This window comes from Musca domestica, unplaced genomic scaffold (assembly GCF_030504385.1).
Source record: "Musca domestica strain aabys unplaced genomic scaffold, Musca_domestica.polishedcontigs.V.1.1 24, whole genome shotgun sequence".
Classification (NCBI taxonomy): Eukaryota; Metazoa; Arthropoda; class Insecta; order Diptera; family Muscidae; genus Musca; species Musca domestica.
The window spans coordinates 7899424-7971512 of NW_026712272.1; the positions used below are offsets into that span (position 1 = coordinate 7899424).

Below are 72089 nucleotides of genomic sequence, written 5' to 3' on the forward strand. Positions count from 1 at the left end.
AGGACCTTAAGACGAATAAATGTAGATTTTTTAAAGAATTTACTTCAAGGGACAATCAAACAATAAACGTGGATTTTTTAAAGAATTTATTTCAAGGACCTTAAGAATAATAAATGTGGATTTTTTAAAGAATTTATTTCAAGGACCTTAGGAACAATTAACGAGGATTTTTTAAATAATTTATTTCAAGGACCAACTGAACAATAAACGCGGAATTTTTAAAGAATTTATTTCAAGGACCAACTGAACATTAAACGTGGAATTTTTAAAGAATTTATTTCAAGGACCAACTGAACAATAAACGTGGAATTTTTAAAGAATTTATTTCGAGGACCAACTGAACAATAAACGTGGAATTTTTAAAGAATTTATTTCAAGGACCAACTGAACAATAAACGTGGATTTTTAAAATAATTTATGTCAAGGAACTTAAGACGAATAAATGTGGATTTTTTAAAGAATTTTTTTCGAGGACCACGATTATGGCTCTTTAAAATATTTTTATAAAAATCCACGATAATGGCTCTTTAAAATATTTTTATAAAAATCCACGCTTATGACTCTTTAAAATATTTTTATAAAAATCCACGATTATGGCTCTTTAAAATATTTTAATAAATAATTCCTCGATTATGGCTCTGTAAAATATTTTTATAAAAATCCAAGATTATGGCTCTTTAAAATATTTTTATAATTATAAAAGTCCACGGTTATTGCTCTTTAAAATATTTTTTTATAAAAATCCACGCTTATGACTCTTTAAAATATTTTTATAAAAATCCACGATTATGGCTCTTTAAAATATTTTAATAAATAATTCCTCGATTATGGTTCTTTAAAATATTTTTATAAAAATCCCCGATTATGGCTCTTTAAAATATTTTTATAATTATAAAAGTCCACGGTTATTGCTCTTTAAAATATTTTTTTATAAAAATCCACAGTTATGGCTCTTTAAAATATTTTTATAAAAATTCACGATTTTGGCTCTTTAAAATATTTTTATAAAAATCCACGCTTATGACTCTTTAAAATATTTTTATAAAAATCCACGCTTATGACTCTTTAAAATATTTTTATAAAAATCCACGCTTATGACTCTTTAAAATATTTTTATAAAAATCCACGCTTATGGCTCTTTAAAATATTTTAATAAATAATTCCTCGATTATGACTCTTTAAAATATTTTTATAAAAATCCACGATTATGGCTCTTTAAAAGATTTTAATAAATAATTCCTTGTTTATCCAGCCCCCGAAAATCCTTGTTTATCCAGCCCTCGTTCCAAACCTCCCTTCCCAAAAATTGAAACGCCACTGAAATACTTAAATGTAAATCGTTTATTTTTTTACAATAGGCTTTCTTTTTGTTGTTGTTTTTTGTTTTTAATAAAATTTGATTTAGATTTAAACAAAAATTATACATAGAATTTACACAGAATTTAACAGAAAAAAATTAATAAAATCATATAAAAATTAATAATAAATTTTAATAAACTTAGTAGCAAAAAGAGAACGGCTTTATTTGATTTTTTTTTTGTGAGAGCATATCCAGTTTTTTTATTTTTTTGTTAATGTAACGCACACACACACACTCAAGTTATGAACTCGTCTTAAGCTATGACCGGCCAAAATACTCTGCAAAGGATTTGTTTCCCAAAATGGATGGAGCTGGGTGTGTGTTTTTGTGTTTAGAGTGAGAGAGCAGCTGATCCTACGCCATTGATTTACTGGGAGGATGGTAATGGTGATGTTGTTGTTTTTACATTTTTTTGTTAAAATGTTGTTGGGTTTTGAAAAAATCTTCTTCGTTTCGATATCGCCATATGAATAAGAAGTCCGAGAATTGCTCATTAGAAGCTAAAGAAGAAAAAGAGTAGAAAATCGTCATCGCTTTGAAGAGCCCCACGGACTGGCAGCAGATACATATATATTTGTTTGCGCTTAATTACTTTTGTTCGTTTTTTATGGTATCGTTATTATTGTTGTTGTTTCGTCGATGTTTATTTTTTTTTTGGTTTTTCTTTTTTAGTTGTTGTTGTTGTTCTTAATACATATCATTTTACATGCGGCGAGCTGTAACAGCAAGAGCAGCAGTGAGAGTAAAAAAATGGGAGGGAGAGAAAGAGAAAAAAACACACAATTAATTGAAAATCAATAATAAATGAATCGACATAAATAAGTGCAAAAAAGAAAGAAAGAAAAAAAAAAATAAATAAAAAAAACAAAAATAAAAAGAAACAAAATGAAACTAATTATTTTGGACCATTGACGCAAAAGAAACCAAGAGAGAGAGAGAGAGAAAGGAGGAGAGAGAGAAAGAAAATGACTTTGCAAAAAAGAGAAACAGATTAATTAGGGCTATTAAGGTCAATTCAAATGAACACAGACACAGAATTGAATTTCGTGGAAACCTTCAAAAATTTGGAAATGATTACAAAATGAGATTCGTCGCTTTATTTCCAGCGCACAATGGCCACCAAAATCTCTGGATACCAATCCGTTGGACTATTGTGTCTGGAGTATTTTTTGGAAAGCAAGGTTGGCACTAAAAAATACCAAAGTGTCGATCACCTCAAGCAAGTGCTTCGCCGGGAATGGGCCAAAATACCGCAGAGCAATATTCAGGCAGCGTGTGACGGTTTCATTAGCCGTTTGAAGGCCATAATTCGTGCCAAAGTTGACCAATTGAACAAATCTAAACTTATACTAAAATTTGATGCTATTTTCGACTTTTTTTGATTTCATTCAATAAAATTTAAAAAGGAAAAATGTAAAAATTATGGCGTTTAATTTTGTCGCATTTTTTATCTCACCCTATAGCCCTTTTAAAAATAAAAAAACCAAAATATTAAAACCCATCATTGTGGCTCTTTGAAAAATGGCGAAGAGAGGGCGAGGGAAAATTGATCGAAAAATTGGGAAATATTTTCGGTATTTTTTGGCACACAATTGTTGCTATGTTTTCATGGCACATATTGAATATGCAAATTTCTTTTGTTCAGAGACTCACAATGAAATTTGCTCTAGAATAATTCTTCCTTCGATACTTTTTCCAAAAAATCAAGGATTGTGGGAGATTTTGGCACAGATTGGAAACGTGTTTAATTAACAGTGTAAAAAGCAAACACATAATTTTCCCTGTAAGTACTTAAAATCCAAATGTAATTTTCTTAAAAATTATACAAACTAGAGATATGGTTTATTCTGAGATTTATAGTGAAATTTTGTGTAGAATATTCCCTCTTTTAACACTTTTCTTCTAAAGCCAAATTTTATGTTACTTTGGATCGTCAACTCGAAAATAGAGAAACGAAAAGTTCACCAAATTTTTTTCGGTTTTTTCCTGATACATATTGAATATACAAATTTCTTTTGTTCAGAGACTCCCATTAAAATTTGATCTAGATTAAGTCTTCCTTTGATACTTTTCCAAAAAAAATTAAGTTTAAGGGGAGATTTTGACTTGGGGTGGAAACATGTTAAATAAACACTGAAAAAAAGCAAACACATAATTTACCCTTGTAGTGCATAAACTTCGAATATAATTTTCTTAAAAACCATTGTAGCTAGACATATGGTTTATTCTGAGATTTATAGTTGAATTTTATAAAGAATATTTTTTCTCTTAGCACTTTTCATCTAAAATGAAATTTTATGCTACTTTGAGGCATAAATTCAAAAAAAGGTCAAAGGAAAGAAAAATTTATAAAAAAAATGAGATATATTTTCGTTTTTATCCTCGCAATTAGTGATGATTTTTCATCGTATATATTGAATATACAAATTTCTTCTGTTTAGAGAGTCACAATGAAATTTGATCTAGAATAATTCTTCCTTTGATACTTTTCCCAAAAAATCAAGCATTAATGGAGATTTTGACTTGGAGTGGAAACGTGTTAAACTAACAGTGAAAAAGAGCAAATACACAATTTTCAGCTGTAGTACGTAAATTTCAAAGGTAATTTTCTTAAAAACTATAGAACCTAGATGTATGGTTTATTCTGAGATTTATAGTTAAATTTTATAAAGAATATTTCTTCTCTTAACACTTTCCGGCTAAAACTAAATTTTATGTTACTTTGAGGCGTCAACTCGAAAAAAGGTCAAGGGAAAATTTTACAAAAAATTAAGAAATATTTTCATTTTTTAGCACCCAATCAGTGAAGTTTTTTCATGGTATATATTGAATATACGAATTTCCTTTATTCAGAGACTTATAATAAAATTCGGTCTAGATTAAGTCTTCCTTTGATACTATTCCCAAAAAATCAAGTATTAAGGGAGATTTTGGCTTGGAGTGGAAACGTGTTAAACTAACAGTGAAAAAGAGCAAATACACAATTTTAAGCTGTAGTACATACATTTCGAATGTAATTTTCTTAAAAACTATAGAACCTAGATGTATGATTTATTCTGAGATTTATAGTTAAATTTTATAAAGAATATTTTTTCTCTTAACACTTTCCATGTAAAATGAAATTTTATGCTACTTTGAGGCGTCAAGTCGAAAAAAGGCCGAGGAAAATTTTACCAAAAAATTAAGAAATATTTTCGTTTTTTATCACGCAATTAGTGATGTTTTTTCATGGCATACATTCAATATACAAATTTCTTTTGTTCAGAGACTCACAATGAAATTTGATCTAGAATAATTCTTCCTTTGTTACTTTTCCCAAAAAATAAAGTTTTAAGGGTGATTTTGACTTGGAGTGGAAACGTGTTAAACTAACAGTGAAAAAAAGCAAATACATAACTTTCATCTGTAGTACATAAAGTTCGAATGTAATTTTCTTAAAAACTATAAAATCTCGATGTATGGTTTATTCTGTGATTTATAAGGAAATGTTGTACAGAATTTTTCTTCCTTTAACACTTTTCGCCTAGAGTAAAATTTTATGTGACTTCCATTCATGAAATCGAAAAAAGTCCGAAAAAAAATTTATCAACAAAATGAGGAATTATTTTTGATATTTGGCAACATTGATACGGATGTTTTTTGTTATACACAATGAAAATAACGACTTTTTTCCTCTGCAACTTATAGTGAAATTTGATAAGGAATATTTTTGCCTTTGACATGATTCCAATAAAACGATGTTTTATAGGAGAATTTTGCATAAACTAATATAAAGTATGTCCTTAACCTAAAAAGGCCTTTTTTAATATTTGTAATTTCCTGGCATTTGGGTTGGATTTATACTTTTAATGTCTTCTAGGACCTATAGTAGAATTTTATGGCAAATATTTTTGTAGAATATTTTGACCGGCTAGGATCTCTTTTTAAGGGATACTTTAAACCTTTTTTAAAAAAAGGACCAAAAAGACCCATTTTGAGACTCGCTTCAGGGTTAATATGTTCCACCAAAGTAATCCTAGTATTGCTATCTGCAATATTGCTGAAGGCACCATATACCTAAAATGTATGGATTCCAAGGAATCTTAATCTGAATATTTCCCTAAATTGTGGAAGAGGGGGAACCGTTCCCCTCTTTTTATATCACTTTGCAATGTAAAGTGTCAAAACGCCGGTATACATGACATGTCTTATATTTTTAGGCCTACTTTCAAAATCCGCTGGATTTTTACTGGAATTATTTTTGTGTTGTACAGTGTAATTAAAAAATATAGATATATAAAAGTCCTCTCTCTAAAAAATTAAAAAAAAATCTCCTAAAAAACAAGAGATATGGCTTCTTAAAAATCGACCTTCTGTAACATCAATTTTCTTAAATAAACAAACATTAAAGGCTATTCATTCATCATCTTTAATATCCTTTCGAAAATTAATTTCGAATATTTTCTCTCTTTGCAAAATTAACATTTTCTCTCTCTCTCTCTCTCTCTCTCTTTCACGCGGCAATGGTCCTGAAATCGATGTTAATTATTAAAATATAGATTATGGTTAGATTACATTTTCTAATAACTAAGTATATATAGATTAGTTCGGATGTAGGTTGAGGGTGGGAATCCATCCCCCACTCGGGCATGACGTCCTTTGTCACAGCCCAAAGTACCAAAAAGGATAACTAAACTACGGCACTACTTTTGGGTAGGTTTCAATGGTCTTGGATGTGAGGTGTGCTAAGGGAATTAACTACAAATTTTTATTAGCTATGGGGTTGTGTGCGGTTGTGGTAGGGTATACATGTGTGTGTGTGTGTAATTGAAAGGATTAACACAAGGATATGATTTTGTCAAACCAATTTCTAATACCAATAAATATTTTTTAATATTTAATTATTTTGGGGAGATGCAAATTTCCAACAAAAATCGAATAGGTTTCAAATAACTGTGTATGTTTGTGTAGGTGTAGTTGTGAGGGATACATGGAACCTTTCCAGTGTTTCGAACAGGTTTGAGTGTGTGGGTGTTGGGGTTTGAAATACATGCTTTCTACTGGCAACAGAACTACAAACTACCAACATGGGATTTGAAACGAAATCTTACCAATTGTTCGTTTGAATTTTATTCTTGAATGCATTGCATATTATTAGGGGTTAGTTTCGTATTTTTATTGATTGATTGATTGATTGATTGTTTGTTTGATTGATTGCTCGATAGTTTGATGATAAAAAAATTGCTTATAAAAAAACTATGGACAGCACAGTGCTTCAATATTTTTAGTGATTTTTTTTTATTCAAACAATTCTTCCTCTTCGGCAGCTAGTCGTGTAGATGATGAAATAATTAAATAAAAATAATTTTTGTTAATTTTTTTTCATAAATTATTGATTTTCATATCTACATATATACATCAAGGAATTTTGAGGTTAATTTGATTTGATATGGAGATACAGAAAAGCCAATGTTTGAATTTGGTGCTATGCTAAAAATAACTTAGATTTTGGGATACCATGATTCTCGGCCAGTGATTATTTAAAATTAAAAAAAAAATGTTAAAGAAAATTGAGAATATTTGTAAGGCATAACCGACAGACGTGAATTAAAGAAAATATATATATATTTTTCGGAATCTTACTACAGTCATGAAGTTTTAAAAAAATTTTGAGACATACCACAGTCGTGGAGTTTTAAACAATTTTTCAAAAATTTCTTACAGTCTTGGATTTTTTCAAAATATTTGTTGAGAGCTCTGCATAGTAGTGGCAATTAAAAAAAAATATTTTTTTACAACTCTTCACGACTGTGGAATTTTTAAAAATATTTTTTATAAACTCTCCGTTGTCTGGGAATTTTTTAAAAAATAGTGTCAGAGATTTTTTGAAAGAAAAAACCTTTTTTGGGATCTCTCCGCTGTAGTGGAATTTTATAATTTTTTTTTCAAAACTCTCCACAGTCGTGGATTTTTTTCAAATGTATTTTTAAAACTCTCCACAGTCGTATTTATTTTTTTTTGAAAATATTTTTGTCGTGGGTTTTTTTAAAATAGTTTTTTTGATTTTTGGATTTTTAAAAATATTTTTTGGCAAGTCTCCACCTTCGTGGATATAGAAAAAAAATTCAAAATCTCCATAATCTCAGAAATTTTTAAAATAGTATTAAAACCTACAAAATTGTGGATAAAAAACACTTTTAAGGAACTCTCCACAGTTGCGGATTTTTTTAAAGATACTTCTCAAAAATTCTCCATAGTCGTGGAATTTTTAAAAACAAGTTTTTGAAAATTCTCCACTGTCGTGGATTTCTTCAAAAATATTTGTTGGCAACTCTACGCAGTCGTGGATTTTTAAGAACATGTTTTAAGCCTTTTCACAGTCGTAAATTTTTAAAAATATTTTGAAGAAATTCCCCACATTCGTGGAATTTTCAAAAATATTTTTGATAACTGTCCGTAGTTGTGGATGTTTTAAAAATATTTTAATAAACTCTTTAATGTCGTGGAAATTTAAAATTTTTTTTTGGAGAATTCTCAACTGTTGTGGATTTAAAAAATATATATTTAAAAAATATACACAAATGAGGATTTTTTAAAAATATTTTTGGAGAACTCTCCAATGTCGATGATTTTTAAAAAATAGTTTTCTACAACTCTGCACAGTCGTGGAAGTGTTAGAAATATTTAAAATTAGTTTTCGACAACTCTCCACATTCGCGGATGCGTTAGAAATATCTTTTTGAGAACTCTAATCGTGAAAACTTAAAAAAAAAAACATTTTTGGAAAACACTCCAATGCCATGGGAATTTTAAAACTTTTTTTGAGAACTCTATACAATCGTAAAAGTATCAAAAATATTTTTAGAGAATTCTCCAAAGTCGTGGATTTTATTAAAAATATTTTTGGAGAACTCTCCAATGTCGTGGAAATTTTAAAAATATTTTTTCAACAACTCTGCACCGCTGTAAAGTTTTTAAAAATATTGTTTTGACAACTAAGTTATTCAAAAATATTTTTGGAGAATTCTCCACACTCGTGGATTTTATTAAATATACCTATTGAGAACTCTACACAAACTTTTATTTTTGTATAAATATTTTTTTTTCAATTCTCCACAACTGTGGATTTTTTAAAAATACTTTTGAGGTATTTCAACATTCGTGGATTTTTTTAAAAATAATTTTTGACAACCCTCCACAATAGAGAAATTGTCAAGAAAAAAGTCATTCCACATTTGTGGATTTTTTTAAAATAAATCTATTATTTTGTAGATTTTTCTAAAAATATTTTAAAAAAATCCACGATTGCGAAGAGATGTGAAAAACATTTTTAAAAAAAATTGACGACTGTGACATAGTCGTATATTTCTTTAAAAATATTTTTGGCAACTCAGCATAGTAGTCCATGATGTGAACTGTGAAAACTCTCCACAGTCGTGGATTTTTTTAAAATACTTTTTAAAAACTTCCAAAAGTCGTGCATTTTTTAAAATATTTTTTTTTTAACTGTCAAAAGTCGTGTATATTTTAAAAACATTTTTTTAAAAAAGTCTCCACAGTCGTGAATTTTTTAAAAACATTTTTTTTTAAAAAGTCTCCACAGTCGTGATTTTTTTAAAAATATTTTTTTTAAATATTTTTGAGGACTCCACAGACATGGAATTCCTAAAAATATTTTTAGAACTCTCCACATTCTAGAATTTTTAATTTTATGAATTCTCCACAGCCGTGGAGCTTTTAAAGATTTTTTTGAATTTCTCCACAATCGTAGATTTTTTAAAAATAATTTGTGAGAACTCCCCACAGTGGTGGTTCTTTTCTAATTGTTCCCTGGTTATCACTGGCCGAGGTCATGAGAATCCTCCTTTTTTCATTTTCCCTCCAAAAATTTGGATTTTTTTTTCGAAATAAATGTGAGGACATGTTTTAGTTACATTGGGACCTATTTACACAGGATCTTGTGCTGGGGAGGTTTAAATTTTTTTTTCAAATGGGTAATAAACTAATAAAAAAATCTACTAACAGGACTTTTTCAAAACAAAAACTTTTTTTAAATAATTTCAAATTAAACATTTTCAAAACTCAATTTCAATACTTACGAGTCAATGGTCTGGCTGGGTGCTTGGACCACAAATAACGATTCTTAACGGGCGACAAGAACGAATCTCTGGTAATGGGGCTGGAGGCACGTGGCACGGACAGGGCACGCAATGGTGAGCCAGCACGGAAGGGTGAGCTGGCACGGAAGGGCACCAAGTCATCCATGTCCCACCAGAAGGGATCGCGAGTGAAGGCAGAGATGGGGGCATTTGGGTTGGGGTCCAACAAATCCCTGAAACGGTTTCTGGGATGGAAGACTGGAAGTCCTGCAGGCAGGAATCACACATGATTTTCGTTGTTGCCATTGTTGTTGTTGTTGGAGGAAAACGGTTGATACATTAGCGCATTGATCCAGTTGAGATGGTGCGTGTGTGCGGGCGGGCGTGCGTGAGTTTATATGGCAAGTGCAAGGAGTGAGCGCAAATTGGTTTTGTTGTTGTTGTTTTTTTTTTTGCCATGAGAGCGTGACGCAGCGTTATTAAGAAATAAAGAAAAATGTTTGTGTGTAGAATATGTATGTAGTTTTCATTTTTTTTTCATTTTACACTGTAGACATAAATGCAGGTTAGACAAAAAATAAAAAATAAAAAGAAGAAGAAAGAAGTGAAGAACGAAAAACAGAATCACAATCAAATTTTCAACAATTTTGATTAAGTTTTTTCTTTTTTTTAAAACCATGCTTCGTTTTCTCCAAGATTATGATTTTTTGTAGGTGGGGTGGGGAATGGGAAAAATTAAAAACAAAATTTCTAAAGATGCTTTTTTGTAATGATAAACCATGAAATGGACAGCCCTGATTTTTAAGGGTGTTTGTTTTTTGTTTTTGTTAAGCCAAATCAAATTTTCCTTGGTCTTGAAAAAGGAAATTTAATTTTTTTTTATTTTTTAATCATCAAGGCCTAGAAATGTAAATGAAAATCTGTCTTTGTGAGAGAGATTAACTAGAATTAGATTCGGAAAAAAATTAAAATAGAGAAAAAATGGATAAAATGTAAGGCATTTAAAAGCAGTTTTTTCGGAGTGATACTAAAAAATAAATGGCTTAACTTAAAAAATAAAGGGGAAAGAGAATAGATATTTCTAAAAGGAGGAAAAAATAAATAATTAATTTGAAGAATGTTCATTGGAAAAATATATAAAAAATATTTAATTTTAATTTTCATGAAATTAAAAAATATATATTTTTTAAAAAAAGAACTGTAAAAGGCGCAGCTATGCAAGAGCGTAAAAATTTAGAATCCTGATTTTTTTAAAAGATCTAAAAGGATTAAGATTTTATTTTTTTTTTATTTTTAAAATCTTTTACCATATAGGATTTTTTTTAAATCATTATTAGGTATTTCTAAAACCGTGGATTCCTTTAAAAAAAAATATTTTTTGAGCTCCTAACATAGTTGTGGATTCATAAAAATAATTAATTTAACAATTGAAAACCTTCAGAGTCGTATTCAGAGTATTTTTTAATTAAAATATTTTCGTGAAGTTTTAAAGATCCCCCAGATTCGCGAGTTTTTTTAAAATATTTTGAAGTAGATTTTTTGAAACATAATTTTAGATACTTCAAAATGCCTAGAATTTTTAAAATCCTTCACAGTCGGTTAATTGTTTAATCTCTTTTTGATTACATTAACGGGTGTATATTGTTGAAAAATATATTTTGAGGTCCTTTGACAATTTTCAATAATTTGATTATTTTGATTTTAAAAACCTTCTGAATTTATGGATTAATAAAAAAACATTTTTGTATACTTCTCTGCCGTTAAAAATATTCGGGGATAATGAGGTCCTTCCACAGTTTTTAATTATTTTGGTATATTAAGATCTCTCCATGCCTGCATTTCCTTCTACAGATTTTTTTTAATATTTTTTTTTTAAACTTTCCCATGACGTGAATTTCTAAAAAATATTTTTTTATGAACTGTCCGAAGGCGTGGTTTTTTTAAATATTTTTTATAACTGTCCAAGGCGTGTATTTTTTATAAAAAATAATATTTATTTAAGATCCTTCCCAAGGCGTGTATTTTTTATAAAAAATAATATTTATTTAAGATCCTTCCCAAGGCGTGTATTTTTTATAAAAAATAATATTTATTTAAGATCCTTCCCAAGGCGTGTATTTTTTTTAAATATGTTTTCAAGAACTGTCCCTTAAAAATATGTAAGATATTTTTTTAAGCTTGGATTTTTGAAAAATATTTTTTTTCAGGCGTCTATTTTTTATATATATTTTTTAGGATCTTTCCAAAAATAATTTTTTAAAAAGTGTTCGATTTTTTTGAGATCCTTCCAAAGGCTTGTATTTTCAAAAATATTTTTTAAGATCTATCCTTAGGCGTGACTTTTTTTACAAAATATTTTTTTGATATATCATCATTTGTGAAATTATTGTAAGATCCTTCTAAAGGCGTGGATTTTTTAAAAAATATTTGTTTAGATCCTTCCAAAGGCATGTATTTTCAAAAATATTTTTTTAAGATCTATCCTTAGGCGTGGATTTTTTACAAAATATTTTTTAAGATCTATCCTTAGGCGTGGATTTTTTACAAAATATTTTTTTACGATATATCCTCATTCGTTCCTCATTCCTGGATTTTTTTTTAAATATTTATCAAAGGCGTGGATATTTAAAAATATTTTTGTAAACCCCTTTTAAAGACGTGGGTTTTTTTTTAAATATTTATTGTAAAACCCTTTTAAAGGCATGGATTTTCCATTTTTTTTTTTTTTTGTAAAACCCTTTTAGAGCCGTGAATTTTTTTTTAAATATTTTTTGTAAAATTCTTTCAAAGGCGCTGATTTTTTAAAAATATTTTTTGTGGAACCCTTTTAAAGGCGTGATTTTTTTTTAAATATTTTTTGTAAAACTCTTTCAAATGCGCTCATTTTTTTAAATATTTGTGTAAGAACCTTTCAAAGGCGTGGATTTTTCAAAAATATTTTTTGTGAAATATTTAAATATTTTTAAGACCCTTACAAAAGCGCGGATTTTTTAAAAATATTTTTGTAAAACCCCTACATAGGCGTGGATTTTTTAAAAATATTTTTTGTAAAATATTTAAATATTTTTAAGACCCTTACAAAGGCGCGGATTTTTTAAAAATATTTTTGTAAAACCCTTACATAGGCGTGGATTTTTAAAAATATTCTTTGTAAAATATTTAAATATTTTTAAGACCCTTACAAAGGCGCGGATTTTTTAAAAATATTCTTTGTAAAATATTTAAATATTTTTAAGACCCTTACAAAGGCGCGGATTTTTTAAAAATATTTTTGTAAAACCCTTACATGGGCGTGGATTTTTTAAAAATATTTTTGTAAGACCTTTCCACAACGTGTTTTTTATAATTTTTTTAAGACCCTTAAAAAAGGGGTGGATCTTTTTAAAAATATTTGTAAGACCCTTTCAAAGGCATTAATTTTTTAATTTGTTTTTAAAATATGTTGTAAAAATATATAAATATGTTTTTAAAATATGTTGTAAGGCATGGAATAATTTTTTTAGATTTATTCCACATCGTGATTTTTTTTAAATATTTTTTAGTATATGTTGCAAAGCATGGATTTAAAAAAATATTTTTTGCGATTTTTCAATCCTTGAATTTAAAAAAAAAAATATTTTTTATTAACTTCCAAAGTTGTAAATTTGTAAACAAAAAATTAGGGTTTGTCCTAAGGCTTGCCTTTTTTTTAAATGTTTTTGTCTAGATTTGTCCTAGGGCGTTGATATTGTTTTTAAGATATTTTCCAAAGGATTTAAAAATATTTTTTACAGATCATGCCCAAGGAGAGAATTTCTTTTAAAATATTTTCTGACAGGGAGTTTTTTAAATTATTCTTTTAGATTTTATGGAAAATATTTTTTTCAAATTTTTGATTTAAAAAAAATTCAAGGCGAAGTGGATAGTTTTTAAATTATCACTCAACTTTGATTTTTTTAAAGAATATTTTAACCAAGCTATCTTTAAATGAAAATAGCATAGCTTCAAGCGCTGCAGAATCATGGCATACTTTTAGGCTGCTCTGAGAACATTCTTCAAATTATTTGCGCACTACTTAAAAAAATAAAAATAAAAAAAGTGGATAACAACGTAGAAAAGTTTGCATTGATGCTGCTGGCAGCCGGCTGGTACGACTAGTGAGCTACAACTTAAAATCAAATTCACAACAAAAAGAAAAGATTAACACGCTTCAAGCCCATTGAACACTGAGAACAGATATATCATTTTGGCAGCGGGGAAAAATTATTCCTCTGGGAAAAGAGAGGGTGGGTAATTACCCCTTGCCAAAATGCAATGGAACACTTAGGCATTTAGGCCATTCACTCAAAAGACGCCAAAAAACGAACGAACGAGCGAACGAACGAATTTCAAACATTTAGCATTCCAATTTGGCTTTTTTTGTTGTTTTTTTTTTAAGGGCCACAGTAACATTGAAACGAATAATTTTGAAAAATAGTTTCGTGTTTACCATCAGCATCGTAGGAAACTTCATTGGGGCGTGGACCCCAACGACCGGGCTTGACGGGAGTGGGACTTGGAGAGCCAGCACGCTCTAGTTCTACTCTAGGCTTTTCATCGGACTTACTGGCAAAGAGTTCATCCAAGGGTTCCAACGAGCTGGCGCGGAACAATGGCCTGGTGAAGGGGGCCAAGCTGGCGGCGCGATCGAACACAGATGGGGCGCGATCGAATAGAGAGGGGGCACGCGAGGCACGAGAGGCACTGGGTGCATTGCCGGTCCAGTAGGATGGTGGTGGCACATAGGGTTCACTGCCAGCGCGTCTTACACGGCCAGCGGGAGATGGAGAACGGCGAGCTGTAAAAAGAGGGAAAAAAAAATTATTAATATATTTTAAAAATAAATTTATCGCGAATTTAATGAAGTGTTGAACAATTTGACACCAATACACATACACACACAGTTACACCTGTCATGGACACATGTGAACACATGTTCTCAACATTAATTTTAAAAGTTTTTTTGTTTTCATTTTCAAATGACCGGTTGGCTATGCATAATTAACATGCCACAATTTGATAAATTAAATGGCAGAGGGCAAGGGGGGGGATTCAATTCGAACCTTATGTAAATAGTTTTCAGATCATTTTTACAATTCCTGGGAATATATTTTTTGTTGTTGTTGTACAAAATATATTCATAACATTTCGTGTGAAATATTTGGACACAACACAAGTGACAAAACACATAGAGATGTGTCGAGAGAGCTTTCACAGGAAATGAGAGAGAGAGAGGGAGAGAAGGAGAAAATAACTCAAGTTGAATGGGATGTTGACACAAAAATTAAAAAAAGTCACAAAGAAATAGGTTATGAAAAATAAAAAAAGTATTAATAAAATATGGAAATTAAAAAGTATTTCAAGGATTTTTAAAGATTATTTCCTCCAAAGATGAATTTACTAATTTAGATTTAAAAAAAGTAAAAAATCTTAAAATTTTACAGCAAAAATAGTACTACTAAAATGGATTTTTATTCATTATTTATTTTAATGCCAAACAGAACACGAATTCCTAAAACAATATTTTAAAGGAACACTAAAATTTATATTTTTAAGAAATTTTTTATATATTTTTATATATTTATTTATTTATTATTATTGTTTTTTTTTTGAAACTATATTTTATCGATGTCCCCTGAAACGTGAATATTTACAAAAATTTATATTTTTTAGAATGACAAGGATGGTGGATTAAAAAATATTTTTTGGAATAACCAGAAAGAACAGGGATATTAAAAAAAATTGGAAGGACCAATAAATATTTTTTGGAATGGCCGGCAGGAATGTGTATTTAAAAAAATATTTTTTTTCGAATGGCTAAAAGGAAGCTGGACCAAAAGAAATATATATTTTTGAAATTACCACAAAGAACGTGGATTAAAAAAAGTATTTTTTAGGATGAACAGAAAGAATGTGGACTTTTTGAAGAGACCAGAGGAAATGTTGATTAAACATAAAATATTTTTTTTGGAACGTGGATTTGAAAAAATATTTTTTTTCGAATGGTCAGAAGAAGTAACCAGACGAAAATATTATTTACGAATGACAAGGAAGAACGTGGATAAAAAAAAAACAAGTAAAAAGCTGTAAGTTCGTCCTTGCCGATTTTTGAATACCCTCCACAATTTGGAACGAATTTGACAATTTTCAAAAAAAAAAAAAAAAATAAATAAAATAAAATAAATAAATAAATAAAATCCGTTAAAAATTCCAAATGTAGCCATTATATTTGGGTCTATACGACGATGTGCACCTGCATAGGCAACTTTTGTCATAAGCCATTACAATATTCAAATGCGAAACATGAAAAAAATCGGTGAATAATGTCTTTAAAATTGTCAAAGTACCGAATATCGAGAGGTACCGTTAAATGGGGGCTATATGAAGACGTAGACCTGCAGAGACAATTTTCTGTCATAGGCTTTAGTATCTATTACAAATTTCAAATACCAAATTTGAAGCAAATTCCGGTGAATAATGTCGCTAAAATCATTAAAATACCTAATATTGGGAGGTACCGTCATATGGGGGCTATACGAAGAGGTAGACCTGCACAGACAATTTTCTGTCATAGGCTATAGTATCCATTACGAATTTCAAATACCAAATTTGAAGCAAATTCCGGTGAATAATGTAGTTAAAATCATTAAAATACCGCATATCGGGAGGTACCTTTATATGGGGGCTATACGAAGACGTAGACCTGCAGAGACAATTTTCTGTCATAGGCTTTAGTATCCATTACAAATTTCAAATACCAAATTTGAAGCAAATTCCGGTGAATAATGTCGCTTAAATCACAAGAATGCCGAAAAAAGGGAGGTACCATTATATGGGGGCTAATCCAAAACGTGGACCTACATCACCCATTTTCAATACCATAGTCCGGCAGACATAATACCCATTTGAGTAAAATTTTATCAACCTACTTCGATTTCTACAGTCGGACAGACGAACGGAAATCGCGAAATCGACATATAACTTTATTCTGATCAAGAATATATATACTTTGTGGGATCTAAAATGTATATTTCGAGGTGTTACAAGCAGAATGATAAACTTAATATACCCTCCATACTATGGTGGAGGGTATAAAAAACGGCCTATGTTTTTAAAGAAATTACTCAAAAGTACGTGGCTTTGTATAGACCTATTTCTAAAAGGAAATGCATTAAAAAAAAAAAAAAAAAACTTTTTCCAACAGGATGCCTATTTTTAAAGGCTTTTCCATAAAGACGATGATTTTGGAAATTTTTTTTGTTTTCAATTTAAAAGGATGTAGATTTTTAATTTTTTTTTCTCAAAAGATGTGCATATTTAGAGCCTTATTTTCTAAAGGACGTGAATTTTTAGAAGGACGTGGCTTTAAATACTCTTTACAAGGAAATACGTTTTTTCCAAGAGATGTTAAGTTTTAAAATTTTTTCCTATGATTACAACAGATTTTGTAATTTTTTTTTAAAGAGGGAAACAGGGCGAGAATTTTTTGAAAAAAAAAAAAAAAGATAAATGCCTTAAAGGATACTATAGGCGTATTTTTTAAATGGCTATTTTTTCAAAGGCATACTTAACATATTATAGTTTTTAAGATTATATCTTCAAGAATCAAATTTTCCAGAACCTATGCATCAGTGAACGTTGATGCTTGGAAGAATATTTTATCACAGACCCTCCCTGAAAAACAAAAGTAGATTTTTAAATAAATTTAAACACTGCTTAATTATTTTAAGAATTTTTCCTCTTTTCGAATAATAATAGTAATTTAGAAAAAAGTTTAAGGGCCTTAAAACTGATAACCGAGAATTAAAAGAAAATAAAGAATATGTAAAGAAGAATTTTAAATAATTGTAAAGATCTGAAATATTTGAAAAGGGGCAATGGAGGATTTTTTAAACAAGTTTATAAGGATTTCTATAATAATAATATAAGAAATTTTAAGCGTTCTTAAGGACCTGTAAATCTAGAATTGTGCTGTTTCAAAGAATTTCTTAAGGACTTGTAAACCAAAAATTCAGGATTTTTCAAGGACCTAAAAATTATCTATAGATCAAATTACACCGACATCTTTAGACTAAAAACCCTTGATTTTTTAAGAATTTTTGTCAAATGTTTATACCCCTACACTCAGTGTTTTGTTATAGAATTTTGTAATCCACTAAATGTTGATTGTTTTAAAAATATCTACAATATTTTGTAAAAAATGCTTTTTATAAATTTTGTAACTTTGGAGAACCCGTTAGGCCCAGGTCTAGAAAAGATTCTTATTTTTTTCAACATAATTCAGATGTACCTACATACGAATTGAAGGTTTTATTTAATTAAAGGATATAATTGAAAACTTTTCCTTTGATTTAATATTGAAAATGAAAGAAAAGTAAGCACTAGTTTAGGACGGGTATCCTTACATTATACCCCTTCTCTCTCTAATATCTTTGCAGATATTTTCGTTTCCAATTGATTTTTGGCAACAATTTTATATAATTGTCAATTTTACAACTATTTGGCAATTAAAATGTTCATTGTCAATATTTTCGATATTTGCATTTCTATTGACAATTTGACAAAAGAAAAAACTCAATTGCATTAAAATTGACACACAAATTTCTACAAAATATAATATTTGCATAACACACAAAGCCATAGGTGTCAAATACCTCAGTTAGTATTGATATGTACACATATAGGTCGTATGAGTAATTCATTGCAGAAAATGCCAATACTCATACGATCTAGTGTTCCCTTATAAAGGAATTATTTCTTTGTACTAAATGACGTAAATTTTAAAGTTTCTTTTCCCAAAAGATCTAATCATAATTTTCTTTTCTATTTTCAGATAATCTTTAAAATTTAAATATAATTTTCAAATAAAATAAAAATAAAATAACTGCTAACATAAATTGGTGATTGTGAAAGGTAAGTTCCAAAACTCATGGGACAAACTACATGAAGAAACATGAATATTTGTGTGGAGTGTCTGGGTGTGTATTAGAAAGAAAAATTTTATTAGTACTTACCAACAACTTCAAAATACAAAAAATATATCTTGTTTTGCCAAAAAGCAAAAAATATTTAAAATTTAAAAAATATCAAAAAACATATACACAGACATAAACAGATAATTAAACAGCTACTATTGACACAAAACAACTAACATTTGGGACATAGTTTTGGATAAATTTACAATAAAAAAATGTGTGCTAAAATAGGTCGGCTACTTTTTGAGGGGAAATCTCTTTTCTGGAAAATGTTCTTTTTTTGACAAAAATAAAATAAATAAATCATATGCCTCATATTTTGGAGAATTTCAATATATTTCTCTCAAGGCCTATTCAAAATTATTTAAATTAAAGTTGGGTGATCTATAGAAATGGGAAATCTATATATTCAAAACATATGCAAGATTTAAAAAATGACCTCATGAACCGCATATATGGAATAAAAAATCACGAACATGTGCTTACTGTGAGTGAGACGATTTGAACAGGATGCATCGTCTGAGCAATATTTTCAAATATTTACGAAATTCGTACATATACTGAATAAAATTATATATTTTACCCTTTATATTTCATATGTCATTTGACATGAAATAAGTTCAAGTATTATTTATGAAGCCTTAAATTATAAAAAATATAAACGGAGAGGCAATTATAATAATATTCTACTATCCAATTTTTTTTATGAATTGATGTTACGTATACGCTTTGAAAACTTCCATATTGAGGTCATGAAGGAATTGGTATTTTTGGAAAACGTTTGGAAATTACTCTTACATCTAGCGGAGTTTGGGATATATGAGTGATTTTTGGGGTAATTTTTGTAACCTATACGAACTACAAGAAGTTTGTATTCAGGCGATTTGCTAATTTTTCCAGTCCTACTCATTTATCAATTCTAAGAAGAAATTTTTTAAAGAAGAAAATTAATAAATTTTGAATAATTTAAACATTTAAATAATTTTCGACACATATAACAATTACAATTTAAATTAATACATACAAACATTACACATAATTAAATAATGTTTCTTGTCGTTCGTTAAATATTTCATATTTTTGTTTTAATGATTTTTCTGATTTACTGAGAGAGAAAGAAAGAGAGAGAGAGAGAAAATGTAAACTGATTGAATGAATGATTGGAAAATTTGAGAAATTTTGATTTGAGAAAGAGAGAGAGAGAGATAGGCAGTATATTTGTTGAATACAATACAACATATATTCACAGATATTTACAAAACAAAAATTTACAAAGAAACAAAAAAATGGACATACATACAAACACAAAATCAATGTTAGTGAGTAAAAAAATTATAAAAATCTAAAATTTGTAAAAAAAATAATAAACATATATATAATAATATGTATATATATTATAATGAAAATATTTGAACAAAAAATAAATATATAAGAATGAAAATAATAATTTTCTTAACAACAAAAATTAATTTAAAATGCCTGTGTATTAAATAAATAAAAATAAATAAGCAATAATGGGAATAAATATAAATAAGTAAAAATAAAATTGATAAATATATTAAACATAAAGAGGATTAATAATCAAATTTACAAATGATATATGAATACAAATTATTAAATAAAACTCAATGAAAAATATAAAAATTATATATTAATAGTGAAATACAAATAATATAAATTAAAATAATAATGTGCATATATTAATATGTAATAAAAAAATAAAACATTACTAATAAAATTAAAAAAATAATATATAAAAAATACAAAAAACATTAAAAAATTTAGAAATTAACAAATAATAGGTAAAAACATATTATTTGTTCATGGTATTTTTTTTCTTACTTTTTATATTTATTTATAATTAAATAAAAAATACCAGAATATTAATACCAAAAAAAAATTAAAATAAAATACAATCAACATACAAAAATAAATAAAATGAAAATAAAAAATATATATTATGAGAAAAAATCTAAATATAATTTAAATAAAAAATAATGAAAATAAAACATAATTAATGTAATAATAATAATAATAATAATAATAATAATAATAATAATAATAATAATAATAATAATAATAATAATAATAATTAATTTAATAAAATTAAAAAAAAAATATTTAAATGAATAAAAATTTAACATTAATATATTATTTACATAGAAATATATATTTTTATCATGTTTTTTCCTTGTTTTTTTAAATGTTATAATGGTTATTTTTTTTTTTTTTAAATTTGTGTACTTTTTATTATTTTTTTATATTTCTATTATTTTATAAATAATAATAATACAAAAACAAATAATTATAACTTAAATAAGAAAAATTAATGCAAATAAAAATAAAAATAGTTAATATAATAATTATATTTATAAGAGCAATAGTAATAAATAAAAAATAAAATTTAAAAAGAAAATTTTAAAAAAATAACATTAAAAAATTAAGCAATTATTTTTTCTTAAATTTTAAATGTTTATTCTTATTTATTTTTTCATAATATTATTCTTTTATTATATTTTTATAATTATATAGATAAATAAAAAAATATGCAAAAATAATACTAAAACATTTTTTAAAATAAATTACAAATAATATATGAAAAAATGAGAAAATAATAATAATAATAATAATAATAATAATAATAATAATAATAATAATAATAATATAATAATAATAATAATAATAATAATAATAATAATAATAATAATAATAATAATAATAATAATAATAATAATAATAATAATAATAATAATAATAATAATAATAATAATAATAATAATAATAATAGATAATAATAATAATAATAATAATAATAATAATAATAATAATAATAATAATAATAATAATAATAATAATAATAATAATAATAATAATAATAATAATAATATAATATAATAATAATAATAATATAATAATAATAATAATAATAATAATAATAATAATAATAATAATAATAATAATAATAACAATAATAATAATAATAATAATAATAATAATAATAATAATAATAATAATAATAATAATAATAATAATAATAATAATAATATTAACAATAAAATATATAAAATTAATAAAATAAACAATTATAAAATATAATAAACATCAAATAAACAATATTAAAAAATAAATTACAAATAACATCAGAAAGTGAAAATAAATTAAAAATAAATAACAAGATAATAATAATAAAATATTATGTATAAAAAATCATTCAAGACTATAATATTTAAATTAAAAAAAAATAAATAAAAATGATGAGAAATATTTAATAATAATAACAATAAAATAATTAAAATAAAATAAATAACTGATGATACTATAAAAAATAATAATTATAAAACAAAAAATAATTAATTTAAAATAAATTATTGATGATAATATTACAAAAAATAATAAAAATATTTTACAAAATAATACATAAATTAAAAATTAGTAATTAACAATTAATTAACAATATTAACAAAACAAAAAATTATTAATAAAAAAGTGTTAATAAAAAATTAAAATCTTTTGGTTAGTTGAAGAAAAGAAAGAACCCCCAAAAAACAAAATCCAAAAAATTTTAGGCAACAGAGCCTTGGTTTTCTTTTCCTTGCAAAAATGCAAATAATCATTGTTGCTGGTGTTGTTGTTGTTGAAATGAAACAAAACATTTGTTGTTGTTTTTTTAGTTTTGGTTTTATTGATTGAATTGCTTTTATTATTATTTTTATTAATAAAAATGATTTCTTTTCAGTTACTTAAGAGTTAAGAGAGAGAGGGAGAGGGGAAACGAAAAGGGATGAAATGAGAAATGTTTGGAAATGTTTCGGATGGCATTTTTTAGGTTTTGTAGATTAAGTTGTTTAGTATTCAATCTGCCAGGCACAATCTCCTGTGGTCTCCGCATTCATCGAGTTTTTGGTTTTGATATTATTTTTGGATGATGACTTGATGGCTGTTTTGTGCTGTCGCTGTTGTCGTGGTTGTTGGCGTTGCTGAATGTGGCGCATTTATTTTTTAAATTTATTTATATATTTTGTACAGTGTTGGTATTTTTTTGGTGGAGTTCTTTTTTTTTGTGAAATTATTAAATATTATTGGTTTTAAATTTTATATGTTAATTGACAAATTTTTTTAAAGGCATAAATGGGATTTTCCCTCATCAAAAAAAGAACTTATAATAATAATAATTATAATAATAATAATAATAATAATAATAATAATAATAATAATAATAATAATAATAATAATAATAATAATAATAATAATAATAATAATAATAATAATAATAATAATAATAATAATAATAATATATAATATATAATAATTATAATAATAATTAATAAAAAATAAAATAAAAAAATAATATAAATTATACGCTCTAAAGCACCTTTGCTACTACTTTTCCTAATTGGTAAAATAAATATTTTTTATGATTTAAGTGTTTGTTTTCTCTTTCGAGACGAGCTTAATGATCTGAAATTTGCAGTGAAAAGGAAGGCCAGATAGACACTATCACACACTCACCACTATGCGACGCGTTTCGCCGTTGGTTAAGCGGCTCATCAGGCATATTTGATGTGGATGATGGCTTACAAGGGCCGTTCTCTGGAAAGTAGTATATATTTCGAACTTATTGCAAATTAGCATATGCGAATTATACACTAGAAACTCTCCAGGTTCGACTCAAGTTCTATTGGCAGATCTTTTTCACAGCAACGTTTTGTTTTTGTAGTGATGGATTTTTTGTCCACAACAACTACATTGCTTCCAATGCATACACTTGTTTTAGTGCTGCTTTAGGAAGACGGGTTAATGGCTCTGAACGTAGAGACGGCAACTTCTAGTTGGCTGCACACAGAGGTCCGCGGTTCAAATCCCAAAGGATATATATGATCGGCTATTTCTAATTTTTCTAAAAATTCTTTAAAAAAACAAAATTGAAAAAAAATTCCATTTATTTTTCCAAAAAAAAAAAAAAATTAATAAATAAATAATTAATTAAATAAAAAAATAAAGTTCAAATAAATTAATTTAATATAACACCCCATTGAAAACATATGACCCCGACATTTTTCGATCTGAGCTTAATCTGCGAATTGGTCCCATTTTTAACTAATTTTACTCTATTTAAAAAATCATACGCCCTGAAGAACAGAAAAATCGATATTTGCAAATCTTGGGATTTTGTTCAATATTTCCCCTGAAAAAAATTGCTTCCTAATTTTCGTATTTCAAAATAATTTTTAAAATTACTTATACACGTAAATTTTAAAATTTTAAAATTGGTTTATGCCTTTAAAAAATTTGTTTTGGTTAATATTTTTTTGCATATTTTTTACAGCTATTGCAGTTTTTATTTCATTTATAATTATTTTTTTACACATTACACATGAGCGATTGATTAAACCAAATGGATTAAGACAATTATTTACAACAATGTGGCCAATGAAAAATTATTGAAAAATTCATTTCCCATTATTACAACAACAACAATAAAATTGAGATTAAAAGCTTCTTAGGCAAAATTTAGTGAATTAGCATTAGTTTGGATTAGAATTAAATTTGTTTGTAATTATTTCTACTTTACACATTTAATCTATTTAGCTTTGTTAACCGCTCATGTACAATGAAAAAGAAAAATGTTGGTTATTAGAAAAAAAACTTATAATAAATAAATATGTGGTAAATATATGAAGAGAAAAATGTGATAATTGTGGAGAATTGTAGAAATTGCGAAAAATATGCAGAGAAATTGTCGAGGTTCCCAAATTATTATTTTTGGATATTTTGTGGCGTATGAGTGTTATTATTTTATTTAAAAAAATATTTTAATATTAATTATACGCCTTGTTAAATCTTAAATCCAAGAAACTACCTCCAAATCCACTTTGGCCAGAGTAAAGTAATTTGTTGATTATTTTTTTATGTTTTCTTAAAAAATTAAAACTAATTACACTTCCCAAAGGACCTCAGGACATCGAAATAAAATCTAAAATATTTATTTTGTATACTCTTTTTTAAAATCCTGAGAAATTCCCAATAAAATTTATAAAATTTTATGGATTGTAATGTCACAATTACTTTCTAAAAGGGCTTCGAGAATATATAAAAATTTAACTTTTTTATATATGTTTTTAAGAGTACATATTTACTATAATTTTTTTTGACCTGAAGTTGAGTATACGTCCTGAAAGCAATTTAATACAAAATTCTATGCCTATGTGACGCATGCTTATTTTTACTTATTATTTATGGAATTATTATCAAGTATACGTCCAAATATTTGAGACTCTTCGAACGTATGGGGAGTTCATTGCGTAAGAAATTTTCAAAAAAAAAGTGATCTATGAGGCACCTATACGAACTTATAATAAATAAATTCCTTAAGAATTTTGGAGTCAAGGAGGCGTATAAGTATTAACATGTATTTTCTTATATAATTCCGTCTACCCCATTGAGACCACTTTACTGGAAAATTCTGTTGGAAGTCTGGCGCAGGTATATTTCAATGTATTATTTATGGTATTCATATCAAGTATACGTCCTGATATACAAATAAGGGAGTGGATTTCTTGCAAAAATTTATTTTTACTTCAGAGGCGTATGATTAATATCATTTATTTTCAATTTGTTTATGGTATGAGGCGTATGAGTATTAACATTGCCTTTCTCATCAATATTAAGCATACCCCAATGGAATAAAAATTAAGTGGTTTATGAAATTATTAAAAATTATTAAAAATTAAATAAAGCGTACGCCTTAAAAAAATTTCAGGGGAATTTTTGAATCGAAAGAGCTTCTAAAGCACAGACTCCTTTGGGGAAATTTCTAAAAATGTATTCTGTATGCCATAGTTCGTATAATTGATTTTTTAATTAATATTAAGTATTCGCCTTACTCAAATTCTATTTTGGATTTGGAAGGTATTTGGGTAATATTTTTTCTGGAAGAGGATTTAAAAAAAATATATATATTTTTTAATAAATTAGCTTTAAATCCATGTGGCGTATGAGTGCTAATATACATTATTTAATTTATATTAAGTAACCCTCCTAATACAAATATTTTTTTTCGAATTTGGGAGGTATTAGTATATAAACATTGATTTAACAGGTAATTTCAATGTTGATAATAGCTCGAAAATCATGTTGCGGATGGAAGGGTATGAAAAAATATGTTTTTTTTTTTTAATTAATATTAAGCATACGCCCTGATATTAATATTGATCATACGCCCTTATATTCATATTAGTCTCAAAATTTATATCATTAGGATCAATGAAAAATGCAGCTTAATTCGGCCGGGCCGAACTTTCAATACACTCCGTTTGGAAGGAACTCTCACCATTTGGAAGGAACTTGAACAATTCCGAAAAAATACTGTGTAAATAATGACCTTTTTAAGGGGAGCTATACGAAGACGTCGATCGGCATAAGTCATTTTTTTTTGTCATAGCCTTTTTCTACCTGTTATGAACTTTGAATACGAAATTTAAAATGATTACGGTATAAAAAAATCGCTAAAAATCATCAAAATACCGAATATCGGGAGGTACCGTTCTATGGGGGCCATACAAAGACGTGGAACCGCATATGAAATTTTTTTGTCATAGCCTGTTCTACCTGTTATGAACTTTGAATACGAAATTTTAAATAAAATCATCAAAACATCGAATATTGGGAGGTACCGTTATATGGGGGGCTATTCGAAGCCATGGACCTCCATACGAAATTTTTTGGCATAGGCTGTAGTGCACATTAAAAATGTCGAATAGGAAATTTGAAATGATTCGGGTAAATAATGTAGCAAAAAACATTAAAATACCGAATATCGGGAGGTATGGGGGCTATACGAAGCCATGGACCTACATACGAAATTTTTAGGCACAAGCTCCAGTACCTGTTACAAACTCCGAATACGAAATTTGAAACGATTCGGGTAAATAATGTCGCTGAAATCATCAAAATACCGAATAAAGGGAGTTAACGTTATATGGGCGCTATACGAAGCCATGGACCTACTTACGAAATTTTTAGACATAGGCTGCAGTACCTGTTACAAACTCCGAATACGAAATTTGAAACGATTCGGGTAAATAATGTCGCTAAAATCATCAAAATACCGAATATCGGGAGGTATCGTTATATGGGGGCTATACGAAAACGTGAACCGACATGGCCCATTTAAGAATTCAACCTCCCTACTGGCTAAATACACAGATAGACAGATTTCTAAATCGGCTTAGAATTATTCGCTGATCCAGAATATATATACTTTGTGGGGACTATCATGAATATTTCGAGAAGTTACAAACGGAATGACAAATCTAATATACCATACCCTCCATAGAATGGTAGAGGGTATAAAAATATGCTTCAATGTAAATTATAAATATATGACCACTGGGGCGTATAACTGTCTTGATTTACATTTTAAATAATTTATGTTATTCATACGCCGTAATTCTGGGGCGTATAATTGAAATTATTTATTTATATTAAGTATACGCCCTGATATTAATATTAATCATGCGCCACAAATTATTTTTTTGTTAATAATTGAATTTTTCTGCATATTTTTCTTGACCTAATTTTCGCTTTGGATGATCTTCACTATTATCCATGAAAAGATAATGAAACATTTAACGAAACTCTTCTTTTGGATAAAATTATTAAAAAATTGGATTTTTCGGTTTTTGTGTTTTTGTGATTTTTTTGGTATAATTTTTTTATTAAATAAATTTGGCATTATGTTTTGTTTAAATAGTTTGTTGTTGTTGTTATTTTTCTTTAATTTACAGAATACATATGTTTTACATTTAAACTATATTTAAAAGTTTTGTTTTTTGTTTTTGACTTAATTTTATTTTTTTTATGTAATTGTTGTTAAAATTGTTTCCTTTAAACATATATTATTAATTTTTTTTTAAATTATTTAAATAGACACAAAAAATTAATGATGAAACAAAGAAATTAAGAGAATTGAAAACAAAAAAATAAACAAAAATCAATTTCAAGATTTTGAGATTTTTGCATATTTTGTGGCATTTGTTTTCCTAGGCTTCTGAGCTTCACTTCACTTCAATTCCAAAACTAAACTAACTAATGGCTGTTTTTTTTTGCTAAATTTAGAGTATCTCTTCTTTTTATCCTCTTAAAACAAAATTCTCAAGCTCTTGCTGTATGGAGAGAAAGATATGGAAAAAAAAGAAGAAGAAGGAAGCCAAGTGTGAAAATAAGTTTGAATATCATCTGAAAATGCATGTTGTTCTTGTTGTTGTGTTTCTGGTTTTGTTGTCACGGAGAGGGGGGGGGGGGGAGGAAAGAGCTGGGTACACGGGTGGGAGTTTTTGGGTTTTTTTTTAAGAAGAAGAGACAAATGGAAGAACACAAGGAGAAAAAAAATCCGGATATTTTAAATATTTTTCAGGTGTTTCATGATCTTTTTCAAAATTTTAGAAATTTTAAAAAAAAAAATTTAAAAATTGAAGAGCTAAATTTTGTTTCAAAATTTTGAAAAAAATTAAGAAAATTGAAGAACTCAATTTTGTTTCAAAATTTTAAAAATTGGGAGAAAAAAAATTAAGAAAATTGAAGAGCTCAAATTCCAATTTATTTAAAGCCCCTTTTTTGTCCTGTGGATGTTAATAACAAAAAAATAAATAATTTGCAATTTTTACAACTTCAAATTTTTTTCTATTTTTTTTTTAATTCGCCAATTTTTTTTTTTTTTTTTGACTTCCAAAAAAATCCCTCCTCCATTTTTTTCTTCAAGCGTTCCTTCCATTTCCAGTAAAAAAGGACATTGTGGTTTTTTGGTTTTTTTTTTTTGTTGTGTATATATATATTTGTGTATATATAGTTTTTTATTTGTTTTTTGGTTTGAATTTGAAAAAATTCTTTTTTTTATATAAATTTTCTTTTTTTTTAAGTAGAGGATAATGCTACAAAAAAACATGATGTCGTAAATGTATCTCCGATAACTACTACTCGTTTCAAATTACATCGATTTTTAGATTGGATTTCGTTGTTGTTGTTGTTGTTTATATCTGTGTTTCTTTGTTTACATTGTATTTTGTAGTTCTGATGGTATATTTATATATTTAAATATATATTTTTGGGTTGTTTTGGTTTGTTTTGGTTATTGGTTTTTGTTTGTTTCCTATTTACAATTCCTTACCCTTGTTGAGTTCTTGGAGCAATTTATCCTCGGGCTCGTATTCCAAGGGCACCAAAGCATTGGGTGTGTAGGGCTTGTCCTTCAGATACAAACCATAACGGGATGGGTATCTAAAAAGGGGGAGGATAGAAAGGGAGGAGAAAATTAAAAATCAGAATTTTGATTTTGGAAAAAAATAGTAAAAATATATATCATTTATGGCTATTCAAAATGTTGAAACTTTAGAGGGGTGTTATCGAAGGCGTGGACCATTTCGTATCTGTCTGAAAAAAATATATTGAGGTATATGGGTCGTATGAGTGTTGAAATTTATAATTTCGTAACGGTCTAGGGGGCGTATGAATGTTATTATTTGTATGAATTTTATTATAGTAAAAATATATGGGTTATGGCTATTCAAAATATTGAACCCTTAGAGGGGTGTTATCGAAACGTATCGGATGTATCTTCGCATCTGTCGTTTCGTATCAGTCTGAAAAAAATTGCAGTCTTTGGGTCGTATGAGTGTTGAAATTTATAATTTCGTGACGGTCTATGGGGCGTATGAATGTTATTATTTACAATTAAGAAATCGATAGAAATATTGGATTTGATAGAATTTCGTCTGCTCCCAACCTTTGAAACATCTATGCGACGTATTAGTAATATTTTCAAAACATGAACAAGTATCAAGCATACGCCTGGAAATGGACATTTTAATTAATAATTATGCCCTATTGCACGAGTAGTGCACACCTCCAAAGTTTAAAAGCAATCATACGCCATGAAATTAATATTAATCATACGCCATCAAAACTAAGTCCTAAGTATTGTGACGTACCAAATATGGACTGTTTGAAATAATTGATCCGTCTTGTATGAGATATATGATGATTTTTAGAATTTTATGAGCGTTTTGGTTATTCAAAATTTTGACCCCTTTGTGGGAGAGGTACCCGAAATGGTTGGCCGATATATCCCAAATTTACGCCAGATTTTGTGTTCATCTTAATATTAGGATTTGTGAGATTTGAAGAAAATCGAATGCTTATTTCGGGTTCTATGAGTGTTTTTTTATTCAAAATTTTGACCTCTTTGTGGGGGAGGTACCAGAAGGAGTGGACCGATATATCTTATATTTACACCAGATCTTGTATTAATAAAAATATTGGAATATGTGACATTTGGAGAGAATCGGATATTTATTTCGGGTTCTATGAGCGTTTTGTTTATTCAAAAATTGGATCGCTTTGTGGGGGAGGTACCCGAAGGAGTATGCCGATATTTCCCACATTCACTGCAGATCTGGTGTTAGTAGAAATATTGAATTGTGTGAAGTTTAGAAAGGATCCCTTCTTTATTTCAAATTTTATGAGCGTTTTGTTTATTGAAATTTTGATCTCTTTGTGGGGGAGCTACCAGAAGGAGTGGGCCGATATATCCCATATTTACACCAGATCTTATGTTCGTCAATATATTAGGATTTGTGAGATTTCGAGAGAATCAAATGCTTATTTCGCGTTTTATGAACGTTTTGGTTATTCAAAATTTTGACCCCTTTGTGGAGGAGGTAACAGAAGGGGTGGGCCGATATATCTCATATTTACACCAAATCTTATGTTCATCAATATATTAGGATTTGTGAGATTTGAAGAGAATCGAATGCTTATTTGGGGTTCTATGAGCGTTTTGGTTATTCAAAAGTTTGGCCCCTTTGTGGGGGAGGTACGTGAAGGGATGGACTAATATATTCCACATTCACAGCAGATCTGCTGTTAGTAGAAATATTGAAATGTGTGAAGTTTAGATAGGATCAAATGCTTATTTCGCGTTTTATGAGCGTTTTAGTTATTCAAAATTTTGACCCCTTTGTGGGGGAGGTACCCGAAGGAGTGGGCCGATAAATCTCATATTTTCACCAGATCTTATGTTCGTTAATATATTAGTATTTGTGAGATTTGAAGAGAATCGAATGCTTATTTGGGGTTCTATGAGCGTTCTGGTTATTCAAAATTTTGACCCCTTTGTGGGGGAGGTACCAGAAGGAGTAAGTCGATATGTTCCATATTCACAGCAAATCTGGTGTTAGTAAAAATATTTCAATCCGTGACATTTGAAGAGAATCGGATGCTTATTTGGGGTTCTATGAGCTTTTTGATAATTCAAAATTTTGACCATTTTGTGGGGGAGGTACCAGAATTAGTAGGCCGATATATCCCATCTTCTCACCAGATCTTATGTTCGTCGATATATTAAGATTTGTGAGATTTGAAGAGAATCTGATATTTATTTAGGGTTCTATGAGCGTTTTGGTTATTCAAAATTTTGACCCCTTTGTGGGGAAGGTATCCGAAGAAGTCTGCCAATATATCCCACATTCACAGCAGAGCTGGTACTGATAGAAATATTGAATTGTGTGAAGTTTAGAAAAGATCGAATGCTTATTTCAGGTTCTATGAGCGTTTTGGTTATTCAAAATTTTGACCCCTTTATGGGGGAGGTACCAGAAGGGGTGGGCCGATATATTCCATCTTCTCACCAGATCTTATGTTCGTTAATATATTGGGATTTGTAAGATTTGAAGAGAATCGGATGCTTATTTGGGGTTCTATGAGCGTTTTCGTTATTCAAAATTTTGACCCCTTTGTGGGGGAGGTACGTGAAGGGGTGGACCAATAGATTCCACATTCACAGCAGATCTGCTGTTAGCAGAAATATTGAAATGTGTGAAGTTTAGATAGGATCGAATGCTTATTTCACGTTTTATGACCGTTTTTGTTATTCTAAATTCTGACCTCTTTGTGGGGGAGGTACGTGAAGGGGCGGACCAATATATTCCACATTCACAGCAGATCTGCTGTTAGCAGAAATATTGAAATGTGTGAAGTTTAGATAGGATCGAATGCTTATTTCACGTTTTATGACCGTTTTGGTTATTCAAAATTTTGACCCCTTTGTGGGGGAGGTACCAGAATCAGTGAGCCGATATATTCCATCTTCACACCAGATCTTATGATGATAGAAATATTGAGATGCGCTGAGTTTCAAAGAAATCGGATGCTCATTTTGCGTTTTATGAGCTTCATTGTTATTCAGAATTTTGGCCCCTTTGTGGGGGAGGTACTAGGAGTAGTGGTCGAATATATTCCATCTTCACACCAGATCTTGTGTTCGTCGATATATTCGGATTTGTGAGATTTGAAGAAAATCGGATGCTTATTTCGGGTTCTGTGAGCGCTTTAGTTATTAAAAACTTTGACCCCTTTGTGGGCGAGGTACTAGGAGGAGTGGTCCAATATATTCCATCTTCACCCCAGATAGTGTGTTTGTAGAAATATTGGGATGTGGGAAATTTTAAAAGTATCGGATGCTTATTTTGCATTTCGTGAGAGACATGTTTAATCAAAATTTTGAACCCTTTGTTGGGGAGGTACCAGATGAAGTGGATCGATATTGTCCATTTTTCGCACCTTGCACTGATAAAAATATTGGAATTTTTAAATTTTTTACAACATTTGATGATCAGTTTTCGTTTTTTGAGGAAAATTATTTTCTGTGAAAAGTTTGACCTTTTGTGGGAAAAGGTACCAGAAGTAGTGGACCATTATTGGTCATTTTCGACCTGGAACTAAGTTTGATAATAATATTACGATGTAGCAAGTTTGGACCAAATCGGATACTCATTTCGATAGACTTTTAACTAGATATACTTCAAATGTTCCGAAACGGATCTAATCCAAAGGGACCTAGCGTCTAAAAGACTTTATATCGATGAGAGATGAGCCTTATGAAATTATATATACACTTTGAAGCCATATGGCTATGGGTACAAATAGAGCTATAGTTAGTTACTATAACCGCAAGATCCATACTTTACCCTCTTACGTGTCATAATCCTCGAAATATTTGGCTCGAATGTGGAGTCATGAAGAGTATTATTGAAATTGAAGATAATCGGTCAAAATTTTAGATATAGCTCCCATACATATATCTTCGTCCGATTTGTGCACCAAACGTGTAATATTAGCCCAAATCGGATGGAATTTGGCACTTACGAACAAATTGAGCCTATAAACAAGTCTAATCTCAAATTTGGTAAAAATCGGTTCAAATATAGTCAAAGCTCCGTTATATATTGTTCATCCGATTTGTCATATATTTTTTATTTGTTATATGAATCTCTACAAAATATGCGAAGAGGTATGGTGTATCATAAAGTCGGCCCGCCCGACATTTATTCTTCCTTTACTGGTTTTAATTAAATATGTAACCCCCAAGTAATGCCCTTGGCCTCTGGTGCGTATACGTAACGCCAGTGCATATACGATGGCATAAATTACATTATTGCCAAGGAGCGTATAATTGACGTCATTACTCATACGCCGAAATGTCCCTACTTTTCAAAACAATTTATTTATTCTTATTTCTTAAAATAATTTATTTTTTTTGTTTTTAATTTACATACCTGCGTTCAATTTCTTGCATACGTTTCAAATGATCATTCCAGGCACGTTCAGCGTCATAGTTAGCTGGAACTGGAAATTAATAACAAAAATTACCATTAATAATTTGCCTAAAAACTTTTCTCTTTAAATCAAAAAATAGAGAGGAAATAACTTACATTTAAAGCAATAGAAAAAAATTAAGCAGCTGATTCGCATAGCTCTCGGGCAGTTTTAGCGGGTATTTTAAAGCATTGTTTAATAATTACCACAAAAATTGTTTGTTTTTAGCGGCAGCAGCAAATTGGTTTTAGTTGCCACAAAGTTATTTGGCATTTTTTTTGGCAGGTGAGAAAGGTTAAACAGTTTTTTGTGGAGAAAAAAAAATTAATAACAATTATTAAAGTCCAAAAAGAAGGATGGGAGGTCATAAGAGCTTAGAAAACACATTGTGAAGAAATGAAATGAAAAATTTAACGACGAAAAAGAAATGCATTCATGAATGGGTGAAAAATAAAATGAAAAAAAAATAAAATTAAATAACTTTGAAGTGAACAATAAAACGAAAAATGATAACAAAATACAAAAAAACTAAAAGTTTTGTAGATTTTTTACTTTCTTTTCGAAGGTAATTTTTCAACAAGACGGAGGTCAGGACGTTACATTGAATATTTGGATATTAAAATAAGAATTTTAAATTGAGAGAAAAATGTATATAAGAACTTAGTCTTTAATTACCCAAGAAGGCGTCAGGACATCCAAATGGCCAAATAATCCATGAGCTATGGGAGGCCTAAACCTATATTTCATAGACGTAACTGTCCTAATTTGTATTTTGTTTTTTTTTTTATTTTATGGATAAATATAAAATTATATTCGTCTAGTGGTAAATATTTTCTCATTTGGTTTTTTGTCATATTTTAATGTTTATATACAATTTAAATTGAGAAGCGATTTTTTAAGGGGAGAATACTGATTTCCATACAAAAAAGAAAATTCAAGATATAAAATTATGAGGACAGCAACCAATTTTTTAAGACTTGTTCCTTCCAAAATAAGGAAATTCAATTATTTAGTTTAATAAATAAAAATAAATATTTTAATTTAAATAATTTTCATAATATTTCGAAATTCTAAAAGAGTGAGATCTTTAAAATATTTTTGAAAAATTAAAAAAATCCTTGAAAAAATTTCAAATAGAAGTGTTAATTTGTGATACCTTAATTTTAAAATTGAGGTCTTTTTTTGTTTTTTTTAAAGGTTTGAACCCCTTTAAAATTGCAGGAATTTTAATGTGCAAAAATTCTTCCCTGTTTAGAATATTAAGAACAGATTTGGAACAATTTTCCAAAAAGAAAAATAGGTATACAAAAAGGTCCTATAAAATTCCATATATTTTGATTTTGTAGGTTTTTTAGGTATAAATTAGTATTTTTGAACGTTATAAAATTTATAATAAATATTTAAAAAAAAAAAAAAGATATGAAAATTTCATGTATTGTTTTGGCAGAACTATCCGGAAATTATTAATTTTAGATCCAACTAAATGGATATTTTTTCAATTTCTTTTTCTCAAAATTTGCCATATTTTACAATTTCATTATGAATTAAATTATACCTTAATTATACTAATTCAGTTTCCATGACGACGTAATTAGAGGACCATCCAAAAAGGTTTCTCGATTTTCCATTTTTTTTTTTTTTGACTTCATATTTTATGCCCCTTAGAGGCCCACAAATTTCGGATGAATTTATTGGTAAAATCATCATTTCCTCATATTCCATGACGATTACGATTAATATTCTCGCTTCAAAATTTGATATTTTTTCAATTTTATTTTTTCTTTAAATTTATAATAATTAATTATCATAATTTTTAAAATTAGTGTGCCCAAGCTTCTTCCTACCCCACGTTCTCCATTGGAAGGCACCAAAACTGATTGAAACATCTTAGCTTTACTTCAAAATCAATTCTTTCATTACTTTTTATTAACATTTTTATTTTTGTTTTTTTTTTTTAATTTTTTATATATAAAAAATATATAATTTTTTCTCCTAATTTTTAAGTTGTTGCTTTGCTGTCCTAATCTTGATAGAAGTTTTTTTTTTGGTTTTGTCTTTGCTCCACAAAACTACTCTGCCTGTTTTAATAGCAATTTGTTTATTAAAAATATTTTTTCAATATTCTGTTGCATTTTTTAATATTTATTTAATTTTTTATGATTTTTTGTTGTTTTTTGAAAAGAGAACAAAAAAGAAAAATGAAAAAAAAAAAAAAATTAGAATCCTATTTTTTGACATGAAAATATGAAAAGGGGGAATGGTGTTTTACCAGTTCGTGGCTTTATTTTGGGAAGAAAATTAAAAAAAGCTGTGGATTTTGTGTGGAGGGGCTTCAAAATCCGTTGCATTAAATATGATTTATAGGAATAAAACATTTTAGATTTTATTTAACTGTGTAGAGTAATTGTTCAGAGTACAAGGAGAATTGGTATTCCATATAATTTTAATATATGGCGGACCTTTAAAAAAAATGTGTATCCAGATTTATTAAAAATCTTTTTAATTTTTTTTAAATGCTTTTTTTTAATTTTTTGGATTTTTTTTCATTTATTTATTTTTTTCTGATTTCAATTTAATTAAATTCAAAAATGTTTGTATGTACGAAATTTGAAGAGAGTTAGATGCCTATTTCCTTTTCTTTGAGCGATTTGTTTTTTTTTTCAAAATCTTGAACCCTATGTGGGGGAGGTACCAGAAGAAATGGTTCGATCCCTTCCACCTTTATAACAGTTCTTGTTCTGATAGAAATATTGCGATGTGCCAAGTCTGAATTGAATTCGATAATAATTTTGCGTTTCATGAGCTTCATGGATATTAAAAATATTGAACCTTTGTAGGGGAGGTACCAGAAGGAGTGGACCGATATTTTCCATCTTCACACCAGATCTTGAGTTAATTGAAATAATGGGAAATATGGAATATGAAGAAACCCGGATGCTTATTTCGGATTTTGAAATAGTTTTAGTTAATCAAAACTTTAACCCTTTGTGGGGGAGGTACTAGAAGGAATGGTCCGATCCCTCTCATATTTATGACAGATCTTATGTTGGTGGAAATATTGGGATGTACCAAGTTTGAATGGAATCGGATATTAATTTCGCCTTTTATGAGCTCCATAGATATTCAAAATTTTGACGCTTCGTGGGGGAGGTACCGGAAGGAATAATCCAATCCCCACCATATTTTTAACAGATCTTGTGTTGATGGAAATATTGAGATTTACCAAGTTCGAATGGAATCGGATATTAAATTCGCGTTTTATGAGCTTCATGGATATTCAAAATTTTGACCCTATGTGGGGGAGGTACCAGAAGGAGTGGATCGATATATTCCATTTTCACACCAAACGTTTTGTTAATAAAAATATTTGGAAGTGTATAATATAAAGATCATCGCACTCTTACATCACATTTTATAAGAGTTATAAATATTCAAAATTTTGACCCTTTGTGGGGGAGGTCTTGATGGAGTGTGCCGATATTGTCCATTTCCGCACCTGTCCTAGAACTGATGCAAATATTACGATTTGCAAAGTTGGAGCAAAATCGGATTATCGGTTCTCTTTCTGTGCAGAAAATATTTTTTTGTGAAATATTCGACTTTTTGTGGGGGAGGTACCAGAGGGAATGGACCGATCTATTCCATCTTAACACGAGATCTTGGGTTAGTAAAGACATTGAGATGTGTGTAATTTGAAGATAATTTGACCCTTATATCACACTTTATAAGAGTTGTAATTATTTAAAATTTTGACCTAGTGTGAGGTAGGTACTTGATGAAGTGGACCGATATTGTCCATTTTCGCACCTGTCCTAGAACTGTTGCGAATATTAGGATTTGCAAAGTTGGAGCAAAATCGGATTATCGGTTCTCTTTCTGTGCAGAAAATATTTTTTGTGACAGAAGGACGGACATCGCTAGATAGTCCTCAAATGTCCTGAGAGACCCTGCTTCTAAACCGATATTTCGATGAGACATATATATAAAATGATATATACTCTCTGTAGCCATATGGGGAAGTTGGTACCAGTAGGTGTGGGCCTATATTGTCCATCTCCGACCACAATCTAAGTTTGAAAATAATATGACGATGTACCATATTTGAATCAAATTGGACACAAACCCTTAGTTTGACTCCAAAAATCCTGCAAAGGATTTGGTCCAAATAGACCTAGGGCTTAAAACGTAGCCATGGGAAAGCAAGGTTGGTACTAAAAAATACCAAAGTGTCGATCATCACAAGCAAGCCCTTCACCGGGAATGAGCCAAAATACCGCAGAGCAACATTCGGGCAGCGTGTGACGGCCTCATTGGCCGTTTGAAGACCATAATTCGTGCCATAGTTGACCGATTCGAAAAAATCTAAACTTTTTCTAAAATTTGATGCTATTTCAGACATTTTTTGCTTTCATTCAATAAAATTTAAAGAAAAAATTTAAAAATTATGGCGTTTGACTCTGTTGCAGTTTTTTATCTAACCCTGGCTGAGGGTATATAAATATTTTATTTTAGCCGAGGACCCTTGGGATTGTTTTGTGGGATTTAAAAATCCAATAAATCGGAATTTTTTGGTTGCAAGTCTGCAATTTTTCTTTAATTTTAATTAGCTGTATGTATATGTAAAAAATTTAACTCTACATGAGATGTATGAATTTTTCAAAAATATATATATATATTTCATAAAAAAATCATTTTCTTGGAGCCCTATATATCTAACATTGAAATGTTGAAACCTTGCCGTTTTCATTATTTTCTTTGTGGACCTTTAGATCTGTTTATTTTCAAGAACATATTTGCTAAACTACATTTTTATATAAACACGAAAAAGAAAGCTTATCAAGGTTCTATTTCTTAGATAAATTTAAAATTTTTATTTTACACACACACATAAGTGGGAATATGCATGTGTGTGTGTAAAATAAAAATTTTGAATTTATTTATGAAATGGAACCTTGAAAAGCTTTCTTTTTCTCATCTTTTTTCATCAATAAACGCCCACACATTTTTCTTTGCCTAACAAAAAAATACTCAGCTGAACAGCTCTGGGATACATATGACAGAGACGTATGTATACAGAATCAAATCATTTACATATATACACTGAAAATTTTAAAATTATATGAACGTACACAGAAAAAAATATATATCCACCCCTTTGTGGAGAAAGCATTCTCATTGGCTACTCTAACATTTCTCTCTCGATTTTTTTTTTTTTTTGCACAAAAGCTGTTGTGCAAGGAGAGCGTCATATGATCCTCACATATAACACACACATACATTCATATGTATGAACAAACGAGTGAGAGATGAACGAATACACACACAAAATATATAAACAAAAAAATATTTATTTTTTGTCATAACAACAAATAATAAAAAAACGTGAAATTTTAAACCAAATGGCCAGAGCTTTTTTCTCGATGTTTTATAAAAAACATTAAAAAAAGAAAATATTATGAAAAAATAAAAATTATGAAAATATATATACAATATGTATTCTTGTTGTTTTATATTTTCCTAATGTGACACTGTGTGATTTATGTGTTTGTCAGATTTTATTTGGTAATTAAAAAAAAATATTGGATTATGAAAATGAATTCTGTCAGACGAATAATGTCGTATTCAATTTTCCTGCTTTTGAGATTATTTATAAAAAAATATAAATTTCTTCTTTAATTTTTTTCTAAAATTTTGAAATTTTCCCAATATTTTATTTGTCCTTTTTTAATTTAAAAAAATATTTTTATAAAATTTATAATGACTTTTTTATTTTGACTTTTTAAAAAAAGGTGTTGTGTTTCTCCTTGAATGAATGAATGTGTTTGTGTTTTTTAAAGCTCCAAAGCATTATTTTTTCAAAATAGGGTTATATTTTTTAAGGATAACACATCCTTTGTTTTTGTTTGTGTATAGCATTTTGCATATGCGAATGTTAGGCAGGATATGTAACAAGAACAACAACAACGACAACAAATAGATATAGATAAAAGGACAACTGGCCAACTTACTTGTTCTGCTGTAGTGATGATCGTAGATGGCACGGGGAGAGTAGCCATAGGTATCTCTGCTGACGGGCAAATATCTGTAGCCATGAGACTGGACACGTTCGTTGGCGGTGCTAGGCTCATCAAAGATGCTCCTGTATGTGGAGGGAGAATCAATGTATGAGCTGTAGGGACGACCGGCCCTGGGGGTCTCATGGGCACGGATATCCTCAGATCCTGGAAACAAAGAAAAATTGGAAATTTTATTAAAATAAAAATGCTATTTATTTTATTATTAAAAATTTAAAAATGACAATATAACAGTTTTGTGAAACTGTTATACTGCATAAAATTAAACAAATTCCACGAAATTTTCAAAAGAAATTGAATTAAATACAACCTCCATAGGAAGACGACATTTCTAATTGCAATTTCGGCAATAAAAAGTCGGTATAACAGTTTTGTGAAACTGTTATACTGCTGAAGGTTAAACAAATTTGAAGGAACTTCTATAAAAAATAAAGTTAGTACAATATCTGCATTAAAAAATGGTTGTATAACAGTTTTGTGGAACTGTTATACCGCAGAAAATTAAACAAATTTGAGGAAATTTTCAAAGAAATTAAATTTAATACAACTCCCACAGGAAGACAACATTTCTAATTGCAATTCCGACAATAAAAAGTCAGTATAACAGTTTTGTGAAACTGTTATACTGCTGAAAGTTAAATAAAGTCGAGGAAATTTCTATGGAAAAAATAAAGTTAGTACAATTTCTGCATAAGATTGGTTGTATAACAGTTGTGTGAAACTGTTATACTGCAGAAAATAAAACAAATTTGGTGAAATTTACAAAAGAAAATTAATTAAATTCATTTGTATTGGCCATTTCTGTAATAAAAAGTCAGTATAACACTTTTGTGAAACTGTTATACTGCTGAAAGCTAAACCAATTTGAAGGAATTTTTATGGAAAAATAAATTTAGCACAATTTCTGCAAAAAAATTGGTTGTATAACAGTTTTGCGAAACTGTTATACGGCAAAAAATTAAACGAATTTGAGGGAATTTTCAAAAGAAAATTTCCATAGGAAGTCGACATTTGCATTGGCTATTTCTGTAATAAGAAATGTCTGTATAACAGTTTTGTGAAACTGTTATATTGTTGAATGTTATATGAATTTGAAGATATATCCATGAAAAAATAAATCTAGTACAATTTCTGCATAAAGATGGTCGTATAACAGTTTTGTGAAACTGTTATACCGCAAAAAATTAAAGAAATTTGACATGATTTCTAAAAGTAAATTAATTAAATACAACTTTGACAAAGTCCACATTTCTAGTTTCAGCAATTTCTGCAATAAAAAGTCAGTATAACAGTTATTGAAACTGTTATACTGCTGAAAGTTAAATAAATTTCAAGAAATTTCGATACGAAAATAAATTCAGTACAAATTCTGTATCACAATTGGCTGTATAACAGTTTTGTGTAACTGTTATACTAACAAATTTCCTTTAGAAATGAAAATAAATGGTGAAAATGAAATAAAAGTAAAATGAAAAAATAAATTTTCTACATTAAAATGCTAGTATAACAGTTTTGTAAAACATGAAAAATTCCCCATTTTTTTTGCTGACAGTAATATTACGTATAGCAAAATTGTATATAATAGTATTATGAAATTTTTTTAATTCAATATTGGGTTTGTAAAGATGTATAACAGTTTAGTATAACTGTTATACCAAAGAAAAGTTCATAGATTTGACCAGCCATTGACAGCATTTAAGACAATTGACCATTTGTGCAAGAAACTATCAGTATAACAGTTTTGTGAAACTGTTATACTGCTGAGAATGAAACAAATGGGGCAAAATTTTCATAAAAAAACAATAATGGATAACATTTCTGTATAAAATAGGTAGTATAACAGTTTTGTGAAACTGTTATACTACCTATTTTATACAGAAATGTTATCCATTATTGTTTTTTTATGAAACTGTTATACTGCTTGAAAATTAAACAAATTTTGCAAAACTTTCACAATAGAGGCTAAAATGGAAAAAATTTCTGCATGAAAAAGGTAGTCTAACAGTTTTGCGAAACTGTTATACTGCTTGAAATTTAAACAAATTTAGCAAAATATTCACAAGAAGCTAGAATAGATAAAATTTCTGCATGAAAAGATAGTTTAACAGTTTGTGAAACTGTTATACTAATGAAAATTACATATTCTGGTCTCTTGATGCAATAATCACTGAATTTTATTTTCGCAACTCACTTCATTTTTGGAATTATGTATTTTTTTAAAAAAATATATTTGTAGGTTACGGGTGGCCCTGGATTTATTTCTCTTTCTATTTTGCTTGTAAATATCCCCAACCCCAATTTTTATTATCTCTATAAACTGTCTGGGGCCTGTGCAGCATAAGTATTATGCCATTAAATATCTTTTATATTAAAAAAAATTAACATAAATTTTTAAGTTTGAGCTTGGTCTTAGTTCCACATTTATTTTAAAATCCCCATTTGTCTAATTTCAACCTATTTTATTTTTTACATTGAATACTGAATACACTCCCCAAAAATCCATTTTTTTTATTTTTAATTTTTTTCTTCTAATTTTTGCACTTTTGGGTTACATATGGCCCTGGATTTGTTTTTAGCTCCAACGTTGTTTTTCTTTCTTAATTTTTCCCCATTTTTTCTGTGTTCTCATTTTTCTGTTAATGCTCTATAAACAGAAACTTCTCGCCTCTGTGTGCCACATAACCACTCGACTTTGTCATTTAAATTTAGTTGGGCATTTTATCTAAAACACTGCAGACACCAAAAGAAAGTCCCCATTTCGAAAAAGCCAAAAAAAAAACGTCACATAAATTTATTTTTGAATTTAAGTGTTCTCTAAGTGGCCTAAATAGCAAATACAAAAACAAAAGCACTGTAAGTAGTTTTTCCAACCAGAAAAGTTTCTCTGATTTTTTGTATTGCCCTTTATATTTTTGTAGAACCAAAAACTATATTTTTTTCCAATATTTGATATTTAAACAGAAATCCGAAAAAATAATCTTCCAATTTACGTCACATTATTCGTGTGTGTGTTTGTGTGCAAGTTTTTGGAATACAAACAAACAATGTTCCCAATTTTGTTTGTGGTCGCTACTCAATGTTTGCTATTTCTTCTATAATTTTTTGGCCATTGGCCAAAAAATTCAATATTTGAAATATTTTTTTTTTTTCTGGTTTGTGTCTGTTGTGTTTGTATTCGAAAGAAATATTGCATTGCGGCTTCTGGGATTCTTCTTCGTTTTGTTTTTGTGAAGCAAAATTTGAAAATATTTAAAAGTATATTTTCATATCAAGTAGCTAACCTAAATACTAAAATTAAGAGATTCTAAATTGCGTTTTTGAAAAATGTTGCCAGAATATAGTTTAGTGGAACATGGAGATAATTATGGGTTCTTTAATAAAAGAAACCCAACGAAGAATGAAATAAAAAGCTAAGTAGTCGTAATTATTTATGCACTTAGCCTTTTTGCAAATGTAAAAAAATTAAATTATTTTTAATTCCCGGTAAAAAATTGGGAGTATAACTGTTTTGTGAAACTGTTATACTGCTTAAAATCATAGAAATTTGATGAAATTTCTATATTAAATGAAAAAATCCTACAATTTCTGTTTAAAAATTTTTGTATAACAGTTTTGTGAAACTGTTGTGCTAAGGAAAATTGCATAAATTCTAGTAAATTGTTACATTATATGAAAAAAACTAAAATTTCTGTGAAAAAAATGTTTGTATAACAGTTTTGTGAAACTGTTATACTAAGGAAAAATGCACAAATTTTAATAAATTCTTACATTTTATAGAAAAAAAAACTAAATTTTCTGTGTAAATTGTTTGTATAACAGTTTTGTGAAACTGTTATACTAAGGAAAATTGCACAAATTGTAATAAATTGTTAAATTATATGGAAAAATTAAAATTTCTGTGTAAAAATGTTTGTATAACAGTTTACTGAAACTGTTATACTACGGAAAATTTTAAATTTTGATATAAATTGAAAATAAAAATGGCGTTGTAAAACTTATGCAAAACTGTTATACTACGGAAATTGACAAAAAGTTGGAAAAAAATTCAAAGGAAATGACAATTACTACAATTCGTATTTAATATTAATAGTATGAAACTGTTATACTACGAAAAATAACACAAGTTAGACAACATTTTCAGAAGAATTGAAAAGGAACGCATTTCTTTAGGAAGCTGGTAGTATTACAGCTTTGTGAAACTGTTATACTATTGAGAAAAATAACAAAAATTACTCAATAATTAGTCCACAAATAAGATTAACAAGAATTTCTTGATAGCTTCACCATAAATAAAAATTACGCTAACTTCTGCCTGCCAATGGTGAAACTGTTATACTTAGAAACTTTGTATAACAGTTTAATGAATCTCCTTTGCCATTGTAAATTGTATACATTTGATGACGTTTGCAATGCAGCAGACAATATCCTTATGCATTGTACGAACATTTTAGTATAACAGTTTTATAAAACTGTTATACCAATGGGAAATTGAACAAATGTGATGAAATTGGAATTAAAATAATTTCTGCTTGAATATTAATTTAATTTCTGCTTGAATATTACAATATAACAGTTTTGTGTAACTGTGATACTAATGAAAATTGTATCAATTATGAGATAAAACGAACAGTTAGTATATTTTCTTTTGCAGAATCCTTTCAAAATATTGTAATATAATAAAATTGGCAGTTTTTAATTACAAATCTATCCTAGAGGGGGTATAATCGATTCTAGAAGCGGGTATAACAGTTTTGCAAAGTGGTTAACCAATAAAACTTGCACAGTTTTCATAAAGTTTCCACTGCAACAGAAAATAATGTTCATTTCTGTTAGAAAATGCTAGTATAACAGTTTTGTAAAACTGTTATACCAATGAAAATTACTTAAAATTGATGAAATTTCCATTGCAGGCAAAAATATGTGTAAGGTTTGTAAGAAAAAAAAACAGTATAACAGTTTTCTGAAACTGTTATACTACTGCAAACTTGACGAATTTTGTGGAAATTGCACAATAAATAAAAATTACTGTAATTTGTGCATGAAAATGTTGGTATAACAGTTTTGTGAAACTGTTATACTAATGAATATTTACTCATTTTGGAGATATTTTTCCAAAAAAAATACTATTTTCATTTTTTTGTGCCGAAATCTTAGTATGAAAGTTGTGAAAAACTGTTATACTGTTTAATACGGCAGAAATTTGCCTAGGTAAGCATGAATAACAATTGTATGTAATAAGGCTTAAAGCCTCACACCTTGTCCTAGCGTTTTATAAAATTTATAAATTTTATAAAATTAGTTGTGACAGTATTTTTAAAAATCAGTTTAGGGTATTTCAATGATTGAGCCCTGCAATTATTTCCAGTTTCTTTTCTTTTTTTTTATTTTAAAACCTAAATATTTTTACTTACCCTTCAAGGATCTGATGTAGGATTGCCAGAACTTGGCCTTCTTGCTGGGGCTCTCATTGCGGCCAATCATTTCCAAATGACTCTTGAACATTTTGGATCGGTTTTTGTGGTGTTAGCGTTAACAAGAAAATTGAAAGATGTTCGTTAATAAAGGACTCGTTCGCTGCAAAAGGGGAAGAGGGAGGGAAAAGAGAAACAAATTATTAATGAAAGGTTGAAATAAAGACAAATTAAATTTAAAAATAAAATAATAAAAAATATTATGCAAAACATAATCGAAAAGGTATACGAAACAAAAAAGGAGGAAACATTTTTATTTCTATTTTTTCGGTCTGTTTTATTCATTTCATTTTCAAAGAATGTTGCATACTTTTAGGAGTTTCACAAATAATGCATTTAACAATCCATGGGAAGCCTTAGAACCTCCAAAATATCGTTTATGGCTTTAACTTCTATCTCCAATAGTTGATTTTGAAATTCGATAATATCGATACTATCGTCTAATTGATGATTTTGGTGTAATGAATGGTGTACGAGAAAAAAATTGAGATAAAAATAAGTCTTTTTTCCAATCGATAACAAGAAATAATTTTTTATATTTTAGTCCAGTACTTGTTTAAGAGCCCATATAGCAGTACCTCCTGTTTTTTTCGAATTTTGGAAGGTCTGGCCAATGTGTGGCTGAAACAACGTCTCCGCGTATAGAAAATTTGGGCGATATGGGACTTTTAAAAGGTCCTAGACACTTTTGTTTCATCCAAGAGTGCTGTAATCTCATGTCGAAATGCAAATTAAATTTTAATTTTTTATGGAAACAGAGTTTAAAGTCTAAAAACCCCAATATCCATCCAGATTTTGATTGAAATTGGACAATTTGGAGGCCCTAACCACTTTTCTTTTTCAAAAGATATCCAATATGGGTCTACATCTAGACATGAGGCCCATATAACAGATCCAACGGAATTTGGGTATTTTGGGCGTCCTAACCGCTTTTTGAGCTCGAAGTGTCTGCAATTTGATATTTTGAATCAGAAAATTTTAACCGAAATGTGCAATTTTTTATTTCTTCATTTCATTGAGGTTCCTAAAAGTGAATATTGAACCCATTTTTGTGGGAACAACTAAAAAACTTTAGACATGCAATTCCATTACAATTGTGTTCAAATCGATGATGTTAACCTCATTTCCAACCCTAAATGACACTAATTTAATTCCATGGAATTGAAAAAAAAGACAATAGAAAAATTCAAGTATCGGTCCATATTTGGACATGAACGCCCATATGGCGAGTAAAGCAAAATTCAGGTGGTTTTGGGGGGTCATAGCAACGTTTTGACTCGAATTGGTGGTAATTTGATATTTTGAAACGAATTCTTCAATCGAAATCCAAACTTTATATTCTCATTTTGGAGGGAACAACCAAAATTGTAGTATTGAGTCATGAAATTCACATTGGAACTTGGACTTTCATTTCAACAATAGTTGGTTCTATTGATATTTTCAATTCACAGTTTTGGGTCATAGCTCATGGTGGAACTAGTTCAATATTGCTGTGGATCTTAGAAAATCCCTTTGAATTTTAAAATTTACAAGGAAAATGAGTCGTTCGTTTGGAAAAGTCAGATTAGTAATAATTTTCGGTTCACAGTCCATCTGGGACCATCAATATTAATTCGAAAGGAAGGTAATTTGAAAGGAAGGTCCGTTACATCGTTCAATGTCTCTTAGCTTGAAAATATAAACATCCGATTATTTCCAACTATTTCCATTTTTGTAAAACCAGGTAACCTTTCGTGGTCTTGAATTCATTTTCTGTTTCGTTGAAGGTTTGTCTAATGTTTTCCACTCTTAAAATTAACAATCTAACAACGTATTTGTTTAAATTGGTTCAGTAGCTCCTTTCGGTGAATAGTCTGTGAATATGTCTCATTATTATGTTCTGGATGTCTCATTATTATGTGAAGCCAAAGAAGCTGCTGCATACTTTCAGGCAAATCATATATTGACCAAAAATAAAATATTAGGAATCTGCTGCCTACTTTTAGGCATATTATATGAACATTGATATATTTGTATTTTTTTGGAAGTGATATCGAATTTGAGATGATATTCGATATTTGAAATTGAATTCAAAATTGTTTTCGATAGATGTTGAGCCTAGAAATCTGCTGCATACTTTTAGGTCAATCACGTTGAAATATTTGATCTTTTCTCAGAATTTATAAGGGAATGGTGATTTTAAATAATTGAAAAACAAATTACACATCTTAATTCTAAATTATCTTTAATTTTTTCTTTTAAAGTTAGAAAATGTTTATCTGAATTTTAAATTTATTTTTATTTGATTTTTTTTTTTTTTTGATATAAGATTTACGGCGATTTTTCACAGAAACATATTTTTATATATTGTTTTTATTTCTTAACAATTTATTATTTTTTATTATTTCTTAGCAATTAAATAATGCCACAGTCTTCATATTTTAGCATAATTTTCGATTCAGAATTTTTAATTTTCAATTTTTTTAAATTTTTTCTCTTTATATATTTTTTTCAATTTCCAATTTCATCTAATTTCAAGCAGTACAAAGTCTACCTCTGTCATAATATGAATTTCATTCTAATGAATTTCGATTCTAATTTTTTAATTTTAATTTTTTTTTAATTATTTTACTATTTTTATTTTTTGATTATTTTTTTTCTTATTTTTTTTAAATATATATTTTTTTCAATTTCTTCTAATTTCAAGCTGTACAAAGTCTACCACTGTCATAATATTTCGACATGAATTTTGATTCTAATTTTTTAATTTTATTTTTTTTTATTATTTTTTATTATTTTTTTAAATATATATTTTTCAAAAAATTTTTTTCAATTCCCAATTCTTCTAATTTCAAGCAACTCAAAGTCCAATTTTTCTATGGTGTGGCTTGTGGGCCGTTTAATTTGTTGCATTTGTCATTGCGTTTCAAATGCAAAAAACGAAATCTAATTAGAAAATGTCAACACATTCATTGAGTTTTCCAAGTTGCCTTGTAAAAATGCGTGAATGCAGCGAGTGTTCCAATTTGCATTTTCGTGGTGTTTCTTTGCAATTTTTTTTCTTACAAAAATGCTCGACCCACCACAAGATCATTACACTAAAAATAAAAGTTGTGGCAAGGCAACGAGAGGGAGGAAAAATAATTCTTTCTGAAGGGGCAGGGATTTTTCTTGGCTATAGACATTTTCTTAATCACACGAGCCGTAAGTTTTTAGAATTTTTTTTTCTTTTTTTTTAATTTTTCTTTTCACGCCCAGAAGAAAACAAATTTCTTCTTTTCGAAATGTTTTTCAGTTGCTAAGTTTTTTTTTATTTTTTTTTAAGAAAAATTATTCTTACTAACCCACTCGACGAACTGAAACGATCAATCTATAACGATGACACAACGACAACTGACGCAATTCGTGGCAGAAATGCGGGGCTATTGGATCGTAAGATTTCTTCAAGAATGTATATAGCTAAGAGATCAACTCTATATACACACAGACACACACACAGACACCAATACACCCGCCGGTCGCTGAGAATTTTAGACCATATAAATATTTTCATTGGTATATAGCTGTTATGAAAATGTATTGGTGGCATGTATATTTTAGCACAAATATGAAATGAGAGAGAGAGGGAGAAAATGAGAAAATTTCTCAAAATTTTTTTTTGTTGTTGGTGGTTAGCGAAAAAAAAATTTAGCCAACACTTGATGTTGGCTGCTGACTTGTTTTTCCCAAACGGAAAGAATTGAAAGAATTTTTTCGCTGTTGTTGTTGCTAATTTTCTTAGCCAAAGACTAAGAGATATTTATAAATGTCCTTGAGCAAGTTGTATGCTGGTTGGTCTTCAACAACAATAATAACAACATGGGCAGCATCAGAAGACTAAGACGAAGAAGCAGCAGATTGCTTAGATCATTTTTGTGTATTTTTCATTCGGTTGCTTGCTCAGTGTTGAGTGTGTGTGTGTGTGTGCCTGTGCGAAATTCGAGGTGAGTTGAGGTGAGTTATGATATTCATGGCTATTTGAGGGCCAGAAATCAACAACAACAGCAACTACTAAACAATATGCGATGCTGTAGGTGTTTTTGTTTTTGTGAGTTTTTTATATTTATTTTTGGCACATTATATAGTGGCGAAATATTTGAATATTCTTAGAATTTGTTTTTCTTGATTTTTAATTCTATTGAAAGAAGGTGGGAGCGACCTTAAATAGAAGTTGAGTTATATTTATAAAGCGCATCAAATAACAAATAAACTTTGATTACTATTTCAATGATATGCTTATAACAAAACGGAGGAAAATATATATGACAAATAATATAATAAAAGAAATTATTATAAAAAATTAGAGAACATAATTTCACTAAATATTTATCAATCAAAGCGAAAACTATTATTCTATTAGATTCTTTTATGCCAAGAGCTCATTTTATGAAATTAAATAAGATTGTAAAAAATCATAAATATAAGTTATTTTTTTATAAATAAATAAACAAATTAAAAAAATATAAAATTCAATAAATATAAAGAATATTTTTATAATATTTCATTATATATTATTTCTATTATTTTATAAAAATGAATCGAAATATTAAAACAAATTTTTATATTTATGTTTAATTTTATCCTTATCATAAATATGTTTAATTTTTCAGTATTTTCTATTTATAAGATATTTGCACCTGCGCAAAAATTAAATATATATATAAAAATAATAGGTTTTTATAATATTAAAATTATAATTTTGTTATTTCATTTTCAAAAATAAATAGAAAATTGTGATAAAATCTAAGAATAAAAACATAAATATAAAAATGTGTTTTAATATTGTTCTTTTTTTTTATAACAAAATATATATAACAAATATATACATTTTTTTGTCGTGTTAATACTTTATTCTAAAATAATAAAAACTCTATCATTTTTAATATATCAGGTTTTTTTTTTTTTTGAAATTCAAATTAAATTGATATGTAGCACATAATATATATTTAACACCAACAAACTTAAATATAAAAAATGTCTTTTTTAAGTTTTGTTGTTTTTTATGTAAGAAGAAATAAAAAAAATTAATTAGCTTATTTGTTGTAGTTATAATAATTGTTATAATAATTATTTTTTTATAAAAAAAAAATAATTTTATTATTTAATTTATTAATGCATTATATATTTTTAATGATCTTTTCTGCCTCTATTTCTGTGCTTAAATGACATTAAAATTCCCTATATTAATATGAAAAATAATGTTAACAAAAAATATAACAAAAAGATAATTTTAAAAAATATTTTTTTATTTTATTTTTGTTTAACATTTTTTACCCAAAATTTATAGTATGTCGATAATAATATAGGGAATTTCAATGTATTTTTTTTTTGTATACAAATATAAAAGTAAAAACAAAAGTTATAAAAAAATAAATTATTTTTTATAAAAAAAAATAATATTTTTTTTTTTCAAAAAATATATATTTTTTACTACATTTTCTATATTTTTATTAACATTTTTTAAACCAAAATACAAAATTATAATATTTCTAAATTAATATGGGGATTTTTAATATCTTGTTTTTGGTACATAAATATATAAAAAAAAAATGGTGTAACAATAGTAGTAATTTCGTCCCTTTTAATTTATTCATCATTATTGCTTTCAAATTCAATTATAATTTTGTATTTATTTTGTATTTTTTTATATTTTTGTGTATTTTTATTTTAAAAAGATAACAAAAATATTTAAAAGTAAAAATTGTTTTTTTTTTTATATTTGCAATAAAAATATTTTTTTATAATAAAAAATAAGTAATTATTTTTGTTGAGTAATTACATTTTTAATTTTTTTCCTTTTAATTATTTTGCTATTATCGCATTCAAATTCCCTATATTTTCTATATTTAAGTTATTAACAAAATTAAATATTAAAAATGAAAAATATATATTTTGCATTTGATTTTTATTTATTGTTATAATATAATATTATTCATATTTTTGAACTATAAAAAGATATTAAAAATTAAAAATATAAATAAGAAGAAATATAAAAAAAATAACATATAAGCAAAAAAATAATTCTTCAATTAAATATTAATAATAATAATAATAATAATAATAATAATAATAATAATAATAATAATAATAATAATAATAATAATAATAATAATAATAATAATAATAATAATAATAATAATAATAATAATAATAATAATAATAATAATAATAATAATAATAATAATAATAATAATAATAATAATAATAATAATAATAATAATAATAATAATAATAATAATAATAATAATAATAATAATAATAGTAATAATAATAATCGAAAAAATAGTTCGATTCACATATGGCGATCCTAAAAGTATGCCACAGACACTTGAACACATTTAAAAAACTATTTACCTACAGGAATTTATTTTTTATATTTATATTTTAATTTATCTCTAAGGTTATTGAACTGAGATTTACATTCAACTTAGATTTGAATTTGATTGAAAGGAACTGCCTTGTTATAACCTCCCACACTCACTCCCCCCACCTTCAGTTTCATTTTCCCATTTTCCAAAAATTAAAGATCTACTATAAATTTGTCATAACAAGTTCACTTTTTACGTTTAAAATTTGAATAGTTATTTCTCTCACAAAATACGAACTAAGTCGCCGAATGCCCTGAAACTTCTGAGTAACCAGGTTATCTGTCCATACCAAATGCAGAGAGAAGATAGGGTATATCGGTCCACTGTACCACGCAAATAAATGGTGGAAATTTTTAAAAATACTTGATGACGGATAAAGGGAATTTAGTGAACTTTAAAGCCCAAACCTCGCACGGCCTAAGATTTTTTTTACTCTTAAGGTCAGATGAGAAAATATAAAAAGTGGCACCTGTACATTATATACTTCCCATACAATTGGGTTCAACATTTTCTATAACGAAATGCCAACCTCTCATTTTCCAATATTAAAAATCGAATTAAATCAAAATCTGAAATGGACACCTTCCCGAAAACGCTGGCTAAAATTTTAAAAAAAAATCTATATCTGCTTATCATCAGCTTAGGTAAGGTGTAAATATTGGCAATGTGGGTGACTTTGGTACAGAAATGGCATATCCCAACATTATATCGCAAAGTGGACCCTATCGGAATATTTCGTGTGATTTCGTTCCTCAATATCTATGCTCTGAGACCAATGCCATTCGCAGTCTGAGTAGGAACTTTCGCAGGCAGTTCCGTATTCGGAACTCCTCACCTCATACACCCCCTCCCCTACCTCCATTAAAAATTCAATAAGATTGTCATCTCGTGAAAACCTCAAATTAGAAAAAAAATTGGAAATCATAGTTTGAAGATGAATTTACACTTTCCTGCCAATAAGTCTAGTGATTAAAAATGTTGATAAATATATTTCAAATTGAGATAATTTTAATTATAGGAGATTTTCATCAGCAAAATTTCCTCGGCAGGCAGGGAACTTTAAATTTCTTAAAATTTTAATTCAATTCACATTTTGGCAATATTTTTCTATCAATGTCTATCAGTATCCTGAAATTGCTTACAAAATTTTCAAGACTTTAGTTTGCCTTAAATCGAATTTTTTCTCCTTTGCATTTTTTTTCATTTAATTTTCAAAAAGGCTAGGTCACCCAAATTCCAAGGCATAATTATTTTTTTATTTTTGTAAAAAAATTATTACTAAAAAAGAACCAACGTATTAACAGTTGGAATTGTTTTGTAAAGCTAGATGCATAGTTTCAATATTTCTCCAAAAAATTTAGAGCTGTTTTTCAGTGGTTGCTTCTTTAGTAGTTTCCAAATTTAATTCCATTAGCAATGAATATCTTATATATGTCGTCTATAATTAGAGCAAATCAAACATTTTGAAAAAAATTATTCAAGCTTTTATCAGCAGGTTTTTTTTTTTTTTTTCTTCATATACAGTCTTTAATATTTCAATATTTATTTATTTGTGATTCGAAAATATATATTTTTAGTTTTTCTTTTTTATAAAAATCACTTGAAATGGGCAGGATATTTATAATATGCACAATCACCAACTGTAACACAGCATTTTTTTCTTCTTTAATTCGAATTCATGTAATCCATTGTCATAATCCATGATGATTGGAGAGTCAAAGCCTTTTTTTATAAGATTTTTTGAATAAATAAATATTTTTGAAATAATATTTTTTCAACACCCAAATAATGGTTATATAACTCTTGAATGCTTATTTTTCATTTTTATTTTAAAATTTTCTTTTTTCTTCAATCCATTCTTTGTTTACAAACACTGATTTTTTCTGCTACATTTCATTGTCTCTTTACAACAACGAAAATTGTCACTAATTACTTTACAATCGATATTTGCCTTTATTTGTTTCGTATACTTTCAATTCAATTCAGTTCAGTTCATTTCAGTTTCATTTTCTTGGTTATGTTTTCAATTCAATTTTTTTCTTCTTCTTAAAATCATATTTTTCATATAGGTATATTAAAAATTTGCAATCTTACTTTATTTACTCCCTAAATTATAGCGATCTATCCTCAACGAAGAATTTTTTCAAACTGAATTCTGTACAGATTTTCATTTACCAAATACACTCGTTTTGGCCAAAAAAGCTCACTACACATTCTTGAATGTGTGTGTGTCTATGTGTGAGTCTTTTGTCGAAAACAAAAACCCACGCAGATCGCCAAAACGCACATACCTATGGTTCCTTTGTAACAACGACATAAAAGAAAGCTTTTATTCAATTAGTGGATGTTAACAATAAAATGAGGATCACACACACTCACACACCCACACACACACGCCATGGCATCTCTATGAGAAATAAAGAGTTATTACACCAATACCTAAACACTCCGAGTTGAATAACGTCATCACACAAATGGTGTTCTCAGTGGAGAGCCACAAGAAAGCTTTTTTTTCTGTGAAACACCACAAGACACACAGATTCGATTTGTGTTAGTATGAGTTTTGGTAAAACGATTTTCATTAACACAAAAAAAATCGGAAAAAACAATGCAAATAAATTTACATTTTTTTTTAAATTTTTATTTCTTTTTCTTAATTTTTTTTTCTATAAACAAAAGAAAAAGTGTTTTCCTTCTTGTTTTTCATTTTTTTTTTTTTTTGCTTCGGTGAAAAATCGACTTTTGTTTACTCAGATCATTTGGACTATTTAAACCTGCCAGTAGTTAATCAAAAATTATTTTTTTTTTATTTCATTGGATTTTTTTCTGCTTTTTGCCGCCTTTCAAATATTAAAATGACCCATTACTTGTCTCATTATTTTCGGTTTTCCCGTTGCTGCTGTTGGTTTGTAATTTTGTCAAAAAATTAATTTAAATTGAAAATAATAGAGAATTTGGTTGATTTCCACATAAAAAAAAAATACAACCACCTCAGAGCCAAGAAAGGAAAGATTTTGAATTGGTTTTATGGCACAAAAACAGATGGTGGACCCATAAAAACCAATTTTTTAATTTCGATTTCAATTGCAGCAATCTAGGATATAAATGCGCAAGTGAAATCGAAATTAAAAATTGGTTTTTATGGGTCCATATAAATGTCGTTGAAAATATCAACATGGACTTATCATATATGGGTATGTCAGTAAAAGCAATTAGCCAAAAAGTGGTAGCTAATAAGTTCCGGAAAGAACATCGGGAGGTACCACTTCGATATTGGGGCTATTCCGGAAATAATGGCACAATTTGGGGGGTTCTAATTTGAAAAATCGGCCATTGGACTTCAAAAAAATTGGATTTCAATACATTTGAACGAAAATTTGTGAAAATTATTTATATATGGGTAGCCCCCATCTCTGAATCGGTGCTCTACGTCAGAGATGGGGGCTACCCATATATAAATAATTTTCACAAAATGTGTTTAGAAAAAAATCATTTTTTTTTTCGTTTGGGATGCGGACAATAAAAACTAACTTTTCGATTTTACCAAAAAAAAATCCTCGAAAAGATTATTTTTAATAATAATCAAAAAATATTAAACAAAAGGCCTTAAACATGTTTTTTAACAATGCATGATTTCTATAAATTATTATTTATATTATTTATATTTATATTATTATTATTATTATTATTATTATTATTATTATTATTATTTTTTTTTTTTTTTTATTTATTATATTTTTTCTTTGAAACGCTATCATTGAAAAAATTTAATTTTTACCCAAAAAGTCCTTAAGTTCCTTTAAAAAAAAATCCGTGATTTTTGGTCAGAAAGTTTTCATTTTTTTTTTAAACTCTTGGTTTCTGTTCAGAAGGGAGACCTAATATAATTTTTTTTTATGTCCGACAATATTTTTTAAAATATTTTGCAAAACTATACGGCCAAAATTTAAAAAAAAAGTACGTAATGATCGCAAAAAATATGGAATTGAAAAGAAATTTATAAGAAGAATTTTAAGAGAATTTTTTTAAAGTTAAAACCTTTAAATCATTAAATTTTGATATTTTTTGATTGGACCAATAAGTGGAGCAACTTTAAAGAATTTTTTTTCAAAGGAATATTTGATAGAACAGTGTTGGCTTTTTTGTTCGTACCATCGTTCTCCACTAATAAACAAACGTTGTTTTTATAAAAACAACAATAAAGGGATAAAGCCTGACATTTTGGCAACAACGGAATATCTTGAATTTTTGTAAACATTTTTTTTCAAAGGACCATCAAAACAATAAATGTGACGAAAATCTTTTAAAGAATATTTTCAAAGTACATTCCCGGCAATAAACTTGGATTTTCGAAAGCATTTTGTAGAAGATCATCGGACCCATTAATCAGCTTATTTTAAAGAATGTTTAAAATTAAAGGACAATCTCTTCAAATAAACGAGGATTTAAAGATTAGAAGACATTAGACATTAGAAGCAATAAACCTGGATTTCAAATAATTTTTTTCAAGGACTATTTGAGCAATAGTTGTGGATTTTTAAGGAATTAAAAAAAACATCTTTGCAATATACAAAGATTTAAAAAAAATGTTTTTCTAAGGACCTTTGCAGTAATTAACCTGGATTTTTTAAAGATTTTTTTCGAAGGACATTAGAAGCAATACGCCTGGAATTTTTAAAGAATTTTTTCGATGGACTATTTGAGCCATAATTGGAGGTATTTAAGGAATTTTTCAAAAAGACATTTCTGCAATAAACGAAGATAATAAAATTCAAAGGACCTTGACAGTAATTAACCTGGATTTTTGAAAGAACTTTTTTCGAAAGACATTAGAAGCAATAAACCTGGATTTTATTAATGATTTTTTTATTTTCATAAGACGTTAGATGCAATAAAATTTGATTTGTTAAAGATATTTTTTTAAATTACCATCTCAACAATTAGCCTGGATCTTTTAAAGAAAAATTTTAAAGGATCATTGGAGCTATAATTGGCGATTTTTTAAAGAATTTTTCAAAAAAACCATATCAACAATAAATTTGATTTTTTTACCCATTTTTTTAAAGGACATTAGAAGCAATAAGACTGTTTTTTTTTTAAATTTTAAAGGACTATTAAAGCAATGATTAGGGGTTTTTTAAAGAATTTTTCAAAAGATATTAGAAGCAATAAACGTGGATTTTTTAAAGAATTTTATTAAAGCACCATGTCAGTTACAGATCTAGATTTTTAAGGATTTATTCAGTGGACTATTGGAGCAATAAGTGGGGATTTTTTAAAGAATTCGTTTAAAGGACCATCTAGACCTGAATTTTTTAAAGAATTTTTTAAAAGGACCTTCAAAGCAATAATCGTGGATTTCTTAAAGAATTTTTTTCAAAGGACCATTAGAGCAATTAACTTGAATTTTAAAGAGAAACATTGATTATCAAAAAAAATTCGAAATTTCGTTAGAACCAATAAACCTGAATTTTTTAAAAATTTTTTTCAAAGGACCAGTTCTCAAAGTTCCTTCACAGCAATTGACCTAAATTCTTTAAATATTTTTTTCAAAGGCCAATAAACCTGGATTTTTTTTAAGATTTTTCACAAAGGGCATTAAAAGCAAGAAACCTTTATTTTTTGCAAGAATATTTTCAAGGGACTATTTGAGCAACAATTGGGGATTTTTTTTTAAAGAATTTGCAAAAGACCATTTTTGTAATAAACACGGATTGTTTTTTCAAAGGAACTTCACAGGAATTGTATTCTTTAAATAATGTTTTCAAAGGACATTAGAAGCAATAAACGTGGATTCTTTACAGAATTTTTCAAAGGACAATTGGAGCAATAATTGGAGTAATATTTTTTTTTTTCAAAAGAATTTCAAGCCAATAAATGTGGTTTTTTATACCCTCAGCCACATGATTTTACGCTGATCACGAATGTATACGAATTAAAATAGGAAGCTAAGATTTTGCACAGATCAGTCTTTTGTATACAGGAATGGCACGTTCTAAGATGGGCTATATCGATGCACTATATCGTATATTATATTCGGTATTTTCATGAATTTTGCTACATTTCCCCAATGGGATTGACTAAAGAAAAATAAAAAAAAATGCTAGAAGTTCTTTCTAAGCACTTTACCCCCTGGCAAGAAAAAATTCTATATTGTATACCTCACATATGCACAACGGTACCTCCCGATAGTCGATATTTTGACTATTTTAGGTAAATTTTTCACCGAAATTTGTTGAATTTTCTTATTTGAAATTTCTAATAGGTACTACAGCTTTTGACAGAAAAGTGTCTAAGCGGGTCCAGGTCTTCGTAGTCTATGTCCCCCCAAATATCGGCACCTCCCAATATTTGATATTTTGCTAATATCAGCGACATTATCCACCGAAATTGTTTCATAATTCGTATTTGCACTTCGTAATGGGTACTACAGCCTGTCACGGACAATTGCCTGTGCAGGTCTACATCTTTTTATAGACTCCATATCTTCCGTATTTTTAAGATTTTAATAGGATTTTTAACGGAACCTTTTTTATTATTATTATTATTATTATTTTTTTTTTTTTGAATACTTCCAATTTCCTTCTTTTCCTATTCTGCTTATTTATTTTATTTTTATTATTCTATTCTATTAATTTTTTTTTTATCCCGGGAGTTACAACTAAATTTTTCCCGTTCCCATTATTCCCAATTTTTTTTTCAATTTTTATTTTTGGTCCCACAAATCATAATGAGGTTTGAAATTAATACACACAAACATACAAAACAAATTTTCATTTTCAATCATCTGTGTATTTTTATTTTGTTTGATCATGCTAATCTGTGGGCCGTAGCTGATGCTGTCGCTGTCATTGTTGTTGTTTTTGTCTTCAGATAATTTTTTTCTTTTCATTATTTATTTTTTTTTTAATTTTTATTTTTAAATGATTGGCCAATTTTGTTTATTTATGGCCTTTAATATTTGCCACCATCGGCCAAAGACTTATTCACTAGAGAGAGAGAAACTGAGAATGAACGTGAGAGAGAGGGAGAGAAGAGGAGTAGACCTAGTTTATCATTGTTGAGTGATTATTTTCATTATACAATATTTTATAAATATAATTTTTAATTCATTTGTTTTTATTTTATTTTATTTATTTTCTACAATTTTTTTCTCTGCTATGGCGTAAGGCATCGCTCGTCACCGCAGTCCTTGAACTCGAAAAATGCTCGTTAAACAATTTGATGGTTTTCCTCTCCCCGTAAATTAACGGATGAGATTGCCATCAGCACCACCACCACCCATGACTGCTCTGCAATTGAACGTAAAATTTTTATTTTTGAGGAAACTATAAAAATAATTTTTGCATTCTTGGGGTTTGTGTTATAAACAACAACAACAAAAAAAACAACAAATTGCTTTATTACTTAAACAAATTATGGTACGGAATTTTCGAAATTAATTTCTTGGCAAAAGGAAAAAATAGTGAAACGAAATAAACAAATAATAATAATAATTTTTGTTACAACGTAATTGAAAATAATTACAAAATGCAAACTTTTTATTATTTATATTACTTTTATTTTATAAATAATTAGTTTATAGCATATAAGAAACATACTCTAGACATCGGGTCAAGGTAAAGCGATAAAATACCCCATATGAGTATCTATAGATAGAAAGAAAATCTTGAAGTAAAATAATTTCAAATTGTCGATAAGAAAGCCAATCTACTCGAAATCTGCCTTGGATTGAAGTTTTTTTTGAAAATTTGCTGTAATAGTGAGGACCGCTAAAAAGTCTATTATTTGAAAGAGAGCTGTCAGAAGTCTCTCTCTCTCTCTCTCTCTCTCTCTCTCTCTCTCTCTCTCTCTCTAGAAAATATATATATTTTTTTTTTTTTTTTTGAGATCTTCCGTTTTCTAAAAGGTTTCTGTTTCTAGGACAGTTACTTAAGGTCTTTTTATACCCTCCACCATAGTATGGAGGGTATATTAAGTTTGTCATTCCGTTTGTAACACCTCGAAATATACTTTTTAGACCCCACAAAGTATATATATATATTCTTGATCAGCTTTAAAATTCTATGTCGATTTAGAGATGTCCGTCTAGCTAGCTTCCGAACGAAATGAAGTAGGTTGATAAAATTTTTTCTCAAATGTATATTATGTCTGCAGGACTTTTGGCATTGAAAATGGACCAATGGGATGTAGCCACCATATAACGGTACCTCCCGATATTCGATATTTTGGTGATTCTAGCGACAGTATCCACCGGTATTAATTTAAATTTGGTATTTGAATTTCGTAATGGATACTACAGCATAAGACAGAAAATTGTCTGTGCAGGTCCACGTCTTCGTATAGCCTCAATATAACGGTATCTCCGATATTCGGTATTTTAATGATTTCAGCGACATTATTTACCAGAATTGGTTCAAATTTGATATTTGAAGTTCGTAATGGATGCTACAGCTATGGCAGAAAATTTTCTGTGCAGGTCTACGTCTTCGTAAAGCCTCCATATAACGGTACCTCCCGATATTCGGTATTTTGATGTTTTTAGCGACATTATTCACCGGAATCGTGTCAAATTTGGTATTTGAAGTTCGTTATGGATACTACAGCTTAAGACAGAAAATTGTCTGTGCAGGTCCACATTTTGCTATATCCCTCATATAACGGTACCTCCCGATATTCGATATTTTGGTGATTTTAGCGACATTATCCAGCGGTATTGTTTTAAATTTGGTATTTAAAGTTCGCAATGGATGCTACAGCCTAAGACAGAAAATTGTCTGTGCAGGTCCAAGTCTTCGTATAGCCCCCATGTAACGGTACTACCCAATATTCGGTATTTTGATGATTTTAGCGACATTCTTTACCGGAATTGTTTCAAATTTGGCATTTAAAAATCGTAATAGATACTACAGCATAAAACAGAAAATGGGCCATGTAGGTCCACGTCTTCGTATAGCCCCCATATAACGGTACCTCCCGATATTCGGTATTTTTATGATTTTAACGACATTATTTACCGGAATTCTTTCAAATTTTGTATTTGAAGTTCCTAATGGATACTACAGCCTAAGACAGAAATTTGTCTGTGCAGGTTCACGTCTTCGTATAGCCCCCATAAAACGGCACCTCCCGATATTCGGTATTTTGATGATTTTTGCGACATTATTTAGCGGAATTATTTCAAATTTGGCATTTGAAGTTCGTAATAGGTACTACAGCAGATGACAGAAAATTGTCTGTGCAGGTCCACGTTTTATAACCCCTATAGTACCTCCCTATATTCGGTGTTTTTATGATTTTAGCTACATTATTAATAGTTTTTTTCCAGTTTCGCATTTGAATATTGTAATAGCTTGTGACAAAAGTCGCCTATGCAGGTCCACGTCGTCGTATAGATGGCTACATTCGGTATTTTTAAGATTTTAACAGAATTGTTAACAGATTTTCTTTTCTTTTTTTTGAAAATTGCCAAATTTGTACCAAATGGTGGAGGGTATTCAAAGTTCGGCTCGGCCGAACTTACAGCTTTTTTACTTGTTTCTATATAATTCCAAAAATTGCAAGAACTTACACCGCAACAGAAAGAAAATAGACTCAAAACGGCTGCTTCGCTTGGGGTGAACTGTCGAATTTTGTTTTCTCCGATGAGAAAACATTCGCCACAATTGTCCAGCAGTTTGTAGACAAACAAAATGAGCATGTTTACTTGCCAAAAATGTCAGCTGAATATGTGCACCTCACCCTGTTGGCCACCAGAACTCAAGCGCCGGCAATGGTGATGGTGTAGGCCACCATAACAGCCGATGGTCGCTCTCCGCTCTCTCGTATTTATCGACCGTGGCATCAGAATAAATGCGGAATATTATCGCGAAAATATTCTGGAGGGTGTATTAAAACCTTGGGCACGCAAACATTTTGACCGCAGACCTTGGACATTCCAACAGGACTCAGCACGCGCCACCCAAGAATGGTAACAAAATTAGGTTCCTCGCTCCTTTTCCAGTGCACAATGACCACCAAACTCTCCGGATACCAATCCGTTGTACTATAGTGTCTGGAGTATTTTGGAAAGGTTGGCAAGGTTGCCACTAAAAAAATACCAAAGTGTCGATCACCTCAAGCAAGCGCTTCGCCGGGAATGGGCCAAAATACCACAGAGCAACATTCGGGCGGCGTGTGACGGTTTCATTGGCCGTTTGAAGGCCATAATTCGTGCGAAAGGTGACTAATTCGAACAAATCTAAACTTATTCTAAAATCTGATGCTCGTTCCGACATTTTTTGCTTTCATTCAATTAAATTTAAAAAAGTGTAAAAATTATGGCATTTGACCTTGTTGCAGTTTTTTTTTATCTTATCCTGTAGATATCAGTGTTGGTATATGAAATTGAGATATGGAGGTGGTTTTGGAAATGTGTACTACGAGCACACGAAAATTACTAAATAGTGCCACATTTGGTACTTTTTGATCTTGGGTGAACAGATAGTGCTTAAAATCTAAGATTTGGTATCAGGGCCGCTATTCATGTGTAGAAAGGACATATGTTTTGTACAAAAAGTACTAAATGGTAGAAAGTTTGGTATTGGTTGATGAAATATGGCTGGAATTCTCGAATTTGATATTTAAGTCTCTATTTGTATCTGGAAATGAAATATAGAGCTGATCTTCGAGAGGAGTACTATAATTGCACGAATAGTACCGAATGGTACTATATTTGGAATTATTTTGTGAAGGACCAGAGATAAAATTCTAAAATTTGATATTTAGATTGCTGACGGTATCTCTGTGTCGAGATTTGGCAGTGGTTTGGAAAATCGTCCTATATTTGTACGAAATGTAATATATTGTCGTAATTTAGTATTGGGTGAAGGAATAATGCTGGAATTCTCAAATTTGACATTTAGTTCTCAGATGAATTCCAGATACCATATTCCAGATATGGCGGTAGTTTTGGAAATGTGTGCAAAAATTGTACTAAAAGTACTAAATCGTACTAAATTTTGGTATAGGGTGAAGGGATGGGGGCTGAAATCCTCAATTTTATATTTAAGTCTCTATTGGTATCTAAGATTGAAATATGGAGGTGGCCTTCACAAAGGGAATTTTAATTGTACGGAAAGTATTAAATAGTACTAAATTTTGAGATAGGGATAGAGATAAAATTCTGAAATTAAGATTACTGATGATATCAGGATTTTTTTAAGGATTTTTTTCAAAGGTCAATCTGAGACTCAAATGTGGATTATTTTAAAGCATTTTTTCAAAGGACCTTCAGATTTTTTTTAAAAAATGTCCAAAGGACAACTAAGGAATAGGCATGTATTTCTGAAGATGTTTTTTTCAAAGAGATTTTTTTCCAATCGGTCTGAATAATTTCTTAACGAATTTTTTTCCAAATGACTTTTAGACTACTAATCATGGATTGTTTAAAGAAATTTTCAAAGGACCTTCCCACCAATAAAACTGGATTTAAAAAAAAAATCCAAAGGACCCTCGGACCATTAAACTTAGAATTTTGAAAGAGTTTTTTTCATGGGACCATCTGATCAATAAACGTGGATTTTTTGTGTATTCAAAATGTTGACCCTTTGTGTGGGAGGTACCAGAAAAAGTGGAACGATATATTCCATCTTCATTCCAGACCTTGGGTTAATAATAATATTGTGATGTGTGTAACTTGAAGACAACCGGACTCTCATATTTTATAGGAGCAATAATTTTTTTTAAAATGTTGACCCTTTGTGTTACTTTGGGAAGTTACTTGATGGAGTAGACCGATATTGTCCATTTTCACATCCGACATAGCACTGATGAAAATATTAGCATTTGCAAAGTTTGGAGCAAAATCGGAATATCATTTTTCTTTCTGCACAGCAAAATATTTTTTGAAAATTTCGACGTTTTGCGGAGTATGTATCAGAAAGATTGGACCATTATGGCCCATCTCCGAACTCGATCTAAGTATGATAATCATATTACAATGTACCAAGTTTGAATTAAATCGGATACTCCCTTCGAGAGTTAGCGGACGGACGAACATCGCTAGATCGACTCAAAATGTCCTGAAACGGGTTTGGTCCAAAGAGACCTAGACCTGATGACCTTTTGAACGAAATAATGATTTCCCGGGGGAGTGAAAACATGGTTGGTAAATTGAAATTTAAATCAATTGTTTTACAGATGACCAAAAATTATTTGAAAATTAAATTGAATTTTCTAAAGAACTTTTTCAAAGGATAATCGAAGCAAAAGGCCTGAAGTTTTTAATTTTTTTTTTTTTTTCAAATTACAATGGGATTTCTTAAAGATATTTCCAAAGGACAATCGTAGAGCTTACAAAAAAATTTTCCCAATGGCCATTAGAGCAATAATTCTGAATTTTTCGGGACTTTTTTCAAAGGATCCTTGGAGCAATAAATGTGGAATTTTTAATAGAATTTTTCAAAGGGCAATTAGAATTTTTTAAATTATTTTTTTCAAGGACCATTGCAGCAAGGACCTTCGAACCATTAAACGTGTTTTTTTTAAGAATTTTTTCTAAGGACAATTGTAGCAATAAGCGTTTTTTTCTGAATATTTTTTTAAGGACAATCGGCGCCAATAATCGGGATTTTTTAAGAAATTTTAAAAGACTATTGGAGCAATAAATTGGTATTTTTAAATAATCTTTCCAAAGGACCATTGGAGCACTGAACGTGTTTTATGAAGATTTGTTTTCAAAGGGCAATCGGTGCCAATAAATGTGGATTTTTAAGGAATTTTGTCAAAGTAAAATTGGAACTCAAAATGTCCTGAAACGGATTTGGTCCAATGAGACCTAGGGTCTAAAATCGTTAATTCGATGAGGCACGTTTTGACCATATCAAATGATATATACCCTCTCTAGCCACATGGCTGAGACTAAAAAAGGGGTAGAGTAAAAATCGAATAGATCGACGCACTTCCTCCATTACCTATTCAAATTAAAATCCAAATACACGGGTTAGAAATGCTAATAGGGTATGGAACTCTTGATTTTCACCTGATAACTGATTGTGGGCCACTTTCGTATTCAGTCAATCGATCTGTGACGGATCATGCGATATTGACATTTTCATAGGATTACAATGTTTGTTTTTATTTTTTTTTATTTTTCGATTTCTTTGTTCTTTCTTCAAAGAACAACAACAGTTTGCCTTGACATTGAAATTGAAAATATTATCTAATTTGAAAAAAAAAAACAGAAAAAATCTTGGCTACCGAACAAAGGTAAATCTGACGATATTTTTGAAGGTTTCTTTGTTTAACATAAAAAACTCTCACTTTTTTCAACATTTTTTTTATCGCGTTTCAGAAAATTACATTTTTAATAGATGTCAAGTTTTTACCAACCGCCAGGGATGCAGGGGACATGTTCGTAAAAAATTTGTTAAAAATATTACGAATATGAGCCCCTAATTTAATCATTTCTAGGGTAAGGGGGGTGGGTCCAATTAATAAATAACTGGGCAAAGACCAGATCATTTGAAAACAACAAAAAAATATTTCAATATTCAATCTTAAATAAGGTGCAATTTTCGGATATTTAAAAAAAAAATATGTGCGACCAATCGGATACTTCACCTCCGAAAATATCCGACATTTTCCCCCAGGCCCCTCAAAGACCAATATAAACCATTCCCACAGTTTTGATTGACGTAAATCCAAATTTTCGGATTTAAAGAAAAAAAATATTTGCGACCAATCGAATACTTCGCCTCGAAAAAATCCAACATTTTCCCCAGGCCCCTTAAAGACCAATATAAACCATTCCCACAGTTTTGATTGTCGTAAATCAAAATCCCAAATTTGTAAACATCGGAAATAAACGTTTCCTTCATTGAATACCATCAGCGTAATTTGTCAACTGTTGCGATTATTTTTAGATAACTGCAGCAAATACCTGGCAAAAACAAATAAATTTCGAAATTGGCAAACAAATCAAATCGCCATTCCCATCGAAATAAACAAATTTTTATTAACTTTTACTTTTTTTTTTTGTTTTTTGTTGCATTCGCCTCTTTTGTTTTCTAAAAGGCGGATGAGTCGAATGGCGATGACAAACGTAGAAATTTGTTCTTGAAAGGTTAAAAAACTATTCGAATGACAGAAGCAACAACAAAAACAAAACAAATCGAGAAACAAAAAAAAAAAGGTTTTTCTTTGTTCGAACAACGAACCCCGTTTCGAAGGGGAATCAATCAAAAAAATAACACACACGGGAGCCAACAACCCCAACCCCAATAGAGAAAAAAAAACAAAAGAGGCAAGGAACTATGAATCGCCAACCAAAGTAAACATCTCAGCATCGTCATTGTCCCTATCATTCGAGGACGAGCGATGATGGAAATCGTGTCAAACAAAATGAGTTCAGTTCATAAAATAAACAATTTCATATTTTTATTGGAGTTTGTTTCCCTCCCCCATCTTTTGGTTGATTTTAAAAAGAGATGACCTTTTGAACGAAATAACGATTTCCCGGGGGAGTTAAAACATCGAAAAAATCGAAATTTAAATCAATTATTTTGCAGACGACTAAAAAAATATTTAAAAAGATATTTTTTCAAAGACAATCGATTTTTCCAAAACACAATCAGAGCAATGATCAAACATTTTTTTAAAGGACCATCCCAGTAATAAACGAGGATCTTTTAAAGATTTTTTCAAAGGACAATCATAGCAATAATCCTGGATTTTTTTAAAGATATTCCAAAGGAAAACCTTATAGACATCAAAAATTTTTTCCAAGAGTCATTAGAGCAATAATCCTGGAATTTTTAAGGATTTATTTCAAAGGACTGCCAGAGCAATAATTTTTTTATAGATTTTTTCAAAAGACCAATTAATGACTATCTCAGAAATAAACGTGGATTTTTAAAGTAATTTTACAAAGGAACTTCCAGACAATAAACGTTGGTTTTTTAAGATTTTTTTTCAAAGGACTTTCGTGGATATTTTGAATAAATTTTTCGAAGGACCTTCATGGATTTCTTAAAGATTTTTTTCAAAGGACGTTCGTGGATTTTTTTGAATAATTTTTTTAAAGGACATTAGAAGCAATAAACTTGTATTTTTTAAAATAATATTAAAAATGTTTTTAAAGGACCAACTCAACAATAAACGTAATTTTTTTTAAAGAAATTTTTCTAAGCACAATAAAAGTGGATTTTTTAAAGAATTTTTTTAAAAACTATTTCAACAATAAACTTGGATTTTTTAAAGAATTTTTTCAAAGGACAATCAGAGCACCAAACGTGGATTTTTTAAAGAATTTTTCAAAGAACATTCAGAGCACCAAACATGGATTTTTTAAGAATTTTTCAAAGGACATTCAGAGCACCAAACATTTTTTAAAGTTTTTTTTTAAAGGACCATTTCAAAGAAACTTCCCACCAAAAAACGTGGATTTTTTTAAAGGACATTAAAGCCATAAACGTGGATTTTTTTAAAGAATTTTTTTAAAGGACATTAGAAGCCATAAACGTGGATTTTTTTAAAGAATTTTTTCAAAGGACATTAGAAGCAATAAACGTGGATTTTTTAAACAAAGACATTCTGACCATTTTTTAAAGATTTTTTTTTTCAATCGACCTTTAGACTACTAATCGTGGACTTTTTTAAAGAATTTTTTCAAAGGACCATAACAGCAATAAACGTTGATTTTTTAAGGAATTTTTTCAAAGGACCATCACAGCAATAAATGTGAATTTTCTAAAGAATTTTTTCAAAGGACCATCACAGCAATAAACGTGGAGATTTTAAAAAAAAAATTTAAAGGACATTAGAAGCCATAATCGTGGATTTTTTTAAAGAATTTTTTCAAAGGAGATTAGAAGCAATATACGTGGATTTTTTAAGAGATGTTTCAAAGGACATTCGGAGCAATAAAAGCGGGCTTCTTCAAGAAAATTTTCAAAGAACCTTTTGTCCAATAAAAGTGGATTTTATAAAGATTTTTTTTCAAAGGACATAAGAAGCAATAAATGTGTATTTTTTAAAGAATTTTTAAAGGGCAAAAGCAATAAACGTGGAATTTTAAAGCATTTTTTCAAAAGACATAAGAAGCAATAAAATTGTTTGGTTTTTTAATTCCTTCAAATGATGTTACAATCAGTAAACGTGGATTTTTTAAAGAAAATTTTCAAACGACATTAGAAGCAATAAAAGCGGATTTTTTTAAGCATTTTTTCAAAGGACCTTTAGGCCAACAAACGTGGACTTTTTCAAAGATTTATTTTCAAAGGACTATCTCGGCAATAATCTTGGATTTTCTAAAGAATTTTATCAAAGGACCTTCACAGCAATAAATGTGGATTTTTTAAAGAATGTTTCAAAGAACATTAGAAGCAATAAACGTTGATTTTTCAAAGGACATTAGAAGCAATAACCTTGAATTTTTTTTAAATAATTTTTTGAAAGGAGTTTAGAAGCAATAAATGTGGATTTTTTAAAGAGTTTTTTTAAGGACCTTCCGGCCACTAAACATGGATTTTTTAAAGAATTTTTTGAAAGTAGTTTAGAAGCAATAAACGTAGATTTTTTCTTATCAAAGGACCTTCAAGCCACTAAACGTGGATTTTTTTAAAGAATTTTTTTAAAGGGCCTTCAAGCCACTAAACGTGATTTTTTTTTTAAATTTTTTTCAGACTAATAAACTTGGACTTTTAGACCAGGACTTTTAGACAATTAATCCTGGAATCCTGGACGAAGATTTAAAAAATGTCATTGATAATCCGGCCAATAAACGGGGAATTTGTAAAGATTTCCTTTAAAGGACATTCCAGGGGTATTTTTTGTAGAGAATTTTCCAAAAGACGATTTGAGCAATAAACGTGAACTTTTTGAATATTTTTTTTTTCAAAGGACTTTGCGACCAATAAACCTGGATTTTTAAAATATTTTATCAGGGGACCATTGGAGCAATAATCGTGAAAATATCAAAGGAACTTTTCTACGGACAATCGAAGCAAAACGACATGAAGTTTTAAAATATATTTTTTTTTTTTTTTTCAAATTTATAACTTCGATTTTTTTGCAAAATTTGTTTGAATTTTTGGACTGATGTTACATACAAATAATCGTGAAGTTAAAAAAATGCAAAGGATAATCGAAGCAAAAAGTTGGCTTTTTTAAGAACATTTTGAGGCAATTTTTAAAAGTTCATCTGATCTTATTTTTTACAAAATATCCCGTCCTTGTCCCAAGAAAGTTCAAGTTAATGGTTGATGAAAAATGCATTCTAGTCTAATTTATTTGCAATTTGGAAAAACAACAACATCCCAATGCATGTTGGCCATCATTTCCATCTCCGTGGTGATACATGGCATGATGTAACCCATGTTATTTCCTCTGCACTTGAATTGATGCATGAATCACTTCAGCAGTTTTTACCATCTAACCATGGCAATGGGGATACAAGTGATGATTTGAATTCTTCCCCCTCCTCATTGTCTTCTTCCCCCTCATTTTTCGATTTTGAAAATTCCGTGGATGACGATGCTGGTGATTTGAATGCTATTTTCAATGCCAAGTGAATGAATTTCAGAATTTCTGTTTACATGAAATTTTTAAAGGTTGAAAGATAATTTATTTTTTTTTTTTTGTTGGATTGATGTGTGGGAAACAAATTTTCTAAATTTAGAAAAAAATTAGTATTTTCCCATGAAAATGTTTGCCGATGCCGCCACTGCATTGCATCATGACCACCAACTAAAGAAACAAAAAAAAAAAAGAATTTTTGTTCAACATTTCATTATGCTGTTGTTTTTGAGTTATGAAAAGACAAATTAATAAATGTTTGTCTGAGTGTGTGTGTGTGTGTGAGTACATTACACACGTTTATTTCCCAATCAGCCACGAAATGGAGCTATAAATATATATTTTTTTTTGTTTTCTAATTCAAATAGTTGTTGTAATATATATTTTTGTGTAAGAATTTATGTCTTCAATATTCGTATGCCTCATTTACAGCTGTTGATTAAAATTTTGGGGAAATGTGGCAACGATTTGCAATGGCCACACATCGGCCAACACCATCACCCACTGCCATCAGCCGCACAGTATCACATATTTAGCCCATGTTTAATTACAAGTGTCGAGTGAAATTTCAATTGAAAATTGGGATTTTTTTTTCGTTAAGAAAATTACTGTAAATATTTATTTATTTATTTATGGGCCAGAAAAATCATGGGGGATGTGGTTTGATTTGCGTAGACAATTTAATTATTTTTTCAATTTTTTTTTTTTTTTTTTGGAAATAGTACTGGGGGGGAATAATGTTTGTTTTTAAGCGAAATAATTATCGAAAAACACAATAAATGGTTTATAAATTAATTATGGTTTTCCATGGGCCATTTGAAGGTCTAACATGTTCATTGGCTCTTGGTGGGAGTACTGCTGAGCAATTTATAAAAAATTGGAATTTATAAAAAGTTGAATAAATTATAAAAAAAGAAAAATTAAAAAAAATGGTTTTATTGCACGGATAGTCTTTTGGAAAAATTCTTTAATTCAAGAATATTGATATGAGCTCCTTTACAAACAATATTTAAAAAAATTTAACCTATTATTTTAAATGTCCTTTGATTTTTTCCTTTTTATTAAATCCAAATATATTGTAGAGATTGCCTTTAAAAAAATTATTTTAAAAATTTATTTCAGAAATCCACGTTTATTGGCTTAAAATCCTCTGATAAATCTTTTAAAAAAATCAACGTTTATTGCCTCGAAAAAAAATCTTTACAAAATCCAAGATTATTGACTTGAAAAAATTCTCGTTTATTGTTGAGATATTCCTTCGAAAAAAAATCTTTAAAAAATCCAGGTTTATTGCTGAGATGGTCCTTTGAAAGAAATCTTAAAAAAAATCCACGTTTATTGCTTCGATGATCCTTTGAAAAAATCTTTAAAAATTCCACTATTATTGCTTCGATGATCCTTTTAAAAAAAAAACTTTAAAAAATAACGTTTATTGCTTCCAAAGTGCTTTGAAAAAAATTAAGAAATTGATGTGTATTTTTAGGAAGAAACTTTGAAAATATTCTTTAAAAAATCCCCGTGTATCGGCTTAAAAGTCTTTGGAAAATTCTTTAATAAAATCCAGGTTTATTGGCTTGAAAGTCCTCTGAAAATTTTTTTTTTCAAAAAAATTAACGTTTATTACTCCTAGTGTCCTTTAAAAAAATCTTTAAAAAATCCACGTTTATTGCTTCTTTTGTCCTTTGGAAAAATTCTTTAAAAAATCCACATTTATTGCTCCTAGTGTCCTTAGAAAAAATTATTTAAAAAATTCACGTTTATAGCTTGGTGTATCCTTTGAAAAAAATCTTTAAAAGATCCACGTTTATTGCTCCTATAGTCCTTTGAAAAAATTCTTTAAAAGATCCAAGTTTATTGTCCTTTGAAAAGATTATTTAAAAAATCCACGTTTAATGGTCCTTTGAAAAGATTATTTAAAAAATCCACGTTTATTGCCTTTAAAGTCCTTTGGAAAAATTCTTTAAAAAATCCACGTTTATTGCTTCGATGGCCCTTTGAAAAAATTCTTTAAAAAATCCACGTTTATTGCTTCGATGGCCCTTTGAAAAAATTCTTTAAAAAATCCACGTTTATTGCCTTTAAAGTCCTTTGGAAAAATTCTTTAAAAAATCCACGTTTATTGCTTCGATGGCCCTTTGAAAAAATTCTTTAAAAAATCCACGTTTATTGCTTCGATGGCCCTTTGAAAAAATTCTTTAAAAAATCCACGTTTATTGCTTCGATGGCCCTTTGAAAAAATTCTTTAAAAAATCCACGTTTATTGCTTCGATGGCCCTTTGAAAAAATTCTTTAAAAAATCCACGTTTATTGCTTCGATGGCCCTTTGAAAAAATTCTTTAAAAAATCCACGTTTATTGCTTCGATGGCCCTTTGAAAAAATTCTTTAAAAAATCCACGTTTATTGCTTCGATGGCCCTTTGAAAAAATTCTTTAAAAAATCCACGTTTATTGCTTCGATGGCCCTTTGAAAAAATTCTTTAAAAAATCCAGGTTTATTGCTTCGATGGCCCTTTGAAAAAATTCTTTAAAAAATCCACGTTTATTGCTTCGATGGCCCTTTGAAAAAATTCTTTAAAAAATCCACGTTTATTGCTTCGATGGCCCTTTGAAAAAATTCTTTAAAAAATCCACGTTTGTTGCTAAGATTCTTTGAAAAAAATATTTAAAAAATCCACGTTTGTTGCTAAGATGGTCCTTTGAAAAAAATATTTAAAAACTCCACGTTTATTACTCCTAGAGTTCTTTGAAAAAAATCTTTAAAAAATCCACGTTTATTGGTTGGATGATCTTTTGAAAAAATTCTTTAAAAAATACACGTTTGATGCAATGAAGGTCCTTGGAAAAATCTTTAAAAAAAACACGTTTGGTGCAATGAAGGTCCATGTTTATTGCATCTAAAGTCCTTTGAAAAAATCTTTAAAAAATCCACGTTTATAGCTTGGTATGTCCTTTGAAAAAAATCTTTAAAAAATCCACGTTTATAGCTTGGTATGTCCTTTGAAAAAAATCTTTTAAAAATCTACGATTATAGCTTGGTATGTCCTTTGAAAAAAATCTTTAAAAAATCCATGTTCACTGCTTCCAATGTCCTTTGAAAAAATTCTTTAAAAAATCAATGTTCATACTTCTATTGTCCTTTGACAAAATTCTTTAAAAATCCACGTTTATTACTCCTATTGTCCTTTGAAAAAATTCTGTAAAAAATCAACGTTTATTGATTTTAAAGTCCTTTGAAAAAATTCTGTAAAAAATCAAAGTTTATTACTTCTAATGTTATTTGAAAATTCTGTAAACAATCCAAGTTTATTAATCCAAGGTTTTTACTGAGATGGTCCTTTAAAAAATTCTTTAAACAATCCACGTTTATTGCCATTAAAGTCCTTTGAAAAAAATTATTTTTAAAATTCACGTTTATTTGTTTAAAAATTTCTTAAAAATCCAAGATTTTAAAGAAAAATCATTTAAAAATTGTCTAAAAATCAACATTGTATGAAATTATCTACATGAATGTGGTTATGAATT

The 72089-nt window shown here is 28.6% G+C and overlaps 1 protein-coding gene across 6 annotated transcripts; it reads right to left on the minus strand.

The window, feature by feature from the left end:
- Positions 1-2002: 2002 nt before the first annotated feature.
- Positions 2003-53265, minus strand: LOC101901052 (uncharacterized). Of its 6 annotated transcripts, none has more exons than XM_005191429.4 (9): positions 53106-53265; positions 44566-44728; positions 39089-39301; positions 33041-33110; positions 28597-28706; positions 14024-14254; positions 9439-9705; positions 6451-6666; positions 2003-2076 (listed from the first exon to the last, which is right to left on the minus strand). In XM_005191429.4, exons 2-8 carry the CDS (start codon positions 44654-44656, stop codon positions 6638-6640), a joined length of 1011 nt encoding a protein of 336 aa, XP_005191486.1. In that variant the 5' UTR covers positions 44657-44728; positions 53106-53265; the 3' UTR covers positions 2003-2076; positions 6451-6637. The 6 variants fall into 6 exon arrangements, with proteins under 6 accessions (XP_005191486.1, XP_005191483.1, XP_005191484.1 ...); XM_005191426.4 differs by having other exon boundaries at positions 13907-14254; XM_005191427.4 differs by lacking the exon at positions 53106-53265 and adding an exon at positions 47949-48104 and having other exon boundaries at positions 13907-14254.
- Positions 53266-72089: the final 18824 nt, after the last annotated feature.

Coding starts and splice junctions, on each gene's coding strand:
- LOC101901052 (XM_005191426.4), bottom strand. CDS start 44,656: ATGTTCAAGAGTCATTTGGAAATGATTGGCCGCAATGAGAGCCCCAGC. Junction 39,302..44,565: donor CTACATCAGATCCTTGAAGG/GTAAGTAAAAAT, acceptor CTTTGTTTCCAG/GATCTGAGGATATCCGTGCC. Junction 14,255..28,596: donor GCTCCAAGAACTCAACAAGG/GTAAGGAATTGT, acceptor CTCTTTTTACAG/CTCGCCGTTCTCCATCTCCC.